Source organism: Schistocerca piceifrons, chromosome 5 (assembly GCF_021461385.2).
Source record: "Schistocerca piceifrons isolate TAMUIC-IGC-003096 chromosome 5, iqSchPice1.1, whole genome shotgun sequence".
Taxonomy (NCBI): domain Eukaryota; kingdom Metazoa; phylum Arthropoda; class Insecta; order Orthoptera; family Acrididae; genus Schistocerca; species Schistocerca piceifrons.
The window spans coordinates 433,436,272-433,508,360 of record NC_060142.1 but is presented as its reverse complement, the minus strand read 5'-3'; positions in this window follow the sequence as shown (position 1 = coordinate 433,508,360).

The window sequence follows — 72,089 nt, the reverse complement described above, 5'->3', positions numbered from 1 at the left end:
TGACAGGATACGGAACAAAAGGTCTAATGAATTTATGTCCGGAAATGCATGGTTTTTTTGCTAGAGATCCTTTGTTCAGTCATACGTAGTTACAGAGATCGCGGTCTAATAAGCGCTGTACCTTTCAGTTTTAGTTACAATATGTGCTGAAAATGGTTTCTATGTGCCTGAACGGATGCGTGTACGCTTCATAGCATGTTGTGTTTCACACTTTCTCATCGGTCATGTTTACATCCGAACAGTGTCAAAGGCAGCATGAATACGCTGCTCCAGTGTTCCACATCTGGAACGGGCTGTGAATACACGATACTTCTGAGGTGACCCCATAGCCTGGATTCACACGAGTTCAGATCCAGTGAACGGGCAGGTCATGCAGCTGGACCACCTCGTCCGACCCATCGACCAGGGAAGACACGACTAACGGAGATGTTTCTGGTCGTTAAGGGCCAAGAGGGCCGGAGCACCATCATGTAACTGTTACATAACCCTTCGAATTATCAATGGCACTTTTCTAGCATAGGAGGCAAAGTCATCCTCAAGAAACGCCGATAGTTCCGACCTGTCAGGTGATGTGGATGGAAGACTGGTTACAAAATATGGTCACCAATTATCCTGGCCCACGCAATCAGGCTGCACTGATGTTGATGCTTCGCTGTCACCATACCAGGGAGGTTCTGCATACTATTCTACAGATGAATATTATGAAAGCTGAAGATACCACTCCTTGTAAAGGTGGCCTCATCTGTGAATGGGATTGATGACACAAATCCCACTATCGTGATTGCCTGGTGAAGAAACCTGTGATAAAACTACGTCCGATGTGGATATTCAGTCGCTAGTTAGCCCTACACACACTGCAAGTGATAAGGGTAGTAACAATTGTCATGGAGAATGTTTCACACGATCGTTTTGTTTACCCTGTACTCGCGACCCATCTGCCTGGTAGTGATACGACGGGCGCCTTCCACAGTGTTAAACCCATGTTCCTCTAAGTCTGGTGTCCGAACCTTTCGGGTATGTCCTTCATCATTTCCTGCTTCCTGAAAAGATCCTGTCTCAGACAAACGGCGAAACACTGTCGCAAACATTGATGCTGTGGTTGTTGTCGGCGGGGATAGGTCTCTTAATACAATCTTGCTGCTCGCCGCCCATTGCCGTTTGCCTTCCCATAAGTAAATACCATGTTGTAAAGCTCTCCATTCAAATACGGAACCATTGTGTACAACGCTGTATCACATCCACTACAGTGTGAGTCACCAAGAGAAGTGAGTAGGACACAATATTGCCAATGACTGTGGCAGGAGAGAGTGCTGGGACATGACGCGTAAGGAACACTATCATCCCAAGATAGAAACCATGCATACTGTAACTTCGGCTGCAGGGTACAGCGTGTATTAAATGCGGTCTATCTAACAAAGCATGATTTAATAAATAGTCTCTAGCATGTAAAACATGCATTTCCGGACATAAGTTCATTAGACATATTTTGTTTCGTATCATCTCATCGATCAATCTCTAGAGCTTATATTAAAGTTATATGGCAATTCGAAATGGGGTGTCAGCCAATTTTGAGTCAGCAGGAGAAAGGGATATTAATACCCGATGCTGTAAGAATGAACTGGTCGTATGGGAACCCTTTTGTGGCGTTGTCGCGAAATGCCGATACTGCTCACTTTTGAAAGCCGTCCTAGCGGATTATAGCGTGGAAACTGATATCAACAAATATCTCCCATTTGGTCTGGTTGTCCGTGGTCGGTAGTTAGAGAGTATCAGCATTTTTATTGCTGAGCAGCGCACCCCATTTCGCCCTCGCAGTTCAGAACGATGGTGGAAATTGCGGCTCTAGCATCCCCACACCGCTCCTTCACGATCGCCGTGGAAGCATGCCAATTCTCTCGGACTGCCTCCGACTTTATTGGCTTCCACCGCTCTGCTGGATATTGCATTGTCGTTGACCTGTTGCACTGCGCTGCTGGCATAGGCACTCATGTTCCGCAGCATGTGCGCCTGTCGGCGTTGTATTTCTCCAAAAACAGATTTCTCTGCAAACTCTGTCAGTGTCGGAGTCTCGGTTTACTTTCTGTAAATCCTCTATAGTGAATTCTTGATCGCTACCGGCACTAATAACGTAAAGAATACTCTTCATGTGATGAAGATTTATCGTCTGTCATTACGTCCTTGGTAAACATATTTTCAGTTAATTTTTTGGGAATATTTGAAATCCTTACAGAAACGACAGAAAGTTAAAGATCTTGTGTAATAAAAAAGGAACTCTTATTGAATTGTTGCAAGAAAATATTCCTTTGCGCCTGTACTTTTTAACTATTCGCGACGAGAATGTTCTTTACGATTGATGACGAGCAAGCAGAGATGGACGTATGGCCCCAGTAGACTTTTGTTATTTTGGCTTAGAGCATTCGACACCCATATACTCAATTTTGGAATCATCCCCCTGTATTCAAAGTTGCACGATGGTGGCATGAGCACAGGAATATGCCATTTCTCGAACACACTGGCGCTGATCACTGTAGATTAATACTTTTAAACGATCTTCATCAAACCCGAAATTCTTCCTGAAGCTGGAGAGTCATTAACTTCCAATCGATGTCCTTATAATGAGAAAACCATTTTTCTTGATGTACTCTGTCGAATGCCATTATCCCATATATGGTGCAAATTTTTCTGGTTGCCTCAGCTGCCGTAACCACTCTGTTTAACTCAAAAAGGAGGATATGTTGGAAATGTTACGATTTCTCCACTTGGCACTCCAATTTTTTTTTTCGTCCAATATCTACTCGCTATCTCAAGATGACAGTATGTGAACTCAAATAGCAACAGCGAGCTACAGATAAAAAATGACACTGGAATACCAAAACGAAAACAAAAACGCTATTATCTTAGGCGCCTGTCTTATATTTCAGATTGTATTTCTGAGGTTTTTAACGTAATTTAAATTTTTGTAATATCACATGCGTATCTTTTATTCTGATGAATACTGCTCCTTAACTTTAGAATTTCGAACTACATTACTATCGCATCGTCAAATGTGATGGTGGTTTGCACCTCAGTCTCCATACGTAACACCTTTTTCAATGTTGGTTACCTGTACTGCATCCCCTTTGCTTACAGTAGTGAGATGACCTTGTAACTCAAAAACCGGTTAAATTATTAAATTAAAACTGTGTGCCTCCATTTCAAATATAACTCTGATCGTCCTAGCTCCGGTGGACCACAATACATAAAGGCTAAATACATGGTGACGAGAAATAGTCTTAAAAATTTGGAAGTGTGTTGCATGGGAGAAGGGCTGAAAAATATTTGTTAGTAAAATATTCCATACATCGTGCCATTTCCGAGTTAGTTAGCACTGAAGATATCGAATCAGGTCGTTGAACGCGCTATTTCAAGCACTTGCACCCCCCAAGATGCGGTAATGCACAGATATCTATTGGTCCAGGAGTTGCCTCTTATTGAAATGTTCAGTGTAGAAATGGTAAATTTAAGGTGGTGAGTCAACACTACACTTGTTCGGTTTGCGGAAACCAAACGAAGAGCACCATTGACGACGATGCTTCTGGCAGGCTGCCACAGTTTGTGAGCGCAACTGCCTAATCGGCTAACTTCAATGCCAAATAACTCGGAAACGGTGAATTTTTTTAAACATTTGTTTCACAGCACAGCCACCTTGCATGTAACAGCCTCACAAGCTTCTCAGTCTGTTCCTGACCACCCTGCATATTGCCTTTATAGAATGTCAACAATTTTGTTCTTTTCATTTCTAAGTACGTACGTCTTTCACCAAGGAGAGACGGAATAATCAATTAAAATGAGTGACTTTGTATTCGATATCTGTCGTCTATTGTTTATCATTATGTACTTGAGTACTTTAGTTTTTACGGCATCGGATAATGATCAGAGTGATAAAGAACACAACGAAAGTCCCGGGCGAATGGTGCAAATGGCTCCGAGCACTATGGGACTTAACATCTGTGGTCATCAGTCCCCTAGAACTTAGAACTACTTAAACCTGACTAACCTAAGGACATCACAAACATCCATGCCCGAGGCAGGATTCGAACCAGCGACCGTAGCAGTCGCGCGGTTCCGGACTGAGCGCCTAGAACCGCTAGACCACCGCGGCCGGCGTCCCAGGTGACATCATTAAACAAAAGTCATAGAGTCTGCCAGTTGTTCCGTTTGATGACCAATAGTAATTCTCTTTACTGAATATCAAGATAAAAGAGATTAACGAAATTCTCTGTAAATCATATTTCGCCGGTTATCCCCCACAGGAAGAAGGACAGAAAGAAAGAGCTCGTTTGCTCAGTGAACTGCTGTGAAAACTGGTACATTTGGTTAAATAGCACTATACTTCGCAACTTTATATCAATCTCGGTTATCGTCTACTATACGATTGTTTGCTGGTCAGCTGCAACCAGATATTTCACAATTCCTATTACGTGTTTCTGACTGTAGTATAGGGTAATCGGTAGATCAAGTTTCGGTACAAGACCCGTAATAAAGGTGGGCTATATCTCATGTCATGATACACACACGAACTGGTTACCGAGCGCCGTCATTATAACATCATTATCTTCTGAATACAACGTTGACAGAAACTGGTATGTCTGAAACTAGGAGGGTTAACTGTGTTGCTCCACGTACGCGCTCCACGTTCGACTTTGACGAGAGGTTCATCGTCACATAGAAGAAAACCCGATGACAAGTACTAGGAACATTCCAGAATGAGATTTTCACTCTGCAGCGGAGTGTGCGCTGATATGAAACTTTCTGACAGATTAAAACTGTGTGCCGGACCGAGGCTCGAACTCGGGACCTTTGCCTTTCGCGGGCAAGTGCTCTACCAAGGTTCGCAGAAGAGCTTCTGTGAAGTTTGGATGTCAGGAGACGAGGTACTGGCAGAATTGAAGCTGTGAGGACGGGTCGTAAGTCGTGCTTTGGTAGCTCAGTTGGTAGACCACTTGCCCGCGAAAGGCGAAGGTCCCACGTCCGAGTCTCGGTCCGGCACACAGTTTTTATCTGTCAGGAAGTTTCACTCGAAACATTGTCCAGTTATGGGCTCGAGTAGCGCACACCAATCAGAGCTATGAGTCTCTGGTTTGTGCGCGCTGTGAAATGAGGAATTTGAATATCATCCTTGTCTACAGTTCATTGCCCGGGTTCCCGGGTTCGATTTCCGGCGGGGTCAGGGATTTTCTCTGCCTCGTGATGACTGGGTGTTGTGTGATGTCCTTAGGTTAGTTAGGTTTAAGTAGTTCTAAATTATAGGGGACTGATGACCATAGATGTTAAGTCCCATAGTGCGCAGAGCCATTTGAACCATTTGAACCATTTGAATCTACAGTTTATTCTACATTAAAACAGTACATTTCTGGACAAAGGTTCCTTGTCGAAACTTTATCTAGATAGTCTCTTCTAAGAGCCCCTGCAGCCCGTAATGCGAGGGATTGCTGAAAAGTTACACCTCTGAATTTTAATGTGGAAGTACTAAAAGCGTTTCAAGTGGAACAAACTTTGTTAATGTTCTACAAACATTTCTGCACATAGGTTCCTTATCGAAAATTTGTCTAGACAGTCTCTTCTAAGATTCCCTGCAGCCTGTAATGTGAGGAATTGCTGAAAAGTTACACGTCTGAATTTTTATGTGGAAGTACTTAAAGCGTTTCAAATGGAACAAACTTTATTAATGTACTACATCTTTGTTCTTGATGTCTACATATATAATTCTCAACATAATCACCCTGGCGGCCAACAGATATCTCCTAACGAAATGCCAGTTTGCTTACACCGTCACTTTAGAAATTTTCACTTTTTTGCGGAGCCACAACCTCACAGCTGCTTTTCGGAGCTTCATCACTGTGAAAATAAGTCCCCGAATCTGTTATTTAAGTTTCGCAAACAGGTGAAAAGCGTCCCCGAATCTGTTATTTAAGTTTCGCAAACAGGTGAAAAGCGGATGGGGACAAGTCGGGACAGGATGGAGGCGTGTGATTGTAGCAGATACCGCAGTGCTAATGCGTGGTTTGGCATTGCCATGCTGAAAGAGAGGATGCAACAAGTGTGAACGAAGTCTTCGAATTCGAGCTTTCAGTTTTCCGAGGTAATGCTGCACGCAGTTTCTCACCCGCCAACAAATTACGCTACACACTGCTACGCCACACACTACAATTGGGTGCCGTTCCAGCAGCAGAGGAATGCATGTAGCGTCAGCCAAGAGGAAAGTCCACCGAGTAATAAGCATGACAAGTAATAACTCAACCTGTATTGAGAACGTAATAAAAGTTTTGGATTCATTACTTTTCAGGACGAACTGGTAGTCATTGTGTAAAACACTGCACTTACGTGTGCAGCAGATCAGCAAACCGTTCTCTGCTGCAAAACATAAGAGATGAGTTAAAGATACGGTGGTTACTGCTTCCTTTGAAATGCACTAATTTTGTCAGAAGTTCACTTTGCATGCCTACTCTTTTCCTTTTTTCCTGTGGGCAATAACTAGCGAAATGATTTACAGAGAATTTCGTTAGTTTGTCGAGGTCTTAAAACGCCTGTGAAACGCAAGGAAGTGAATGAGTGTTAGGCAACGAACAGTACAACTGGCAATACAAGGGGGCGACGAACCGTAGCACAAAGTAGGTCAAGGCACGGTAGGAAAATGTGTTTCATTCGAGTGGGACGGCTGTTGGGAGGGGGTGGGGGGGAGACGCACTCTGCGGGACGAGGGCAACTTGTTGAGAGGCGGCGGTCGGTGGTCGCTGTGGTGGGGGGATGCGGGCAGTCGGCAGTCGGCCGTGGGCACTAGGGGCGCGCAGCCCTCGCCACAATCAATAGCGTGGGCGGGGGAGACGGGGAGGGGGCGGGGAGCACGCGACCGGGTCGGGTCGTTGGCGCCGAGTACTGTTCGACGCAGAGCAGCACGGCGCGATGCAACCGTATACTCTTCCCCTCTGCGTTCTGTTCTGTTCTGTTCTCTGCTGCTGACGAGCCGTTATTGGCCTCCTCCACTTGTACTCCCATCTCCCCGTCCCTTTCCCCACCCTCCGCCAAAGCACGTGCTCCGTCGGCAAGGTGTCTCAATTGTACAATCCGCAACCGACACGCATGTAGGCGGCAGGAATGCGACTGCGACTCGATGGCGCGAACTTCACAGAGTAGTGCGTGCCGTTCCAAAAGACATTTTCATGAGTGGAATTACGTCAGCATTGTACTTGTCACCGCCTTGACAACGTTAGCGGCGTAAATAGACCGCCTAACAAAAAAGTGACGCACGCGGAAGACATGGTCAGACGTCAATGTAAATTTGTACTCAGACGCACTCTCGGTGAGTATGTAAATAACGAGAGATACAGTTGTCTCTGACATGTAGAAAGGTCATGAGAGTGCATTTCTCTGGCTCAACTTTAGTGTTGTTACCAGGACTGTTAGGAGGTATGAAAGGGTGAATAGCGTCACATGTTGAGTGATTCTGGGAGGGATAAGAAGATGCCATGTATTCATGTGAGATAGCGTTATCTGCACGTGACAGTGTCTTAAAAGGATCACATTGAGACTATCAATTTGACCAGTTGGTGGAATAGCGTAATATCAAGAATTGTTTGGCATTCGTATGCGGCAGAGGCCGATATCGGACCTTATGGACACATGATTGCAGACGTACTCATTGTCAGGCTTATACCTGACCACATCTGACCATCGCAAGGGAACGATCGAAGCATCTTTATATCTGCACCTTCCAAACGAGGACAAGAGATGGACTTCTTTCTCAACAGGATTAGGGACTTGCTGCCTCATGCGAAAGATGCCATTAACACCAACACATTAGCTGCTACGTTTCGAGTGGTACTGCGACCAGGAAGTAGGACTGCTGAAAAACGGCGTCGCATTGTGTTCAGTGATGAACCCGTATGAATTTCGACGATGAGCATGGCTGCTGCTTGGGGATTAGCGCTCTTTACTCCTTATTTTGTGATGTAGGAAGCTATCGGCTATGACATTAGCAGACGGACTGGTAGTGGTCGAGGAAATCAGACGGCACAACGGTACGTGACCCGACATCTTGCGTCCTCAAGTGTTACCTCTGATGCGAGAGTATAGTGGTGCCATTTTCCAACACGACAATGCTCATTCACACATGGCACGCTCATCTATGAACCGTATTCATGGTGTATTAGTAATCCTGTGGTCAGCTACATCCCCAAATGTGTTCTCGATAGAAAATGTCTGGCTGAAGCGGTGCCAGTATCCAAGAGTTCAAGGACCAGCTACAAAAGTTGGGACCACCTTGCCTATGGAGAAGGGACAATGGTTGTATGACACACTTCCGAAATGTATCAGTACGTAGATGCATGCACCCTCAATAATAAGTTAGCAATTTGCGGGAATTTTAGGAAATGTGGACAGTCATCCGGTGCCACATACGTATGGAAAGCTACCAAGGACTTCCCTCATCTCTATAATGCACAATCGCTGGTACATTGAGCTCCAGATGTGGAACAATCAACTGTTAAGCTAGCGGTGGAATGTTTTGACCCCTCAGTGTGTGTGTGTGTGTGTGTGTGTGTGTGTGTGTGTGTGTGTGTGTGTGTGTGTGTGCGAGCGTGCAATTACAAAAGCGAAACTTACATTCGACTACCCGAGTTTCGCTTCATACATCATCAGTATACATTTACTTACGTTTCATTGCTTTATATGCCTTTTGCTCTTTAAGAGGTGTTAACGCCGAATATAACGAAAAATTGTGCTGAAAAAGTATAAAAATCAAACGTATGACGTGGACCGAAAACTAAATCTTCAAGTGTGGTCACAGGAAACCGTTAGTACTCTGACTGTTGTAATACAGCGCATAGTTACAGTCAGTTGCTATAATCGGTTTTTCTCAAATGACTGGCTACGGAGTTTTCGTGTCAAAGCACCCGTTCCTCCGAAAATATCAGGTAATGAACCCTAAATAAAATGGAACCTGTAGCCAAAATGACATGATCGTAAAATTTTGTTTTAAGGGATTAGGCGATGTGTTCTTAGAGTAGATTATTCTAGCTATAGCAGATTTATTCAACACCAAATAATGATTACATGAGTGTAGCCATAATATTTTCTCAATTAAAACTTACGTTATACAATCTGCATTAGGTGACAAGATTGCAGGTGTTAGTTTGTCAGTAGCAATGATTAATAATGATTTAATAATACAATATTAATAATACTTTATTAATGATTGCCAGAACAAAACAAGAAATTGCAAGCCATTTGCAGTAAACTATACAATGTGATTCAGCTTCTCCTTCTGATCGATTTGTATGCAGCCGGCAATGTTATATTTTGCCTTCAAAACCCACACACGATATTTTCATACTCTCTCACTCGCTACGCGCTAACTGTTAGTCGTACAGAAAAAAGAACGAGACCTTTCTGCAGTGAAATTTAATGTAGTTAAATCTGCTACTAGGATAGGTTTTCGCAGGAGACCACAGTTTTCGAATTATTAAAAAAAAACGGAAAAACGTGACCCTGAAACGCAGCTCCACCCACACACTTATCTCACACTAGTCAGGGTTTTAAGTTCATTGTTCTTGGCACACCCTCCTAACACTGTACAAAAATTTCATACTACACGAACTATTCCGATATTCGTCTTTTTTGGTCTCTAGTGATAGGGCTTATGCGGAACCAACATAGGCGGCTATTTCGTTAACATGATTAATTTATCCCTGCCCGTCTGGATGATGAGAAAAAAATGACTTTTACAGGAGATACGCTAAAAATACTTGCGTTGACAATTACATCCACACTTAACACTTACAAGCACAGTGGTTTCGAAGTCAGAAGGTATGACGAATATAACGATGTAATTGTTTATTTTATGCTGTTAAAATTCACAAAACTGTTAGGTAAAATTTACACAAAGGTCAATTTTACATTTTGTAAGAGCTCGCCAAAGCCTGCGGCATATTAAGGCCTGTCAATGTAGACCATAAAAGGTCAAGTGTGGGAAATAATTCGTGCAGTTGCAAATGGTTGTACAGTGGTAGGACGAAGTGCCATGAGCAACACACTAGGAATCCTGACCGCTGGAGGCTGAGTGTGGCATTCGGGGTGCGTTTAAAGGTCAACTTAGTATGTTTTCCTTGAATAACTCGAAAACTACGGCCTCTATAGTAAACGTATCCCTTATCAAATTCAACTACATTAAATTTCCTACAAAAAGGTCCGTTCATTTTTTTCTGTAGGAGTAACCGCATAGCGATCGATAGAATATGAAATCTCACGCACGGTTTTTTTTAAGGCCACATATAACACAGCAGGTTGCATGAAATGATATCGGTAGGGGCACCTGAATCAACCTGTACCTGCTGCCCATATTGTTACGAACCCTATCTAAAGAAGAACATCAGCGCCAGTATCTGTCCGCTAACTTAAATAAGAACCAACAAAAATCGATGATACTTTCGTTAAAGATTTCCTTGTAAACTACATATAGTCTAAGCAATTAAAGGATAAACGTTATGACAATTTTAGTAATACACAATATAATGTACTTCAATCAACTCACACTCTGGTCAGTGAGGTCAAACAGTCTCTTAATGAAACACAGTAAACAGGAATTATAGAGTAAATTGTATAAATCATAAAAATGGAAAAAGTTAGGTTAAAATCATCTATCAAATGAAGCACTGTGATAAGCTTTGGCGGAATTTTTATTTTTGTGTAAAATTGACGCAGTTACGAAAGATGTTACATATTCGTAAAATGTTAGTATTTAGTTAGATAATGACGACTTGAACACTCAATGAGAGCGATTGAAATCAACGTGAAAGCATATAAAACTTAGTGTGCCAATATTGCAAATCTATTAGTTAAAGAGTTACAAAGTTTTACTATAAACACCATTAAATAGAATAAGGAAGAGCTTGTGGTTAGGGCAGGCATTTGGGCCTTTGATTTTCGTATCTTGGTAGGGGGTGGAAAGGTCGTCACGAATCTTGCCTAGTGAGGTAAAGTCGTAACTGGTGTTTGGGTGTCATAGAGCCACATATGAGTTCATTAATTTTGATGGTCTTTAGAGTCCTGTAGAAGTTATAAATATTTCATCATACTCCTAGTGTATAGGTCTTAACAACCTCAGATCGGTTTTACGAACGCTGTATTAGCAATTTCCCGTAAATGCTATACTCTCAAATCTGTCTCTTATTGTCACACTAGTAAACATGTATATTTGATGAACAGAGTGAAGTACAATATAGAGAGTGTTGACTCATCCTGTTAATGTATTTAAATAGGCAGACTCCCTTTGTTCATTTTTGAGATTTTGCAGTGATGTTTGGCTACCTTTAACAAAATTTGACACTGCTATATAGCTGTATCTAGTCACACATCATTGTCGTTATTATTTCGCGTCAGAAACATTACTTTCCAACGTGTTTGTTTGTGTCATTGCAGGCACTATTTGGTAACAAAAACTAAGGGATAACATCACTATATGAATCTCAAGAGTGAAGACATACCTCTTATGAAATGCAGCAAAAAATGTCTCTTGGCAGATTCATTGCAATTCAAAAGTGAAACTTTTATGTAGTCACAAAATATCGTATGCATAAAAGGGAAATGGTCTAGCAAAAAGATGTACGGTGACATGGAGAAACCGTGCCTCGAACCAAGAACCCTCATCCTTCCTTACCTTTTCGGGCAATATTCTGCTCGATTGACCTATATCGTCAGCGTGTGGTGTGTTACTTACTTTAGTGTCATATCATCAGCGAAACGGAAGAGTGTGGGTTTCAATGACACTTAAGGCTTAAATACACTACTGGCCATTAAAATTGTTACACCACGAAGATGACGTCCTAAAGACGCGAAATTTAACCGACAGGAAGAAGATGCAGTGATATGCAAATGATTAGCTTTTCAGAGAATTCACACAAAATTGTCGCCGGTGGCGACATCTACAACGTGCTGACATGAGGAAAGTTCCCAACCGATTTCTCATACACAAACAGCAGTTGCCCGGCGTCGGCTGGTGAAGCGTTGTAGTGATGCCTCGTGTAAGGAGAAGAAATGCGGATTGTAGCCTATCGTGATTGCGGTTTATCGTATCGCGTTGGTCGAGATCCAATGACTGTTAGCAGAATATGGACTCGGTGGGTTCAGGAGGGTAATACGGAATGCAGTGCTGGAGCCCAACGGCCTCGTATCACTAGCAGTCGTGATGACAGGCATCTTATCCGCATGGCTGTAACGGATCGTGCAGCAACGTCTCGATCCCTGAGTTAACAGATGGCGACGTTTGCAAGACAACAACCATCTGCACGAACAGTTCGACGACGTTTGCAGCAGCATGGACTATCTGCTCGGAGACCATGGCTGCGGTTACCCTTGACGCTGCATCACAGACAGATGCGGCTGCGATGGTGTACTCCAACGACGAACCTGGGTGCACAAATGGCAAAACGTCATTTTTTCGGTTACTGCATCATGATGGTCGTATCCGTGTTTTGCAACATTGCGGTGAACGCACATTGGAAGCGAGTATTCGTCATCGCCATACTGGCGTAGCACCCGGCGTGATGGTATGGGATGCCATTGGATACACGTCTTGGTCACCTCTTGTTCGCATTGACGGCACTTTGAACAGTGGACGTTACATTTCAGATGTGTTACGACTCGTGGCTTTACCCTTCATTCGATCCCTGCGAAACCCTACATTTCAGCAGGCTAATGCACGGCCGCATGTTGCTGGTCCCTTACGGAGCTTTCTGGATACCGAAAATGTTCGACTGCTGCTCTGGCGAGCACGTTCTCCCGACCTCTCACCAATTGAAAAAGTCTGTTCAATGGTGGCCGTGCAGCTGACTCGTGACAATACGCCAGTCATTACTCTTGATGAACTGCGGTATCATGTTGAAGTTGCATGGACAGCTGTACCTGTACACGCCATCCAAGCTCTGTTTGACTCAATGCCCAGGCGTATCAAGGCCGTTATTATGACCAGGTGTGGTTGTTCTGGGTACTGACTTCTGAGGATCTATGCATCCAAATTGCGTGAAAATGTAATCACATGTCAGTTCTAGTGTAATATATCTGTCCAATGAATACCCGTTTACATCTGCATTTCTTCTTGGTGTAGGAATTTTAATGGCCAGTAGTGTATTTCAGTAAGCTTGATTGCAGAACGGAACTTTTATTCAGAGTACGATAACTATTTTTACTTCGTCGCTGTATGGTGTGCGTTCAAAACAAAAAAGTGGGAATCAAACTTCATAAATTTAGAAACTTTTCGTGACGATGTCCACTGATAAAAGTATTAGGGGAACATATATTTGGTTGTCTGCCATACTTTACTGAGCAATAATTGAGGACTAGGTATGTTACCTAATTTTACCTCTATCTTTCAGAAATTAAGTACACATCGAAACATCATTTCATTCTCTATATTTGACGTATATCTGAAATGTCTGACCATTGTCAAAAACAGTGTGGAAAGAATCATTCATCTCATCATCCTGGGTGCTTTTCACAGGACGCTGAGATCTTCAGTACCGTGCATGCCCTCCGCGTTTGACAGCAACGTGGCATACTCCGTGTGAGTCCACGGAGCCCTGTGGTATTCCTTCACAGTCTTCAATGGGAGCGCCTGAGAGTTCTTGGAGAGTCTGTGCTGGAATAGGACGAATACGAACACATCTGTCAATCCTGTCCTGCAATCACTGCTTTCCATTCCATTACTTCAATGCCAAGGCTTCGAAAGACGTCCCTGCTGACGCCTGTTTCACGTGCCTTGGCATTAGAAGGAATTCAGGGCCATCACTGTTATGCAGCCGTCACATAGCCAGACAGGATCTGTTCGATGTACTATCTAGTAGTAAGGGCGACCAAGAACAATGAAGCCTCCCCACAGCGTCACAGAACGTGGAAAATCTGTTGATTTCGTGGACACAGTTTATCATGTACTGCTCACCGCTAGTTTCAGCGTCAGAAGATGTCTGGAGTCATCTGTGAATAACACGTTTCGCCAGTGTCAAAGTTTCCTTTCGACAGGGAAACGGCAAATTGAAGGCAAGCTGCAAGATGTTATCATGTCAAGGGGGGTATACGAAGAGGGCGTCTCATTGGTAAGGTCCTCTCTAGTGACACGTTCATTACAGTCTGATAGGGCACAGCGGTTCCAGCGGTCCTTCTGAGATCATCATGCAGTGCTCTGCGGCATCCGCGGGACACAGCAACGCAGAGATGGCCAATTATTGGTCATCACGTGGAGTTGTAATATGTTGGCAAACTTGTCCAACTCGCTTTGTGTTCTGACCCGTCTCTCAGTAGCGTGCCTACAACCTATGGATGACAAATGAAGAGGCACTGCCATCTGCTGGAATCAGACCGAAAGTACATTCTTTTTCGATCAAACAGACCGTCCTTAAAATTTTGACTGCATTAAAATTTCGCATTGCATGTGGTGGGATGGATACAACGGCAGTAGGTGCCAATTGCTATCTGTGTACCTCACTAGAATACATTGGGACACCGGTACTTACTTCCTCCTAAAGGGTCACCTGACACTGTAACGCAGAACACACCCAAAAGATAGCGAACGATATTAATTGTTGCCTACATTCTAAGCGAAGATATCAAGCCATGCAATAAGACCACAGCTACTGCCTGTATAAAAGTAGATTTAACATACCGTTGATACACGTGTATCCCTAATTCTTTTGAACAGGCCCAATCACCTCATTCTAAAATTTAGGAATCATATAAGAAGGCCTCCCACTGATGCCACAACAACTGTGCCATTACGTGTATACTATTAATGTCTGAAGATATTTCGGAAGGATATTCCAAGTCTGAGAGAATCTCGGGCGCTTCCCTTCCCGCGGACTGTTCGTGATGCAAACAGACTCTCTCAAACTACAATGGCAGCTAATTAGTGTAAACGGGCCATGGGGCGCCTTCATGGCGTCTTCTCGAGAAGGGTAATGGCAGTGAAACTTTCGGCACGGACAGAGGCGCCATTGTGACGACGTCTCAGCAAACAAGGGGCCGTAATGAAGCCGCGTCCCGGGCACCGGCAACAGTGCTGGTGGCAGAACTGCCTCGGGGGTGGTCACTCAACCGGATTCTCGGGATGACAGACGGCTAGTCGCTACTGCAGACTCACATTCCAGCCGGCACAGTGAGGGACGAGTGAAAGGAGAATTGTCCTCCTCTTCGGTACTTTTATCTTTACTGTGTCAGTTTCTGTTGTGATTATGTCCTGTCCGATACTTCTTCCTTGTCTGACTAAAGCTCTTTGTCTTCAACGCACACAGTAGTTTTGTTCCAGATTCCAATATTTGCCGCTCTTTCTTATCCTTCTGCCTACCCATTTATTCATCTCTACTAAGATCTGGGTAGGAAATGGTATGTTCTGATGCCAATTACTATCGTCTTCCTACAAGCCGAATTCCTGTCTCTCGAGGTGCATACAATTTTCGCTTATCCTCACAAAATCTCCCGTGAACGCCCGGGATTGTATAATAATTTGATTCTCAATTTTTAGATACAAGATATCCATGATTTTTTGACTGTACTCTCTTACTTTCAAAAAGAGAAGTAGTTTTTTATGATGAGCTAACTACTGTAACAGAAACAGAAAACATAGGAAAGAATATCAAACGTACTGTAAGGGCTATCTTTAGATTTCTCACAAAAGTGAGTGTCCTGACGATTCGTAGCAAATGTAATTCGTGTATCTTGTTGTGAAATACATCGTTGCATTATAATCCAGTAACGGCGTCACTAATGAGGCCCTTTGCTTACAAAAAATAAGGTATAATATTTTATTTCTTTGTCTTGTATATACCGGGTGGTAAAAAGTCAGTATAAAACCCCATGTCATTCCAAGCATGTGTTTCAATTTTTACCTCTCTATCTTCATTATTCCATGGTTTATTAAGTTTTCAAATTTATACTGACTTTTTTATCACCCGGTAATTCGTGTATCTTCTTGTGAAATACATCGTTGCATTATAGTCCAGTAACGGCGTCACTGAAGAAGGCCTTTGCTTGCAGAAAATGAGGTAGAAGATTTTATTCTTTTGTCTTGTATATATAACTGAAAATATATTGATGCCAAGTTTTCGACCTCCAGGACCCTCGGGACAACTTTTTGCTGCCAAGAAACTAAGAAATTTTGGCACTTTTTTTCAGGTTGTTTCCCTATTACCCGGAAACTATGCATCCTACGGAAAATGTTACCCGTACCAAAATGAAGGAACATTAAATTTAGCGTCTTATGACCTATTTAAATGCCAAAATTGGCGCAGCCGTTTATCTGTAATCGGTTGCAAGTTTCGTTCAATTTTACCAATTTGGCTAAACAGTCGGTTCCAGCGCCCGTAACTCAATACCGACCACTCCAAATGAAAAATTTCAGGTATCAAAGCTGTAGAGCATGAAGTTTCGCGTTACAAAAGCATCTAGTTCTTCAGGTTTAGGCACTATTAAACGTTCATACACTTCAAAGCCAAAGTAATTCAATTCTGTTGTCTTTCTTTTAAATCATAGTTATTCAATGAAATGTAATTTCCAGCAGAAAGACTGCTCTTTAATGAGCACCGATGTGTTCTCTATGTATATCTTTTTAATTTTCTTTATTCATGTATATTTTTATTCGTTTTTATCCATGCCTTAATTGGTAAGAGCGGGTTGCTTAGGTGAAAACCAAGTACATGGTGTGGCGTAGCGCCTTATAACGCTCCTATCTAGAGCTTGTATATCGGGAGAATGACTCATGCATGTAGAGTGACAGATGGTCTGAAGCGGGTTCAGTCGAGTACGTAGTTCTAATTGTCATCCACTTGAGAACAGTAGCGGACAGAGACATTCAAGAAACATGCGAAGAGAATGTTTTTTGAATTGTTCTGTTTATTTCTTGAAAGCTTTTTTGTTTATTTATGTTTGTACTGTTTTGAATATTCTTTTAGCAGTGTGAATGAGGCGTGAATGTGGTCTAAAGTAAATATGTAGATCATTGTTCTACTGATAAATGCTGTACGAACTAGCGTGAGAAATTTTTAAGACAGTATGAATGCAGACGACGGGGAATTTTGTATCATAATATGTTAAGTATGTTTATGGCAAAAGGAATGTAAAGTATAAACAAAATATCAGAATGTTACGTATTTACTACGGAAAAAAGCACAGTTCTAAAGTGTGTTATTTGTTGATTGGTTAGTCATTAAAAGCGCGAACTAACGCGAGAGAATAATGGTTTTCTATTGGCCTTAAAGAAAACTGACCAATGAGAGCGGAACATTCTTGGCGGGTCTTTTCTCTTGGAGATAGAGAATGCTTACAGCAGTTTAAAGTAGTCGGAGCCCAGCCTTTCAATTTTACGGCCGTGTGTAGTACGAGCTCCGAAAGACGTTATAGTTTGCCGGTTTTAGTTGTGCTGCGTGCCTCAAACATGCTTTAAAGTGAATGCATATTTGTTTCCGTGTGTTTCTTTAGAAAGTATGGATTTTTTAACTAATTTTTTGTACGGTAAAAGACAGTAATTCCCTGTGGCATACTGAGCAGATCGGTGACTAAAAACTTGAGTGCATTAGACACCGATAAAGTTAATAGTGTGGCGAGAATTTTCATTTAACAATCCATGCTTAGTAGCTGTTCTGATTTCGAGAAATATGTTACCATAAACTTGCTAACGTGAGTGAAATGGTTTGTGCATGACTGTGTTAGGATTTGCACGGGCTTGGCAGTGAACGTGTAATTCTTGACTTCAGAATATACTGAAGTTTTGCCAGTATTTCCACCTTTCGTTCAAAATGAAGACCTTTCCCGATTCTTAGAATAGTTATGTTTTATGCAGCCTGGTGCAAGTTACAGTACGGTGGGTTTCTGCTCGGCTTTCCTACCGGCGATCTGCTGCAACAAACTCATGGGTAGGTGCACGTAAAGGAAGAAAAAGGAACCGAGCCGCAGCAGTGGTAATGGACAATATGTATTTACGTATGAGTAATACAAAATTTGTACAAATGAACAAAGTAAAGAGCATGACAACATTAAAAACAGTTTAAATATCAAAGATAAACATATTATCAAGTTTCAGTTCCAACGAGGTCGTTTGGGAGACTGCGGCGTGTCCCGGTCCAGCATAGGATCTTCAGGATCCATTGCGGCAATTTCGCTAACTTCTTCGTCCTAGATCATACCTTCTATCTTTTCCTCGTCCTTGTCGAGCCCAATTTCAGTGGTTGCACGTCGAACGACCACTTCAGATTTGCGACATCGACATAGTTCTGCGCATCCTGTTTTGCATTGAAGGAAACCATCTTGAGCAGCGTGTGCGGTGCCGCATCTTTGGTCATCCTCACGGCAAACAAGCCTGATAAGTTTTTCTTCCAGTCCCACTGGCATGGATCAGTTTTCTTCCCCAGCAAGATTGCACTTTATGGTAGCATCGCAGTGAGTGACAACATGCTGCGTCCAATGTTGGCTGTTGCCTTTCATGTTGGAGAGATTTTCGCGGGGCAGACTTTACAAAACGCTCGTCCATAATCGTCCAGTTGCTAACATCAACTGCTCTACGGCCTGTACTATTATGTCTTGAGTGATTGAGGTTTTAACTAATTCAGCAGTTTGCACTTTCAGGTGTGACTGTTGCTCCATAAACTTGACTAAGAAAAGAGTATGTGGTATTACATCCTGTGAAGACATGGCTATAAAGGCAAACGCAGGATCGAAATTGAAAGAACTGCTGGAGTATCAAAATCTTGCTGATTGTTCTCTTTCCGGCTTATCGTGGTACGGGTTGTTCTAGTTGTTTCCTCGACCCGTTGTGACAATAAGCACGCCTACGAACTGGCTTACGGTTGCCATACTATCAGACTCAGCAAACTTGGGATATAACTGTTTCCACAGTTAATGCATCGCCTTCTTCTTCTGCCTGCAGCACTTCAATATCTCCAACCTCAAATTTCCTCATGAGCGTAAAAATCAAGTGGTTCTTTTTACTCTTATCTGCGAGAAACTTCTTTTATCTTCATCGAAAATGATATCTGATGAAGAATCTGGTGTCATGAAACGACGAAATCTATCAGAAGACTTTGTTTCCCTTTGCGAAGCATCACTTGGGAAAACAAAAATTCAAAAGTTGAACATCTACTTTCCCGACCAATGTTCATGTCAGACTCCATAGCTGTGCAGGGAGAGACTGCCATGATTGCTCCCATGGAATGGAAAGTATTTAACCCGTCAGTCGTGCAGATGTTGGAATCGGAGTTATCAGAGATGAGCTGGATGAATCCTTCATTGGTTATGGAAGAATGCTCATGTCCTACAGTCGAGACGACTCAGTCAGTACAAGAAAAATACGTTAGAAAAGGTTGTACTTGTTCGGTGGATTTCCTTCTAATACAAAAACTCTCTTCTGTCATCAGACCGTCGTTACATTTCTCCCTGCTATTTACTCTTTCTTTCTCATCAAAGAATTTGCATCAGGATCTCATATATTAATATTCGCATAATTTTTTTTCTTTAATTTGCTATATAACATACTGTTCACTACTAGCAATTTACAATGTCAGCAAAATTCTAGGTAAAATATACTCCGGGTAGCGTGCAACATTTGGTTCTTAAGTCGTAACTAACGAAGATGTATAATAATTGTATCTGTCTTTCCGAATTCTGTAGTTTGTAGCGAGTTTGAAATTTTTGTTGTGATGCTTCACACAATCCGATGACACTACATTATCTTTAGTAGTTCTGCTTTAAAATCTCGCCCCCCCCCCCCTCTCTCTCTCTCTCTCTCTCTCTCTCTCTCTCTCTCTCTCCCAAACACACACACACACACACACACTCGATACTGAGCGGGGTTATACTATGATTGAGTCAGTCTACTAAAGTTGACAATTATGTAAACTTTGTCTGGCAACGCATGTTTAGGTTTTCCGTCATTTGCCTCTATTGATGCGATTAAAATTCAGATTACATCAAAAAAGAAAAATCAACGAAATTGAGCACTACGTGCAAGACTGTAAAATTCATAGCTCTCAAATGAAATGTATCTCGATTGATTGTTAAAGATAAGAAGAACTGAAAGGGAACAAGTCACTCAATCGATAAAAAAAGAACTCGGAACTGATCCATTGATTTTTGAAACATTTGTGTGAAAAACCTTTGGGATAATATTTTGTAATTGGGGTATTAGACGTTTTCATGGAGAAATCAACATTGACAGAATACATCAACCAGCAGCTTTTTCAGCTATAAAAGCAGTTACCGCTGCTTCTCATTCTGTTGAAATAGTCGATAAAATGGTTCAAATGGCTCCAAGCAAAATGGGACTTACCTTCTGAGGTTATCAGTCCCCTAGACTTAGAACTACTTAAACCTAACTAACCTAAGGACATCACACACATCCATGCCCGAGGTAGGACTCGAAACTGCGACCGTAGCAGCTGCGCAGTTCTGGACTGAAGCGCCTAGAACCGCTCGGCCACAGCGGCCAGCTAAATACACTCCTGGAAATTGAAATAAGAACACCGTGAATTCATTGTCCCAGGAAGGGGAAACTTTATTGACACATTCCTGGGGTCAGATACATCACATGATCACACTGACAGAACCACAGGCACATAGACACAGGCAACAGAGCATGCACAATGTTGGCACTAGTACAGTGTATATCCACCTTTCGCAGCAATGCAGGCTGCTATTCTCCCATGGAGACGATCGTAGAGATGCTGGATGTAGTCCTGTGGAACGGCTTGCCATGCCATTTCCACCTGGCGCCTCAGTTGGACCAGCGTTCGTGCTGGACGTGCAGACCGCGTGAGACGACGCTTCATCCAGTCCCAAACATGCTCAATGGGGGACAGATCCGGCGATCTTGCTGGCCAGGGTAGTTGACTTACACCTTCTAGAGCACGTTGGGTGACACGGGATACATGCGGACGTGCATTGTCCTGTTGGAACAGCAAGTTCCCTTGCCGGTCTAGGAATGGTAGAACGATGGGTTCGATGACGGTTTGGATGTACCGTGCACTATTCAGTGTCCCCTCGACGATCACCAGTGGTGTACGGCCAGTGTAGGAGATCGCTCCCCACACCATGATGCCGGGTGTTGGCCCTGTGTGCCTCGGTCGTATGCAGTCCTGATTGTGGCGCTCACCTGCACGGCGCCAAACACGCATACGACCATCATTGGCACCAAGGCAGAAGCGACTCTCATCGCTGAAGACGACACGTCTCCATTCGTCCCTCCATTCACGCCTGTCGCGACACCACTGGAGGCGGGCTGCACGATGTTGGGGCATGAGCGGAAGACGGCCTAACGGTGTGCGGGACCGTAGCCCAGCTTCATGGAGACGGTTGCGAATGGTCCTCGCCGATACCCCAGGAGCAACAGTGTCCCTAATTTGCTGGGAAGTGGCGGTGCGGTCCCCTAGGGCACTGCGTAGGATCCTACGGTCTTGGCGTGCATCCGTGCGTCGCTGCGGTCCGGTCCCAGGTCGACGGGCACGTGCACCTTTCGCCGACCACTGGCGACAACATCGATGTACTGTGGAGACCTCACGCCCCACGTGTTGAGCAATTCGGCGGTACGTCCACCCGGCCTCCCGCATGCCCACTATACGCCCTCGCTCAAAGTCCGTCAACTGCACATGCGGTTCACGTCCACGCTGTCGCGGCATGCTACCAGTGTTAAAGACTGCGATGGAGCTCCGTATGCCACGGCAAACTGGCTGACACTGACGGCGGCGGTGCACAAATGCTGCGCAGCTAGCGCCATTCGACGGCCAACACCGCGGTTCCTGGTGTGTCCGCTCTGCCGTGCGTGTGATCATTGCTTGTACAGCACTCTCGCAGTGTCCGGAGCAAGTATGGTGGGTCTGACACACCGGTGTCAATGTGTTCTTTTTTCCATTTCCAGGAGTGTAGTAGCACCAGAGCCACACCGTTTCGGAAAGTTTTTTTGGAAGTTGCAGTTGGGTTTTTGTTGATGTTGTAGATTCGATTTGGCTCAAATCTGCACTTTTTTATGAGCTTTTGATTATTTTAGGAACTGGATTGTGCTCCTTCTTCATTGGATTCTGAAGTCCCATTTGTTCCCTTCTGTTTGCCTTAGAGTAATTTCTGCATTAGAAATCAGCTCAATCAGTTGAAGAATTTGCGTTACTGAATGTTTTGTGTTATCCAAATGCTCAGAAACAGGCCATGGAGTGAGCGTCTGAAAATTGTCTTTCAATTCGAAATCTATCTCTGCTGGTAATTCTAGCTTTTTGCCAAGACGAGGATGCGCGGATGTATCGTGAGTTTTCAGAAGATTTTTCACCAAGGTTGGATCAGTAACATTGTAATATTTAGCAGCTTTTCTAATTTTTCTCTTGTAGACGTTAGTAGCACATTGTGTTTTCCTTAGATGTTCCTGGAAATACGATATTTTCCACGTTAAACCCGTCATTTCTTGGCGCAAGCTTTAAACCAATTAAGGATAATTCTGTGCAGTAATGAGATAATGTTCATACAATTACGCCACATTTACTTTAATCTTCATCTTAATTTCGAAGGAGGTTGCGATAAAACAAGCATGCTAACACGCACATGAAAATAAAGGCAACACCCTGCACTTAGTTAATAAGCGTTGCTTGTATTCCCAAAGGCAGTATTTACAGTTCCCCTTCTTATTTCCTGGGCGCACTAAATAAAAACGAAGATCCGAAAAACAAAGATTCGCTTAACTGACACGCAAGACGGTAGAGTTAGCGAGACTTAGAATTTCAGCACCTGCTGAAAACAGTTAAGTCGTATGATGTACTGGGAAACCTATGGATCTTATGAATTAGCTTTCTGATTCATAGAATGGTGTGACATTGTGTAGCGTTTCTCAGTGTTCCACCAGCCACGCTTGATAATGCTACAGGTCTACGCAGAAAAGGCAACACAGCGAGTTTGTGGTGCTCTAAAACAATTTGGGTTACCTGGAAAAGACATCTCCCATCTGATTTGCTGGTATATCAGTCACAACGTTAATTTAATTCAGCAATACGTGCGCAAAACTGCCCGTTGGGCACAATTCGCATGTACCGATAAAAACACTGCACGTCAGTGAAGTAGATTACGCTAGCTAACAAAATTTTACTTTTTTCTGAAAACAGCTAATCTTTATGTTTTATGATGTACTGATAGCGCAAGTGGAAGATTAGCTCTTCTTTTCATGTTATGATACCCTTACGTTATTGCCTATGAAAGCTTATGCATGCATTTACCTTGATTTTATACCTCTGAGGAAGGTTATGAATGGCTCAACCGCTTTGCTTGGCATTGGTAGTTTTCTGCTGGTGGTTCCCTGATTACCAATGGGCAGTAACCGGCTAACACTGATCGTTCTCCTTGCTCGTCGGCTGCAGCATCACGGTTGTCAAGAAAGAAGTCCAAGCGGGTTATCTAGGATATGTAGCTTTAAGCATATGTTGCACTCTGCGTACTGTTGCGACAAGTTTGAGGAAAGACTGCTTGACACAAAGAAAAGCCAACAACAGTATGATAATTGTATGTATTAAGATACCAGAAACAAAAGTATCTGCGCTTTCACCAGTTACACAATGTGTATATAGAGCTAACAATGCAGCCATTGACTAGAGAGAATAAATAAGAAGTGTAGAGCAAGCATTCTTGTATTTTGATGAAGCGGTGATTGAAGGAAAATAAACGGAAGTATTCATTAGAATGCAATTTGAAAAATAAAGAAAACAAACACATGAGACGTACTTTAGAAGCAAAGAATGCAGCTGAGTCAAGTCTGCCAGATTCGGAACAGTATTGTGTTTGCGCAACCGTGCCCAGTAGCTCGTGTATCTAAGGACTGGCCGTCACGTCTCTGGAGGCAACGCTGCCCTGTTGCGATGCAGGTCTGTAATTGGCCTCTCTGTGGGGACGGCGCTGCCTGCCGCCTGTGCGTCAGACTACTCTCTCTCTCTCTCTCTCTCTGTCTCGCTCTATCTCTCTCCCCTCTCACCCTCCCTCCCCCTCTTCCCACTCAACTAGGAACCACACAATTAATGGGACGCGATAATCGGCCACTGCATCACAGAGGCCCAGTAGCTGCCACACGCGTTGACAGACGAGACAAACCAATGGACTCTGGCTACTCAGCGTACATGTGGGGGCGCGAATGTGCCACCCACCAAGCGCTTCAGAGTGAGTGCAAGATATCTCACCTCAGATTCTCGCTCTCGTCTGCAGCAAACTTCTTGCTAAGTGAACTTGCAGCAATTTCAAAGAAATGGGTGGAGATTTAGAAGGTGTGAACATAAAGCCAAATCACAGTGTGGCTGCCAGTCCGTTACATCACGCATCACTGCATCCTGACGACAAAGAGAGACATCTAAATGACTTTTTTGGCTGACATCCAATTCAGTTAATTATATTACCAACTGAGATGTCCAGTTCTTAATTGAGCGATATTTTCTTTATTATTATCTACACTGAATTATGTTACATTCCGGTTGTTTACAATGGTCCAGCGACGTTGCACATCGGAACCATGTCTTATTATTAACAATTATTTTACTATCATATTATTTTATTATTATTATTTCTTTCCTTTCTCAGACGTTATGTCTGATTTAAAATGGAAAGTGACGCGGACCTTATCAAGGGTGACTTCCTTTTAACTGTACGGTATATGTTACACTGCATTTAGGAAGTTTCGGGTAATTGAACATGTATCAATAATTACTGATTTCCGTAGTTGTATATATACGTTTGGATGTAGCTGTATTGCGTTGATGTACTGGTGGATATTGTGTGGTATGACTCCTGTAGTTGATAGTATAATTGGTATAATGTCAACTTTATCCTGATGCCACATGTCCTTGACTTCCTCAGCCAGTTGGATGTATTTTTCAATTTTTTCTCCTGTTTTCTTCTGTACATTTATTGTATTGGGTATGGATATTTCGATTAGTTGTGTTAATTTCTTCTTTTTATTGGTGAGTATGATGTTAGGTTTGTTATGTGGTGTTGTTATATCTGTTGTAATTGTTCTGTTCCAGTATAATTTATATTCATCATTCTCCAGTACATTTTGTGGTGCATAGTTGTATGTGGGAACGTGTTATTTTATTAGTTTATGTTGTATGGCAAGTTGTCGATGTATTATTTTTGCTACATTGTCATGTCTTCTGAGGTATTCTGTATTTGCTAGTATTGTACATCCGCTTGTGATGTGATCTACTGTTTCTATTTGTTGTTTGCAAAGTCTGCATTTATCTGTTGTATTGTGATCTTTAATAATATGCTTGCTGTAATATCTGGTGTTTATTGTTTGATCCTGTATTGCAAACATGAATCCTTCCGTCTCACTGTATATATTGCCTTTTCTTAGCCATGTGTTGGATGCGTCTTGATCGATGTGTGGCTCTGGCTGTGTTATTATTATTATTATTGTTATTATTATTTTATTATTATAACAGTTTTTTGATATGTATCTGAAGATAAATAATTTTGCCTAAACTTTGTTGCCTTCAGTTTTTTCATTTACAGACAGTATAGTTGATACAAGTCTGTAATGACAAAGTTTGCTTTTTCTTCAGAGGGGTGCTGCTATTTTTGTTGTGGACACGTCTGTTCGCTCGTGGGCCAAACTTTTTGTGCGATAATATACCGTCAGATTTTAATTGCTAATGTCGAAGAGTCTAATTATGCGTAAACAATGATTGAGCTCTCACAGATTATGTATGAGGTTTGTCCTATTTTTTCTTCTATAATTTTTCACTGAACATAATCACAATTAGACACAAGAAAGAATGGTATTTTATCTACACACCATGTTTTTCCAATTAAACTCCATCCAGTTATGTGGCCTTACTCCAGCGCGAAACCAGAGCGTGTATTCCCTGTCAGTACCAATCCTTGTCCTGGTCGCAGAGCCACTACTTCGCTGTGTTAACTTTCTTTGCTGACTGACACATGCAGTGCCAACTGCTGAGTCGTAAAGCCTCTGTCCTCGTGAATGACAGCATCAGCTCGCTGCACCATGTCAGGTGTGGCAGCCGTGGATGGTCTCCCCGACCACTGCAAATCATGCAGCTCTGTCGAACCACCTTCTGATGACCTCACCCCCCATTACCCGTGATTAACTGTATTTCTGTTGACAGCAGATGCTTTATAAATGTTTGACGAGCGTGTGTGCATACTCTCCACAGTTTCTTCCTAGGCAGTAACAAATTCAATGATGGCACGTTGCTTGAAACGTACATCACCCACAGACGCCATTTTGGAACTGTCCTGCCACTACGCTGTCATTCGGAAGTGACGGAAACTCACTCACGAATCTTCAAATAATACATACGTAACGTTTCACATTCGTAGCATTGTTTTCGGCTGAGAGAAAAATACGGTGCTTTACATTCTGGGCATCACTCGTATGTACGTGTTTCTTCAAATGGTTCAAATTGCTCTGAGCACTATGGGACTCAACATCTGTGGTCATCAGTCCCCTATAACGTAGAGCTACTTAAACGTAACTAACCTAAGGACATCACACACTTCCATACCCGAGGCAAGATTGGAACCTGCGACCGTAGCGGTCGCGCGGTTCCAAACTGAGATACCTAGAACCGCTCGGCCACACAGGCCGGCTACGTGTTTGTCCGGGATATTTGTAACGTTATCGTAGTAGTATAGAGGCATGCGCGTGATTATTATGAATTAACTTTGTGAAATGGTATAAATTGTAGCAGCGTGCAAAACCGTTTAGCTACGACACTGATTCGAATGTCTTTGTGAATAACGTGAGGGACTCTGATTGGATCCAAAGAGACACAGTAAAATTCTTTTCTGCGATATAAGGGAAAATCAATATTAAACCGAAACTTTCAAAATAATGAAACATGTCGTCTCATAAGACTCGCAGATATGTTCGGAATTATAGAAAACGCTAGTCCGATGAGAGATTGCGTCGAAAGTATTCGAAAAAGCCTAAAATTCCAGCACCCAGAAAATACTATAGCTACGGCACTGCCGAAAAGGAAATGAAGAAACGGTGCAAGCCGATTACATACATGGACACTGGGAATACGGAGGCAGAGGACAGTCAAAACTTGAGACTTATCTATTCTGTAACCATTATACAGGGTGTATCGAATGGACACCCGATTTGGAGCGTCTATATTTGAGATACTGATAAACATGTATAACGAATTTTGTTTCTTTATGAATGGAAAACTCAAATTTTTTTCATACCATTTCATAGATGTTCAATATGCCCTCCTTGAGGTGCACGGCATATGTCAATGCGGTATTCAGACTTCTCACACTGCAGAAACATGTCTTGAATTACAGCTTTCACAGCTGCTGTTATGCTACGTCTGAGTTCATCTATTGTTGTTGATAACAGAGGCACATAAACAGTCTCTTATAAACCGCCACAAGAAATAATCAAAGACAGTCAGGTTCGGTGACTTTGGAAGGCAGCTATGTAAGGGTGAATCATTTGGTGCAGTGCAACCGATCTGTTTTTCAGTAAGCCTTTGATTTAAAAATCCTCGCACTTCCAGATGCCAGTGTGGTAGTGCCCCTTTCTGTTGGTCAATGAGGTCGCTCAAATCAGTCTCCAACTGTGGGAAAAGAAAGTTCTCAAGCATGTCGAGATATGTGCTTCGTGTAACAGTGCTCTCAGCGAAGAAAAATGGAACATACACCTTTTCCTGTGAAACTGCACAAAACACATTAAACTTTGGAGAGTCCCTCTCATGTTTTATAGCTTCATGTGGTTATTTCGTAAACTGTCATCCTCCACCTTGCCTAGATCGAAATTACAGAACTCCACACGTTGTTGTTTGTCACCTTCACGAAGAACTTGCAGTAGCTTAATTTTGTATTGTTTCATGTGTAAAAGCCGACCCAACACACACCAGACGGACATCGAGGGCATGGTGAGCTGTCAAGCTGCACGGCTAACGGATTTCTGCAGACTCCTTGTAAAATTATAGCAGATGCGTTCGATTTCTGTGTCAGCCACTTGGGGACGGTCCTACGATTTGCCTTTACACAAACAACCTGTTTCTCGGAATTGTTCACATCCTCGTCTAATGCTCTGTGCTGTAAGAGGATCCACACCATACCTAGAACGAAAGTCAAGCTGACCCGCACTGCGCAAAACGTAGAACACACAACGCTTTCTCTTGTCGCGACACCATTTTTACTAGAACGGAAGTGGGCGCATACTACTGCTACCTAGCGGAAACTATGTGAAACTAGAGAGTTCACTCTTTCCAACAGTAAATTGTTCAAGCACATATCTCAAATAACAAAATAGTTACGATTTTTTTAAAATCAGATCATTCTTTTTGACACACTCTGTATTATTCTGTGGAACCCATTCTGTTGCAGAGAGTGATCACTTAATCATATATTAATACGAAACGCTATGACTTTATTCCGACGTTTTCACGAAAAATATATGGCAAGTACTCGAACTGCGCACAGAGTAATTTTTGGTATATTATCTTACATGCTGATTAGAGTTCTGGTCATCCGAATGCTATCGAACATGCTATAATGATGTTGCTATTCGGTTCAGCGTTGTGTGAAGCTAATTGGACCTGTCATGAACATGAAGACTGAAAAATATAAACAGTTGTTTATGGGAACAAACAGATATTTCCAAAGAGCTGGTCACACTTTTACATGTTTATATTTAGAATGAAGATCGGTTAATGTATAGGGTTATTTATAAGGACCTCAGAGGTTTCAGAAGATTACTGAACGAAAACTTAAAGCTATACAGAAACCAGACACGTATCAACGGATGCACCACATCTCCAGGTTTTCATCTCACATTACATGTACTCAGTGCGGCCAATATTTGTGATGCGGCAAACGCCAATACATGCGTGCAGTTAATTGAAGTGGCTGGTATGGATTGGCAAGGAAGATACTACAGCAGCCAGATTAGGAAATATTTTCGCTGCCTATCTACAAGCGTGAACTAATTCCATGCGACAGCATGGAGCAGATGATGCGTGTACATACTCTGACACGCATGACTCCTGGGCAACTACAGCACTGTGCGTATTACGAAATGAAACTCTGTGTGCTGGTATGTGCCATTTCCCTGTATGTATTGTAGTTGTCCTGCACACGTCATTTGAAACGCTGGATGTACTTAGGAAAAATACTGTACTTACTATGAACTTATGGGTTCACCCCAAATTGAAATTTCTGAGCAAAATCATTACACGAGATCATTAATCAAATTCTAAGTAGCTAAATATAGCCGTGTTCACCTCAATAATCCAGAGACACAAGAGTTAGAACGCATCTTACAAAAACAACCATAATATTTCTGGACTAGCTCCATGTGTTAGAGAGCGCGATTATCGGGTCAGTTTTAGAAAATTAATTTACTCAACATTTCTGGAACTATTTTTACAAATTAAAGAGCTCGTCTTCTTCTTCAAGGCTAATATCTTCAAAATTCTGAAACTAAGCTCTTTTTGATGACTGAAAGCGTAATTAGAGAATGTAATAATTTCCATTCCAAAGAAGATAAATGACAGCAAGTGTAAATATTAACCCTGGAGTCGGTCAAGCGAGCGCTCCTCTTTACGCCAATCACCAATAACACTGTGTTGCAGGGTTCCACATTTGTTTTCCAATTGCAGGCCCTTGACTATTCCTCCATTATTGCTTCAGCTAACACAGTTATAACACTAATAAAAAACAGGCAGCGAGCTAGATAATAAAAAAGTTTCTATCCGCGCAACAAAATGGCTCAGATTCAGAGCTAGAAGCACAACCCACAATGAGACAGCTGTCTGCGAGATAATTTGTAATTGAATAATCGTTTCGCTGGAATCTGATGCAACAGCACGTGTTTAGTGTTCCGAGTGGGTCATTACCGTTGGGTATCAATAACCAAAGTTCATTTTATCGCTGTTTAATTAACCTAAGATTGTATTGTGATTTTGTTCATAGATGTTTACCTTGGTAATATAAAAACGGCTGTTGTGTACATGTGTACGAAGTACGCCGCGCGCCCGAACGCGTTACGAAAATTGGCGTGCCCGCTCGAGGGTTAACGATCCATAATTTTAATATGTCGTGGTTGCTGTCAGTTACATTCGAACACATATAACTTTATTTATTTGACCAAATATTACAGTACAAATTCTTGAACTTAGATATCGGCTGAATGCACCACACTATCTTATGTCTTAAGGGTACAACGATTTTAATTTTTTTAAAAAAAGGCTAAATGCCCTTAACTCAATATTCAGACGCCAAAAAGAATATTTAGAAGGCAGAAGGCCTCACGTTAAGTAAGTTCTATAATTTGGCTGAAGGCCCAAAAATCTAACACCTGAAAAGCAACTATCTTAATTTGAAGACGGCTGAAGGCCGATGATTTAAGACTCAAGGTAAAATTAAATAAATAATTAAAAAAAACCACAAGGCAGAAGGCCTTATCTTCAATTAGACTGAAGACCCCAAACAGTCTAATGCTCGAAAGACAAAGATCCTTAATTAAAAACTGCTGAAGGCCCCATAACTTGAAACTCAAGGTAAAATAAATTTAAACAACAATGTCTTATCTTAAACTAGGCTGACGGCCCCAAACAATTTAATACTTGACATGCAAGGAACTTTAATTTTAAAACGGCTGAAGGCCCATCACTTAAAATACAACTAAAATAATTTAAGTAGGAAGAAGGCGCAAGGCTTTATCTTTAAACAATACATTAATCAGGCTGAAGGCCCACACAATCTAACAACTGACAAGTAAGAAATTTTAATTTTCATGTGCTGAAGGCCCATGACTTAAAACACCACTAAAACCAATTCAACTTTAATTCAAAACCATCGGTATGAGCCATACAAATACACACAATAGAAAATAAGAAAAAGCAGTGCAGCTAACGGCGCTGAAAAGTTTTGGGGATCGCCCAGCACTTGAAATACTAACGATCACCAACCATTCTCAATTCAACGACAACCCAACCAACAGACAGTCAACGGACCCACCGACAATGTAACTTGTGCTCCAGTCGACCAGCACACAACCAGGAGTTCAATGCAAAACGTAAAAAAGCATGGTCGCCCACAATCAAGCATTCATTAAGCTGTCATCCTACAAGCCATGCTGGACAATGACAACACGATGAGGAAAGGACACTGCCTTCATCTACGTCAATGGAAAGGACAGGTAACCGGAATGTTAACGGCCACAAGGCAGAAGATTTCGCAGATGTACTTCAATTGAAAATAACCAAATACAGTTAGACTCCTCAAGACGGTGGGTAAACATCCGCCAACTCGAATGCACATGTTGTTGCTCGCGGTAGTGTCCCAACAGCCAACAACGAGAACCAGATGGCACAATGTGAACAGTCTTGACTTGCTGATAAATTAAATTCATACTAAACTTTCGTGTCCAGGGTCGGTGAACCACGGACTTGCTGATAAATTAAATTCATACTCAACTTTCGTGTCCAGGGTCGGTGAACCACGGACTTTGTAGCGATGGGAACAGCCCCACACACTCCAACACTGCGTAGAGACCACCAGCGGGCCCAGCCAAACTATGACCCGCGGAGAATTCCTCGCTGCTCCACGCCAACCGACCGACTCCTCGCACATCAGCACAGAGACAGCAGTAAAATAATTGAGCAGTCGACATCACAAGCTACACACAATTTCACAAACACTAAGACGAAGAACGCAACCAATGCTAAAAGCAGTGACCGAGCAATGACACGGCCGAACCACGAGTTGAGACACAAACCGCCAACCCATAAGCGACCGGCGAGCAAATACACGTCGTCCAGTAGGACGACCAACTGACGATCAACCAAGACTGTCCCCAGTTCAAGTCATGTGTGCCAGCGACTCTCAGGCAACTAATGGCTATCCAAACCTCACTACTGCTTCAACCCGACCGACTTCCGCTAAGTCCCAACTCTACGACTGCACGGTCCGAACTGCACTGTAGGCGCATTCCAACTCGCTCCATGACAGACGTCAACCGGGAAGTAATAGGAATCAGCAAAGATGATCCGGCAGGGCTATATCGATAAGCGCTGCTGCTGCCGCTCACGGGCAGGCAAAGCAGCAACTCAGTGACAACAGAAATTGAAACTTAGATAACGCGGTGGCAGCATGGTAAAAAAAAGGATATAAAATAAGAGATGACGCGAACACGAGCCACACACATCTCAAAGCTGAACTCGGGTTCTGGAGAAATGCAGAAACATGCGAGGCAATGCTGTATCTATGACTTACCTTAGAACACAGAATAAGGAATGACATTCTTCGACTGAGAGAAAGAGTTTTACAGTGTTGACTGCAATACAAAGCTGCTTTCCAGCTGTAGAGAAATCAGAAAACTTTCCTGACACTGATCTGATACAGTTCTCCGTACTAATCTATCCTGTGCGAGTCTCTTGATCTCTGTGTAACTACTGCAGTACAAATGCATCTCAACTAGCTTAGTGTCGCCAAACCTCAATCACCCTCTACGATTATTACCCCCTCCACCCCCCCCCCATTTCTCTCGTCCACCCTCTGCCTCTCCACCTCCAGTCTGACCATTCCTTGATGCCTCATTATGTGTCCTTTGAGTGGATCACATCGTTCAATCAAATTGTCCTATATACCTCTTTAACCACAGTTAGCTTTAGTACTCCTTGATTAATTGTACGATCTTCTTGATTAATTGTACGATTAACCATCTAATCTGAACATGCTTCTGTAGCACCTCATTTAAGAAGTTTCTATTCCTTTTTATTCTCTATGTTTGATACCATAAACGTTTCACTTCTGGACACGATTACATTACAGACTAATACCTTCTGAAAATGCTTCCTAGGTCTTAACCTACGTTCGATGTTAACAAACTTCTCCTTTTCAAAAATGATATTAACCTTTATATCAGTGATTGTGTACTAATAGTATAGAAGTGGACTGAAAGTCGAAACGAATCACAATTTTCATTTGTTAATGTTGCATTACCCGCTATAGGGTTAACACCTCACGTTCAGCTACATACGGTGTACACAATCGGTATCGTTTTATGTCTCAGTAATGTTATTGCTGCCTGTTGCAAAAACACTCATAGTGTTTTTGCTGTATCCCCTCTGAAAACCGTAATATCACTCTGACAGACATTGATCTGGTTGTTACAAGAGACGGTTCATTAAACTCATGAAACACACAGTACAATTTAGTGAACTGCTCACTAACGAATCATTTTTGTACTCAATTAAACAATGATAGAGTTCGTTGAGTTTGTAATGATACTTGAATTACGTAACCATTACGGCACCTCACCTCAACCTCTCGTTACCAGCAATATTCTACTGTGTTTCTGTAAAGAGGTACTTTGATACATCGATATGTTTATGTTGCAATGATATTATTCTTATGTGTATTCTTTCTTTTGTCACGATGATCTTTGACATACTTGTAACTCTGACTTTTGGCCGCCTAAACGGTTTTTAGAGTCAAGTCTTGGTCGTCATGTTGAAAAGACGCAAATTGTAGTCAGTTTATAAAATGTGAACTTCAACAGTGAGGAAGATATTTTCAAGTATGTTTTATATTGTGATGTGATGTTTTGTGTGTTACGTGATATTGCAACAAAAGTAATAAAAAAGAAATATAACTTAAATTCGGAGTGCTGATTACTTTTTTACATCACCATTGTGCTAACTTGCAAAAGTTCAATCTTCAAGAATGGTTTATGAAACACATCTATAAAACTTTTGAATGTCGCAGAATAACACCTAGACCTCTTCGCATCCGAGCTTGGAATCATCACCATCTAGATTTTCGACGATTGAGCCATGAGTTCACAACGAGACCAGTGTGGGAAACACGAAAAGATGAGTGCCTAGTTTATCCATTATTTCATGAAGTGACTTTGTTAACTGTGCTCTAATGACACCTGCCACATAATATAACTTTGTTGTTGCCCGAAAATGCAGTATTTAGCAGCGTGAGCAACTCCACAATCACAGTTAATTTTTGACCTTTGTTGTGGTTGGGTTGTTAGAAGGTTAAACATCTATTGTGCAATACTTGCACGAAAAGAAAAAAATGGTTCAAATGGCTCTGAGCACTATGGGACTTAACATCGGTGGTCATCAGTCCCCTAGAACTTAGAACTACTTAAACTTAACTAACCTAAGGACATCACACACATCCATGCCCGAGGCAGGATTCGAACCTGCGACCGTAGCAGTCCCGCTGTTCCGGACTGAGCGCCTAGAACCGCTAGACCACCGCGGCCGGCTACCGCGCAAAAAATCAAACTCCTGAGAGAACTGCTAAAGTTTCAGCAGAACTGCCCCGGCCGTGTAGCGGGGATATCAAAACTCAGTCGCACCGAGAGCAGCGTGACTGGGAACCCAGTTTGTGAGAGTGTGTAGGGCGGTCAAAGCTGCCTATAAGCGCACTACGTTCTCCTGACCCGTGCGACGCCCTGATACGTTTACTTAGGGGTGCTTTGTCGCTTGCTCTGGTCTATACACAAGGGGTACGTCCTCATACACAGGGCAAGTCAGGCAGTGACAGCGTCGCCTCGGCACCACAGCGTGTGTGTCGCTGTAGCACGTTGGATCGAAGAGATCGTGAAAAATTCAGCCCCGTGAAGGACAGGAAACGCGTGCTCTTCTAGTTAAGTCCCGGGGTTCGCTCTAAATTTTTTAGTGTTCGCGATACCAGTGGGTGAGCATCTAAGGATCGAGAGTTTTGTTAATCCCTGTACACGAAACGATCCCTGGTCTTAATTACCTATTAGTTGGATGAGAAGCGTTACGTCATTCTTGTCTGTATTGTGTTTGTTGAAAGAGTAATTGTTGAACGACTGCTCAAAGTGGTTTTACTTCTGATGGCCCTTACACTTTCATATCACATACAATAAACAAACTTAACCATAAAATATTGGAGCAATAAACTATGTTTTAAATGTACCTAACAATCACTAATGAAAGGACCATTTTGTTTCTTCAACACATTTTATTTTATACGTCGAAAAAATCAGCAACCAGTCGCATAAAAGAGATTTAATTTCTTAATCGGTTTCAGGCGCTTAATGCTCTTCTTCAGGAGGTCCAGTCACAGGTTCCAGCTCCATGATGCGCTTCGCACGTTGTTTGCTTTGGCAGGTTTCCTGCAACAGTAACGAAGTGCGAAGCGCCTCATGGGGCTGGAACCAGTGACTCGATCTTCTGAAGAAGGGCACTATGTGCTCGAATCTGGTTAAGAAATTAAATTTCTTTTATGCAACTGGTTGCTGATTATTTAGGTATATCTGATGTGGTATGCCACTGCCTTTCTAAGACCTGCAACTCGATTCAGCCAGCCGATAATCCACTGTGGACCCTCGGAAAAGGTGCATCTTGGCATTTCTCACTTCAATAAATAGTTGGCAACTCGGGTAAAGAAGTGAGTGTGACAAATGGCTATGATTTTTTAGTCTGAGTGCCTTCTCCCTCTCGGATCTCCGCCATTTGTTTCTCTCTAACACATGAATGTGGTCTTCAGATCAAAGAATGCTTGTTCGTAAAATAAGTTTGTTTTTATTAAATAATAATGTATTCAAGTTCACTCAACATTTTTATTTTCTTTATTCATTACGTGGAATGTCAATATTTCTTTTTTTTGCCGATTGTAAAATTTCTTCATTAATAACTTGCAATCTAAAATTTTCCTCTCCAAATTAACGTATAGAAATATTCTTTTCCTAAATAAACATCTGTATTATGATCTTACTTTCTAAAACAGACTGTGGAGATTTCATTTATTTCCTAACGAAAACTTATTTCATGATACAGAACGTAAATCTTACTTCCTCGAAAAAAGAACAAAAGCAAGAACTTCTTCAACCGCCGACTTTCTTCTTATGGTGCTGCCTAGCCACCGAGCTACACCATCTCTAGCAACGCTGAAAATCCTTTCACCTATGGATGTGTCACTGGCTATTGTCCATTATCGTTAGCATCCCTGTTATTAAGTGATTTGTATGCATACTACTGAGGAAAGCAAGACGAAATATCCTCGCACCTATATTCATACTACAGGCTTTACGAGACGGTAAATCTAGTGTACGAGACACCCGACCAGACTAAAGAGTATCTTGTGCCAAGAGTTCTCGATGCTGGTGTTGTTTTTTCAACAACACTGCGGTTACCGGAATGGTTACGTCAGAGATATGTACAACGATGTGTGCCTCTATATAGGCAGCAGGTGTCCTCTCTGAAAAAGCAGTTTTGTATGTGCCAATTTCTTCAAGACGTGAAGATATATTAACTTTATGAATAGAATGTTTCGACTTTAATTTTACAGTAGTAAACAGACCAAAACCATATTTTAAAATTTGTCGTTTTGCTTTATTAGTTTCGAATTAATCTTTTCTGGGATAGGGTTAGCTCCTCCATCATTCTTGAAATATTCTGTCACCAGCAAGCACCATACACATGTAAGTAAGCATACTAGTGGAATGTACAGACGCTGAAATTAAGATTAATGATTGCAATTAGCATTAGTCAGGTTGTTCACTTTCATGTTGTCCAGTTACCATTATATCTGTAGACTGGGCGCAGGAAATGCCATACTTCCAGTGTTAAGTAACTCGAACTTTTGATCTAATTAGTTATTTGTGACAGCCATCTAAGGTCATTGCTCTTTGTTGGGGTCCTCGACGCTATAGCCACTGTTCCGTGTCGTTTTCTTTTCTATTCCTTTCACTTTCCCTCTGAGGTGTTTATTTTCTTTATTTAATCGGACCCTCATTCCATTACTAGGTACACAAATCCACAGGTTGCGTCAATTTATTTATCTTAGTAGCTCTCACAAGTTAGTCCGGAATTACAGGTCCATGGATTCATTTGACTTGTGAGTAAGGTTTTGGATTTGAATACGATAGGTTGCGTCAATTTATTTATCTTAGTAGCTCTCACAAGTTAGTCCGGAATTACAGGTCCATGGATTCATTTGACTTGTGAGTAAGGTTTTGGATTTTAATACGATACTAATACTTTTCCAAATGTTTGTTTATTCTAAATTTACAGAACAATAATAAACACATTTTAATATCTCCAGTTTTGGTGCTGTCACTATTTCCACCTGAATGACACATTTGCTGTCAAGACAACTACTTCCCATCACTGCCGCTGCTCCGCCCATCTTCTGCTGGGGTACATTCTTTTGTAATGTAGGCATGTACTCCTTTGGTAGGGCGCCAACCAATATGTACATCATAATAACAGCATGTGTTTCAACTTAGATTAACAGAGTACCCGCCGTGGCCCTGTTACGCCTTTATTGCAAACTTTTTTTAGTCCATCTTCTCATTCACACCTGTGTATGTCCATCTCATCCTTCACCCCTCCTTGTCCATCATCTCCTCCCTCTCTCCCTGTTCATCTTCATATCTTTCTCTGCCCATCGTCTCCTCAAATCTCTCTGTCCATCTTCTCCTGTTCACTTTCTCTGTCTATTTTTTCCACCCTCTCTCTCTTTTCATTTATTCCTTCCCTCTCTCTTTGCCTATCTCTTTCTAGACCTGTCTGTGTCCATCTCTTCCTCTTTCCTATCTCGGTCCATGTCCTCCTCTTCCTTCTTTCTCTAATTTATCACGCTCAACCCATTAGGATTCTAGTGGTTCTTACCCCCTCAGTATTTCTTCCCAGATCATAACTAATATGTGTAGCAAATTTGGTTGAAATCTTTCCAGGGGCTTAGGATGAACTTTTTACGCTTTGCTTCGCCTGCGAACACAGCTGTCAAATATATTTCACATTTATTTAAGACATAATTCACACATATTTGTACACCACATAAGTCACCAGTATCTCTAGCGAATTTCGACCTGCCGTTTCATTTCATACAGCGTAATGTTTATGACGTCATATCTCTTGTACTATAAGCTGCACAGTGATATAATTTTGCAGGTACATCCAGTGGCATGTGTGAATAGTGTAAACGAAGTGAAAAATTAAATCGTCATGCATGATGCGGTAGTTTTCCACGCATCTAAGTGTGGCACATGTGAACGATGGAGCGTGACGGTGAACACTAAGCACAAAACAGGACGGCACACCTGAGAAACGGATGGCGATGATCTCTGGCGCGCGAATGTCCACGTAACATGTGCGAGTCTAGTCTGGGGACCTGCCAAGAGGGGAAGAAGATTGAGGGGAGGGAGAGGGGACAGCAAAGATGCCAATGGCAGAGGAGATGGGAGGAGTAGAGGGAGGGGGGTAGGGGAAGGCCGGGGGGGGGGGAGTGGGGAGAAAGGGAGGAGGGAGGGAAGGGGGAGAGAAGGGAGGGAGGGTGCCCAAAGGAACAAACACAGGAAGAGGGAGGGAGGATCAAAGTTGGTAGGAGGGGTAGATGGAGGGGAGGAGGGCATCATCAGGGAGGGGGAGCTGGCGGAAGCCACCTTGGGAGAGGGTAAGGAGGGTGGAGAGATGGAGAGCAGGTGGGATGTGGGAATACAGGCGGGGCAGCGGGCGGGGGTAGGAGAGGATGGGTGAGACAAGAGGGTGAGGAGGATCGAGTTTACGGTAGGCGTAGAGGATCCGTATCCATTTGAGGAAAAGGAGGAGGTGGTGAAACGGAATTAGGTCATACGGGATCCGCGTGGGGGAGGGGAGACGGATGCAATAGGCGAGGCAGAGAGTATGGCGTTCAAGCATCTGAAGGGATTTGTAAAAGGTAGCGGGGGGCGGATATCCAGGCAGGATGGGCGTGACAGAGGATAGGGCGGATGAGGGATTTATAGGTGTGGAGTATGGTGGAGGGGTCCAGACCTCACGTACGGCCGGAAAGGAGCTTGAGGATACGCAGTCGGGTGAGTGCCTTAACTTGGTTTGTCTGGAGATGGGGGGTCCAGGAGAGGCGACGGTCGAGGGTGACGCCAAGGTACATAAGGATGGGGGTGAGGGCGATAGGGTGGCCATAGATTGTTAGATAGAAATCGAGGAGGCGGAAGGAAGGGGTGGTTTTGCCTACAATGAGCGCCTGGGTTTTGGAGGGATTGACCTTAAGCAATCACTGGTTGCACCAAGCGGTGAACTGGTCAAGATGGGATTGGAGAAGGTGTTGGGAATGCTGCAGGGTGGGGGCAAGGGCAAGGAAGGCGGTGTCATCGGCAAACTGAGGCTCCAGGTACTCACGCATTTATAGAGCGCATAGAGGGCACCACCATTCGTCACGTGGCGACGACGGTACGCCTATCTTTGGAAGGCGTCATCATTCTCGATTAAGACTAATCGATTGTCATTCTGCTGACACAAAGTCGACATCCATATTTTGTCGAACTTTAAAACTTCCTCTTTTCTTTTATAATTATTATGGTGTTTGTGAATTTCTATTGCTTCTCTATACATGTGCGCATGATAATGGGATGTTTGTGCTAGAACGCTTGCCTCATTAAAGTTAATTTCGTGATTCCCATCTGGAAAAACATGCTCAGCTACGGCCGATTTTTCGATGTGTCCTAAGCGACAGTTTCTTTTATGTTCGGCTAAGCGGGTGTTTACACTTCTTTTCGTTGTTCCAATATACACTTGTCCACAACTGCATGGAATTTTGTATACGCTAGGTGTTGCTAGGGGATGTCGGGGGCGTCTTTTGCAGTTCCTAAATATTCCTTAATCTTCTTGGTGGGTCTGAAGATTGTTTCGATCCCATACTTGGCCAGCACTTTCCCGATACGGTCCGTGACCTTATTAATGAACGGTAAGAAAACTTTTCCAGTAGGTGACCGTTGTTGCTCTGGACTTCTGGCTTCTTTTCTTCTTTGATCGAGAGCTCGATCAATTTCCTTGCTGGTATATCCGTTTTTCATGAAGGCTGACCGTAGGTCATTCAGTTCATCTTGTAAGTAAGCCAGCTCGCAGATTTTGTTGGCTCTGTCCACCAAGGTTTTCATGACACCTCTTTTTTTCCGAGGATGTTGGTTAGATTCTTTGTAGAGGTATCGATCCGTGTGAGTGTTCTTTCTGTATACCATGTGGCACAGCGTCCCACCCACCCGTTTAATTACCAACACATCCAGGAAACTGAGTCGACCGTTGGTGGATGGGACGCTCTATAAATGCGTGAGTACCTGGAGCCTCAGTGGCAATAGCCAGGCAACCTCAGAGGATGTCTCCCGCAGATGGAGACGAAACGTCAGGTGGCAAATTTTACACATCGAGCACAGCCTCTCAGTCCGGACGTTTCAACTGAAGATAACGCCGTCCGTGAAAACCTACACTGTATGATATGTGGATACGGTCTGCGAAATGCATTGCGAAAATAGTCAGTAGTAAAGAATTAACAAATTGAAATTAATGCAAAATGCATAGTTTTTCACCATCACAGTATTTATGACATCATATCTCCTAAAATACGTGTGGTACAGTGAACAATTTTGTAGGTGCATTTAGCAGCATATGTGGGTACGATCTGTGAAATTTATTGTGAGTAGTCAGTAGCACAGAAGTGATAAATTTAAACGTAGTGTCTGATGCGGTAGTTTTTGATGCATGTTATTATTTATGACGTCGTTTCTCTTGAACTATGATAGGTAGGTGGTTCGCATCCGAACAGCGATTGTTGCTATACAGTAATGAATATACGTACCATGTATGGTTGAAATCGATCCAGTGGATTAGAAGGGGACATACACACACATACATACACATTGTTACATTCACAAATGCTTATTAGACTACGTAAGTTTTTCACAATAAAGTTTGAAACTCCGACAAGAAAGGGCAAGTAGGTGCCAAGCAAGTTTCAGCAGCTACCAGAACTGAAGGTGAAAGAAGTTTCTGTCGGCCGTGAGATTTGAAAACTAATGGAAGATGAAATATTTGAAGACAGAATGAAAGAATTTAAAATATCATCCTGGATTTCCTTTAAAAAAGTTTTCATTAATTTTGTCGTCAATACGAGCACATAGCAAGAAACTTAATGGATAACTTCGGTGCTTTGGGTGCATCGACGACCTTGAGGTAGCACTTCCTGGACTATTCTTCGGAAAATCTACTTGTTATGAGTGAGGATCACGGAGAAAGGCTCCATAGATGCATTAAATAAACGAAACGGATGTACCAGGGCCGATGGGATCTAAGCATTATAGTTGACTGTTGTTGAATGCTGCACAGGTTGCGATCAGGCAGTGCGCAAAAGCAAAAGTTTAAAGCCGAGATTTGAGTGTGAAAAGAGGAGATATTAGGGTTTATGTCACTGTAATAGTGCTGAAGATCATAATTCGTTACAGCATAAGGAGTGCCGTATTTCACCCTGCTTTGTAATAAGATTTTTTTAATATAAGTGTTTCATACAAATTTTCTGAATTTTCGTAATCTATTTGTGAAAAAACTTCACGACATAGAAGCTTTTAGCATTTTTGAACTTATATCAATAAACATTAGTTTCAGCGAAACTAATGAAGAAAACAAGGGGAAGTATAAATTTGTGGAGCTTTTATATACATTATATATGTAATTTCCAGTTATACTGAAGGCCAATTTTATGCAACACATGGTGCACAGACATACAAAATGGAGTTCCTGACAGATTACCATTTCTGCTTGCTCCCAAATAATGTATGTGCGACAGCCATGTTTTTCAATCGCCGATCGGCTGTGAGACACTGAAAATACGGTAATCTTCGCGCAGATATGTTCCCGGCGCTCTTTTATTCACATCTACCCGTTGCATTTTTCAGTTCTGAGCCCACAGCGATCATGTACAGATGTATGTATCAATAGCATCGTCTGCCAGGAGTGGAGTCCTGCTGAGAGGTTTCGCTTCATCTCATGCAGCCCTCATAATGTAACCGTCATGCATTTCCTGCGCAGCGCGGGTGCAGTGAAGAAGCTCATGCAGTGTTTTCGATGGGAAGTCTTTGATCACCCGTCTTAAAGAATTGAATCGCCCCCTCTGACTTTCATCTCTTCGCTGACATGAACAGCTGGCTATGAGGACAGCATTTTGGAAAAGAAAACGAACTGCAAACCAGCATAGGTAATTGGCTGAAATCACAGGTGGCAGCCTTACATGATGAGGGTATTAGAAAGATGGTGCCACACTATGGCAAAAGTGTAGGTTCCAGCGGCGACTATGTAGTGAAGTAACTGAAAAATGTAGCTGTATGTTGCAAATAAAACATTTTTGATTTTTACTATTGTTTCATTTCGTAACCCATGAGAGGATAAAAAATAGCCCCCGCAACACGTAGGGACTATTAGTTTCATACAAATAAAACACAAATATTAAGATAAATACACTCCTGGAAATTGAAATAAGAACACCGTGAATTCATTGTCCCAGGAAGGGGAAACTTTATTGACACATTCCTGGGGTCAGATACATCACATGATCACACTGACAGAACCACAGGCACATAGACACAGGCAACAGAGCATGCACAATGTCGGCACTAGTACAGTGTATATCCACCTTTCGCAGCAATGCAGGCTGCTATTCTCCCATGGAGACGATCGTAGAGATGCTGGATGTAGTCCTGTGGAAAGGCTTGCCATGCCATTTCCACCTGGTGCCTCAGTTGGACCAGCGTTCGTGCTCGACGTGCAGACCGCGTGAGACGACGCTTCATCCAGTCCCAAACATGCTCAATGGGGGACAGATCCGGAGATCTTGCTGGCCAGGGTAGTTGACTTACACCTTCTAGAGCACGTTGGGTGGCACGGGATACATGCGGACGTGCATTGTCCTGTTGGAACAGCAAGTTCCCTTGCCGGTCTAGGAATGGTAGAACGATGGGTTCGATGACGGTTTGGATGTACCGTGCACTATTCAGTGTCCCCTCGACGATCACCAGTGGTGTACGGCCAGTGTAGGAGATCGCTCCCCACACCATGATGTCGGGTGTTGGCCCTGTGTGCCTCAGTCGTATGCAGTCCTGATTGTGGCGCTCACCTGCACGGCGCCAAACACGCATACGACCATCATTGGCACCAAGGCAGAAGCGACTCTCATCGCTGAAGACGACACGTCTCCATTCGTCCCTCCATTCACGCCTGTCGCGACACCACTAGAGGCGGACTGCACGATGTTGGGGCGTGAGCGGAAGACGGCCTAACGGTGTGCGGGACCGTAGCCCAGCTTCATGGAGACGGTTGCGAATGGTCCTCGCCGATACCCCAGGAGCAACAGTGTCCCTAATTTGCTGGGAAGTGGCGGTGCGGTCCCCTACGGCACTGCGTAGGATCCTACGGTCTTGGCGTGCATCCGTGCGTCGCTGCGATCCGGTCCCAGGTCGACGGGCACGTGCACCTTCCTCCGACCACTGGCGACAACATCGATGTACTGTGGAGACCTCACGCCCCACGTGTTGAGCAATTCGGCGGTACGTCCACCCGGCCTCCCGCATGCCCATTATACGCCCTCGCTCAAAGTCAGTCAACTGCACATACGGTTCACGTCCACGCTGTCGCGGCATGCTACCAGTGTTAAAGACTGCGATGGAGCTCCGTATGCCACGGCAAACTGGCTGACACTGACGGCGGCGGTGCACAAATGCAGCGCAGCTAGCGCCATTCGACGGCCAACACCGCGGTTCCTGGTGTGTCCGCTGTGCCGTGCGTGTGATCATTGCTTGTACAGCCCTCTCGCAGTGTCCGGAGCAAGTATGGTGGGTCTGACACACCGGTGTCAATGTGTTCTTTTTTCCATTTCCAGGAGTGTATTTAAGAGGATGTTGAGATGTATGACACATGATTGCATTTGATTAGGAAGTTATGATTGAAAATGGTATTTAATTTCGAAGTAAAGTTGTCTTGAAATTATAAATGCATTTTGACTTATAATTCAAATATCTTTTGGTTGAAGCTGTTTATCCGAGACGGTGGTATCACATATCCCACCCCACGGTGTACCAAGGTCCGTAATGCTATGGCAAGTTTCTGTCTGACGCTGATAGCGGTTGTGTGGCATCTGGTGGACCCAATGGTGCATGTCCACCGTGCCACGCATCTAGCAGATGTGTACTGCAAGCGCCCTATACCGCCACAATACACGCTGAAGCGCCAAAGAAACTGGTATAGGCATGCGTATTCAAATACAGAGACAACAAGTCTGGCGCATTTGTTAAATCGATTACTGATGCTGCAATGGCAGGTTACCAAGATTTAAGTGAGTTTGAGCGTGCTGTTAAAGTCGGCGAACGAGCGGTGGGGCACAGCTTCTCCGAAGTAGCGATGAAGTGGGGATTCCTGTAAGACCATTTCACGAGTGTACAGTGAATATCAGGAATCCGGTTAAATATGACATCTCCGACATCGATGTGGCCGGAAAAAGATCCTGCAAGAACGGGATCAACGACGACTGAAGAGAATCGTTCAACGTGACAGAAGTGCAAGCCTTCCTCAAATTGCTACAGATTTCAGTACTTTAACATCAACAAGTGTGAGCGAGCGAACCATTGAACCAAACATAATCGATATAGGGTTTCGAAGCCGAAGGCCCACTCGTTTTCCGTTGATGACTGCACGACACACATCGTTATGCCTAGCCTAGGCCCGTCAACACCGACATTGCATTGTTGATGACTGGAGACATGTTGCCTGGCCAGTCGAGTCTCGTTTCAAATTGTATCGAGCGGATGGGCGTGTGAGAATCCATGGGCCTCATCAATCCATGTCAGCAGGAGACAGTTCACGCTGGTGGAGGCTCTGTAGTGGTGTGGAGTGTGTGGAGTTGGAGTGATAAGGGACATCTGTTAAGTCAGATACAATTCTGACAAGTGACACGAAGTCAAGCATCCATCTGATCTCCTGCATCCATTCACGTCCGTTGTGCATTCCGACGGACTTGGGCAATTACAGCAGAACAGTGCGACACCTCATGCATGCAGAAATGCTACAGAGTGGCTCCAGGGACACTATTCTGAATTAAACACTTACGGTGGCCACCAAACTCCCCAGACATGAACATTACTGAGCATATCTGGATTGCCTTGCAACGTGCTGTTCTGAAGAGAGCTCCACCCCATTGTATTCTTAGGGATTTATGGACAGCCCTGCAGGATTCATGGTATCATTTCCCTCCAGCGCTACTACAGGCATTAGTCGAGCCCATGCAAAGTCATGTTGCGACATTTTTGCGTGCTCGCAGCTCAAATGGCTCTCAGCACTATGGGACTTAACGTCTGAGGTCATCAGTCCCCTAGAACTTAGAACTACTTAAACCTAACTAACCTAAGGACATCACACACATCCATGCCCGAGGCAGGATTCGAACCTGCGACCGTAGCAGTTTTTTTTTTTCTGTTCAGTGTCTGATGCCTGGTGGTAGCCAGTCACCCCACTTGGCCCACTTGTGTTTGAACTCACTACTCCACCTACCTTCGCCCGTGCTTTATTCTTGTCGATATTGCGATAGCTGAACCGTGTTTCTCATTGGATTTTTTGCAATATGTTTTTGTGCTTTTGGAAAAATACAAGTTAAGTAAACATTCCATTTACTGTATTAACTTGCATGCTAATCATTTATGGTCCTCTATAGCTTTCCTACGACGGCAGTTGCCGCACCACTGTGTAGCCCACCTCTCCTGACCGTTGTGTACGAAGTCTTACACATTATAATCCAGCTACGTTGAGCTCGTGCTTCGACTGAGTTACCTCAGTTATTTTAGAAGTCCTTTGTACAAATGTGCCAAAAAAACCAAGGAATAATCTCTGTCCTGGTGGGAATACTTCGTGGAAGTTACGGTCAAAACCTACTACGTCACTGTGAGCATGAAGTGGTTCTGACTTTCAACAAATGTTAGAATTGTTTGTCATAATTTCAAAAATGGTGCCTAAAGCATAAAGTTGAATGACGCGATAAGAACAGATCTATGAAGCACATGTAAAACGACTCATATGAGGACTGTGTAATAATGTGAAGCAATTTTGTGTTGTGAATGGAACTTTTTGCCATATAAATATTAAATTCTATTATGTTTATGTTTTGATGAAGGAAGCACATTCTGCCTGTAGCAGTCGATACGTTGGAGATCGGGTGGTTGCACTTGATCGTAGGCTGAAAGAAAGACTGGAAAATTCGACAGAATTATGTAACACCGCCTCTTTTCATCCTGTTACGGAATCACTCACCCTATGGAATCTTTATGCATGGAAAAACTTTGGGGTCTATACTTCAGAATCATACCTTTCTTAACAACGTGAGGTTCACAATTTGACGAGTGCATTATTTAACAGTTTTACAATGTGCCAAAAGATTTCAACAATATAAACTAGGAAAAAAGAATCGCCAGAGACTTGGTTCCTGACCACCTTCTGTGTTGTCGTCGACCTTTTACAATATTTAATTGTTTCAACACTGTCTTCTTCGTGAAACATTGTCCTGTGTCTACAACTTTATTTTCACCGTTTTGTCATAGATGGCAGTAGGCGCTGCAGGTCGTACAATAAGTCATTAAAAAATAAAACGCCTTAAAAATAGTAGTCAATTTCTGATAGCATTATAAATTTATTGTCGGTTGAATGTCAATTTACGAGTCAAATTACAGTCATTTGAAGCAAGTTTTAATTTTCTACTTCAAGAAGAATAAATCTGCCACTTAGTCCCAGTAAAATGCTAGTCAGGACCTACGGTAATGTAACTAAGTGTGAGAACGTGGAGAAAATAGTTTCGACGCTTCTGAAACCGAAGGACAGAATTATGAGATTGTTATCGAAATAAATTGATGCGTTTGAGCAGAGCACTGAAAGGCAAACGATCACAGTACGGCGATAGAAATGAAACTGGAATTTTGCAGCGTGACAATGCTCGACACCATCAAAGCAAACCTGGAAGCGTTGAAATGAGAAGACCTATCCAACCTGCCGTTTTCTCCAGACATTACTGCTTCTATCACATTTTCCGACCAATGGCACATGGTCTGGCTGACAAGTGCTTTCTGTTAATATAAACAAGTGCAGATTTGGATGTATTAACGGAGTTCTGCAGCCGACTCCCGCATCCTCCGCCGAGAGATTCGTACCCTGCCCGAAAGATAGGACAAACTAGTGGCCAGCGATGGCCAATGCCTTAAACTGTAAATTTTTTGTAATTTTTTTTCACAATGAAGCCTCTAATTTCGAGAAGACTGTCAAAAGCGACGTTGTAGATATATGGTATTAATTAAACAAAAGCCTTTTTATTTCATAGTCTTACAAAGGTTTATTATTTCTGAGTGACCTACGTTTCGTGTTGTAAACCCATTTTTCAGTACAGAACCGTTTCCAAAGAGGGAAACCATCAAAGATAACCCGATGTCAACTTCTTACTCTCTCAGTTCTCGTCATAAACTACCAAAATTATCTCTGTTGACTACATTGATACATTAATTTATGTTGTACTACCATACGAAATCCACTAGATTTCCATTTACTCTGATGACGAATAAACGCTCACTAGAGTAGAACTATGTGCAAAGGAATGGGTTTTTGTGTGATTGTTAATGAATAAAGCCACCAATGTTCCCCTCTTGTCTATAAACTGGAACCTTATCTAAAGCTGAACTGAGTTTGTTCATTCAGTGGGAAATGCGGGAATACAGACATCTATTCTTTAATTTCTAATTGAGTATCTTTGAACTTCCCCCCTCCCCCTCCCACCCTCCCACCGGCCCCACCCCACCCCCCCTCCCTCCTCTGTCAGTGAAACTTCCATATTTTTAAATTTCTGTAATTCTGGTTTTGGTTTGTAATGTTTTCTGAGCATAGCACAGCCAAAGGGTTACTATGTGTTTTTCTATGTCCCACAGACATTAGGTAGACATTTCTCCAATTCAAAGCGTTCACCATGGAAAGAGTTACTGCTGTTCATACACCAAGTCCTCGGATAATTTGGGCGGTCGGTCTGAACTAGGTTGAGTGAACACCTCCGAAATCAGAAGTTAAATAAGATAGAGTCATCGTTTTCTGATCATTTCTTGAACTAGAACCACAATATGAATGGAAATTGTATGTAAAGATTCGTCTACCATAAGAAATAAGTTTCGCGCCTCTCATCTCCAGCTGGTTATTACACACGCGGTAATAGTGCCAGAGAAAATATATTAAAACATTGTATATCTGCGATACTTCAGTGCCTCTATTGTTTCTCCCCATTCACTCATGACACCTTAAAGCAATATGAGCTTCCAGATTAGTTTACTGACTAGAGCATATCCTCGATCGTCAATCACTTGACTTATTCAGTACGGATATTCTTTTCGTAAGCTGTTCCGACAAGTCTGAAAAAACTATAAAATTAGTGCGATAATGGTTATATAACTATCACAGAGTGGGTAACGCGTGATTGTTACTCTTTAACGTTACCTGTGCTGCAAGACCATCCTGTAGTGTGAACCCCTGATTCATGTTGAACTGAATGCTTTGACTGGCTGACAGAAAACGTCAATACCTCGTGGAACGCTCACTTCGCGGAACCAATGCATTTAATTAAAAACAGATATACCTGTCTATCGAGATTTCGGGAACGAATTGCCCACGGCGATATGCAGACTGCTATGGGGCTTTATTGCGTGGTTGAATGTGCATGCACACATATGTACACACTTACATCCCCCCCCCCCCCCACACACACACACAGGCACACACACACATTCACACACACATATTCGCGATAAAATGAAACAAAAAAATGGTTCAAATGGCTCTGAGCACTATGGGACTTAACTGCTACGGTCATCAGTCCCCTAGAACTTAGAACTACTTAAACCTAACTAACCTAAGGACAGCACACAACACCCAGCCATCACGAGGCAGAGAAAATCCCTGACCCTGCCGGGAATCGAACCCGGGAACCCGGGCGTGGGAAGCGAGAACGCTACCGCACGACCACGAGATGCGGGCGAAAATGAAACAGTTCTATTCAACACTCGCATTGAATGAGCAAACTAGCAACACGTAGTAGTTATTTAACAGCTTTTGATTGGTGTGCAAAAATACCTTTCAAAATAAAAATTTTGGCCTACCATGAGTTTCCACTGATAATCTGCATCTCATCTTCGTAAGTCTCTCCGCACTGATCGCTGTAAGGTTTTAGCGGAAGGTATTAGCTATTTCGTGTAATACAAATATTAAATTGGCGTTTCGAGCTACATAGAAAGGTCTATGTACCTCTGTAGGTTCTCAAAACTCTTACCGTGTTCTCATGACCCCTACGTGACAGTGGTGTTAATGGCGTGAAACAGTTTTCCTCCAATACAGGTTCTCTAAATTTACCCAACTACTCTTCCAAAGTATTACAAAGTATCAGTTCCCCAAACATCTCTTACACTTAAGTATGGACTACATCGATTTTTCACGATTCACCTCTGTGAATTCATACACTGTCTTGTCATGCGTACTCCACGGATATTCCAAACACTTTATAGCTGCTCTAGAATTAAACGCAATCCCCAATTGTCCCCGTTTTCATTTGTTCATGAACTGCACTTAAACAAAGGCCTTCCACCAAATCTCGATCTAGCCTTTGCGTATCCTAATACATATTTTACCTTTTCATTCCATTCCATATCCCTAGATAGTGTTACTCACTTATAATTTATAAAGTACGACGTGAACTAGGTTTTATCACTAATCTTGTGGTCGGATGCTATTGGTGCCTTTCTGTTTGTCAGGGCACTGCGCCTTCGTTTAAAGGGAGGTTAAATGCATTGCCTACCCTTCCTGTATTTCCTTAGGACCACAGTTTCCTGTAGTTAACAGCACCGTAATTGAACACTCTGACATTGCAACAGGTAACTGACCAAACCAAGGACAAAAAATATAATACGTGCTACATTTACAATGAACATAGCTCTGAATTTGCATGAACAGTTAAGAACATACACTACTGGCCATTAAAATTGCTACACCACAAAGATGACGCGCTACAGACGCGAAATTTAACCGTCAGGAAGAACATGCTGTAATATGCAAATGATTTGCTTTCCAGAGCATTCACACAAGTTGGCGCCGGTGGCGATACCTACAACGAGCTGACATGAGGAGAGTTTCCAACCGATTTGGCATACACAGACAGCAGTTGAACGGCGTTGCCTGGAGAAACGTTGTTGTGATACCTCGTGTAACGAGAAGAAATGCGTACCATCACGTTTCCTTAATTGATAAAGGTCGGATTGGGGCCTATAGCGATTGCGGTTTATCGTATCTCGACATTGCTGCTCGCGTTGGTCGAGATCCAATGACTGTTAGCAGAGTATGGAATCGGTGGGTTCAGGAGGGTAATACGGAACACCGTGCTGCATCCCAACGGCCTCGTATCACTAGCAGTCGAAATGACAGGCATATTATCCGCATGGATGTAACGGATCGTGCAGCCACTGACAGGAGCGCCTGCGATGGTGTACTCAACGACGAACGTGGCTGCACGAATGGTAAAACGTAATATTTTCAGATGGATCCAGGTTCTTTTTACAGCATCATGATGGTCGCATCCGTGTTTGGCGACATCGCGGTGAACGCATATTGGAAGCGTGTTTTTGTCATCACCCGGGGTGATGGTATGGGGTGTCATTGGTTACATGTCTCGGTCACCTCTTGTTGGCATTGACGGCACTTTGAACAGCGTACGTTACATTTCAGATGTGTTACGACCAGTGGCTCTACCCTTCATTCCATCCCTGCGAAACCCTACATTTGAGCAGGATAATACACGACCGCATGTTGCAATGCCTGTACGGGCCTTTCTGGATATAGAAAATGTTCGACGCTGCCCTGGCCGGCACATTCTCCAGATCTCTCACCAACTGAAAACGTCTGGTCAATGGTGGCCGAGCAACTGGCTCGTCACAATATGCCAGTCACTACTCTTGATGAACTATGGTATCGCGTTCAAGCTGCATGGGCAGCTGTACCTGCACACGCCATCCAAGCTCTGTTTGACTCAATGCCCAAGCGTATCAAGACCGTTATTACGGCTAGAGGTGGTTGTTCTGGGTACTGATTTCTCTGCACCTATGCACCCAAATTGCGTGAAAATGTAATCACATGTCAGTTCTAGTATAATATATATGTCCAATGAATGCCCATTTATCATCTGCATTTCTTCTTGGTGTAGCAATTTTAATGTCCAGTAGTGTAACTAATGCCGTGGAATGTAAGTGCCGTAAATAACGGTTACTCAGCCTTACTGCAGCGCCCTTGCCATGCAAGTGAGCTGGATTTGTGGTACATTTAAAGAATTTTCTCAGATGTGATGACTAGATCTGTGGAGCTTCTTAAAGAAGAAATTGCGACTCCCTATTGGGTGGGCATGTATTGTGCTATCTGACAGTAGAACGACAGTTTTGCAACTTTTCTCTTCAAGGCTTAGATATCGCATTTGTTAACAATGGCAGTGATCTATAGGCAGTGCGTGTCATAAGGATTTTAAATTATATTGTAAAACATATGTCTTTTGTACAGTACTTGCCTTTCTTCCCTTTGTATCCAAATATTGTGGAAATCGAGACATATCCCTATAACTTTGTAACATTCTTCAGTGGGCCAGCGAGGTCAAGGCCAGATTTGCCTTCGCCTCAGTACTCAGCCGCAACTGAAACAAATATGTGGAAGCAGTTCCAGAAGCCAGTCACAAACAAACGGACAAGGACAAGTGATCATACTCATATTCGTGGAACCGTCGGAAACTCGCTCTGTAACTATGTGATTGTGCTGAAAGTAGTGGCGTTAAGCAGAATCACATAAACTATTAGCGTTACACGATGCTCTGACGGCCCCTTTCATCCCGTATGAACGTTCCCCATATTAGCCACAACTTTATGGGTACTGTGCTCCACTGCGGTAGCTTTACACTACTACAAACCTTTGAGTACCAGTGATGTCTGCCTGAAATCACCATCTTATAATATTTTAAGGGACCACTACCTTTTGAATGAAACAACCGATGCTACTGAAAGACAGACACATCGAGTAGTACACTGAGGTACTTCTACGAATGTAGTACGTTGCAGAAGTCATTTATACAACACTCAAAGTAAATTTCGACACAGAGATTATATCACATGAATATAAAAGATTCTGACTCGTATTTTTTTACTTTCATTTATTTATTTTCTTTTAGCGATCATATTGCAGAGATCATTGACAGCAAAAGAAGTATATCCAAAGTTGAGTTTGTACTACTGCTGTTAAGTGTTGTTTTGAAATGAAACCTCTGCAGTAGTAGAGGGTATGTAGTTTTGATAGAAAGTTATTAAATTTTAGGCCAATTCTTCCTTGTTATTTAGGACTACAATTTGTTTAGTTATTATGGCTTCATGGAAGTTTCGAGATGCGGGAATGTGCCCAGGACAAATTAGAAATTAGTGTGAAAAGTATCTCATAAAGTGATGGATGGTTGAAAACTTTATCTTCAAGAGGTTCAGTGGCGAAACCATAACTTTAAAGCAACTGAGTGTTCACTTTTAACCAATTCGGGTATTCTTTGCTTACTGTGATCATAAAGATCAATTTTGTGAAACATTTTGATATTTTTTATTTTGTTGCGACTTAAAGGAATGAGCAAGTTGTCGCTCTCTGCATCGAACGTCTAGTGATAGAGCTTCAAACCTGTTTTTAATTCTTTGTACCCCATAATAAGATTGTAATTCAAGCACCAGAATGACCAGTGTTCTGAAGTAGGTAGTCTTGTCTGTTTGCTGAGACAATCAGTTAAGTGTTGAGGGCAGTCAACCTCGTAGTTTTCAAATGAGGCTGTCACGGAAAACATTTGGCATAGAGGATCACGAAACGTCCAGCGAAATACCACATTGAACGGACCATTCGTTTGTCCTCCGCGATGCGCGAATATCACTCACAGCCAGAATGAAGCGATAGGCTATTACAGTCACATTCAACGATATTATCGCCACAATGTGGTGGTTGTCCCGACGCCTCATCAATGATAATACCTCGCCACTAAATCAGATCTGGGGTTGAGATCAACTATCTTAGTAGGTGATAAATGGCAATGAGCGATAGCTAGACCTATTATTCTACATAAGGTAATCAGAACGGTTCCGGACGCAGTTACAAAACATTTAACGTGTGTATGCAGCTAACCTGTTCAGATCTCACAAAACACTTCCCAGTGGACATTCACCGTCCAGCACATCAGGAGTTCATACAGTTCCAGAGACATAGTTAACAGTGAGGCTGGCGATACAGAAGATAAATCGCTACTTTAGTTCCCAAAGAGATGTATAGCAAACAATATGTAGGTGAATGAGTAATGGATTCTCAATTACAGTGTGGTGTGGGTTGTGAGTTTTGTGCGGTCTTAGATTAGCCAGTGGAGTCAGTTATAATAATAAACATAATAATAGAATATGAAAAGGGATTAATCATTTAGTAAAACCCTCTCCGCTACCATCCCCTGCTTTTATTAGTCCATATTCGGTATTTTAGGGATCATTTAAACTGACGCGTGATACTACTTTTAGTGATTTATTTCTAAGAAATTCCTTACAGACAGAGGATTACCAGTAATAATAACCACATCATCTCAGTCCATTATGCAAAATGGCACTGTCACTTACCCAGAAGGTTTACCCAAAGACTGTCCCAGATATTACACGGGATCTGCTTTCAGTGGTGTTGAATCGTGTCTGCATTTCCAGCGAGAAGATGCGATAAGGACTGCATGTTTTTGGTGACGGTAATTCACAGACGACAAGTCAGCACTGTGACTGAAGTAACCGAAACAACATGTGACCCAAGAAGGCATGGAGGTTATACATTCAGCATATTTGTAGCGCGAGGAAAATACTTCAGAAATAATTCATTTAGATGGCCAAAGAAACACAAGTAAACACCCAAGGTGTATTTTGTTGAATTCCAGCAGAAACAGGAGACCCCCAGACATATTCCTAATACAGAGCACTTTTCTGCTCGGCGACGCGAGGAAGTTCGATAGTTCGAAATCAACTTGGAGGTTGTTCAGGACTTTTTTTCGAGTGTAAGAAATGACTTTCAGTCACTTCGTCAGTACATGGCTGAGGTGATTTAACACGGCCACCACAATACACACAACAGCCACTGCCTGGAGATGGCTCGAGAATCATTCATTGCTGTGCACCGCCACATACCTGCTGATATTAGTGAGGAGCAATATATCCAAGTAATAGTCTGTATGCCAATACAATATTTTGCAGACAGTATACATTATAACGTCAGAATTTTCACATATGATGCCGTTATCTATACCGAAGTACTGAAAAATGCTCCTTAGGTATTCAGTCGGCTCTAGACAAGATTTCAAAGTGGTGCATAGATTCGCAACTCGCATCAAATGCTTATAAGTGTAAAATTGTGCACTTCATAAAACGAAAAAGTGGTAACCTGTAAACACAGTACCTATGAGCTACAATTGTAATCGGTCATCTCATACAAACACCAGCGTGTAACACTTTGTAGCGAGGTGAAAAGAATCATCATACACACTGAATCGTAGGTAAAACATGCGGCACATTTCTACTGAGTGACAGATTACTAAGGAAATGCAATGACTACAAAAGACATTTCTTATAAAACATTCTCCAGTGCCCCGTCCAAGAATATTGCTCAAGTGTGTGGGACGTGTGCCAGATAGCAGCAACACGTATTTAATGTATACAAAATAGGGCAGCGCGAATGGTCACAAATCTATTAGATCCACCACAGAGTGTCACGGAGATGCTTAAGGTACTGAACTGGCAGACACCTGAAGAGAGAAGCAAACTCTTTCGAAAGCCATCTTCAAACAATAAATCTAGTAAAGTAATACGACAGCCAATGTTTCCCTATTGCAATTATTAGATTAATTACAGCGCAAACAAAGACCTTGAAATAGCCATTCTTTCAAGCTCCATACCAACGAGAAAAGGGAAGAAGCCCTTATAACTAGTACTGTAAGAAGAACCCTCTGCCATACGCTTCACCGTGGATTTCTGGTTTGCAGAGTATGCATGGAGATGTAAATGTAGATGTAGAGATTTCATTTGTGTCAAAGTAACAACAAACGACCATGAAAAGAATACTGCGACTGTCATAACTAAAGAGTCTTCCGAAATAAAGGAGTCAGAAAATCTAATAAATACGGTCGGTGGATTCGTTTTTAACAACGCAGTTTATTAAAATCCACCATGGGTGGAAAGCGCTCAGAGAATTTTCATTTCACGGAATATGAGTGAGAGGCTATGAAACGAAAAGAGCACCAAAGGACACAGTGAGAGTCAGGAATTGGCTGTAAATACCTGCGTGAGACCGACAAACAGTTCACACTGTGGCTGGAGCCCAGGCAGCAAGTACACGTGACATCAAAACGCGCAGCAAAAAAAAATGGCTCTGAGCACTATGGGACTTAACATCTATGGTCATCAGTCCCCTAGAACTTAGAACTACTTAAACCTAACTAACCTAAGGACATCACACAACACCCAGTCATCACGAGGCAGAGAAAAAACGCGCAGCACCTGAAGAAGGTGGCACTGTCGTTCGTCGAAATATTGTTAAGGAGATAGATACCACAATTCGACAGAACACCCGGAAGCTCACTAACAGTCAACAGTAATGAGATAATCTGAAGGATAGCGTATCTACGACTAATCAGAGAACACAGTGCGTCGTCTTCTTTGCATCCTGTACATGTATAATTCACTTGTTGCCAAGGTAAATAAACATGCTTATTTTTGTGGACAGGATCATTCAAGTTAGGTCTCTATATAGGCTACTGTTTGTCGGACGTAATATCGGAGGGTCGAAATCGAACACATTGTTTACCCGTTCCTGTTTCATTATTATAAGCGTTTAGTTTCTATCGTCTCTCTACATGATTTGAAACGTACTTTTTTGAATTGCTATGTTGACGACGATGTAATACCACTTTAGGTTCATTTAGCATCACACAGAAAGTAACACAAATTATTTAAAGAGCTCTTTTCGTTGGCACATCACTGTGAACTAATTTCGTGTTCTTGTGGAAGTCCACTCACAAATTTTTGGCACATCCATGAATCGGAAAGAGGTTTTGGAGCGTAATTTCATACGCGTCGCACAAAAAGCATAGCGTTATGTCTTGGAAATACCTCACATTTCAATATTGTGTCCAGCATGCCAAAAATCTTATCTGTCCTACATCGTAAAGATCTTTTCTGTTTAGTTATTAGTAGTGTATTATTATTATTATTATTATTATTATTAGTAGTAGTAGTAGTAGTAGTAGTAGTAGTAATAGTAGTATTACTGGACACCTGCAGAACAGTTTGAGTATTACAAACAATAGCAAAGCTTGTTTATACAAAGTGGGTTCGCACGGAGTAGACGCGCGGTCGAGGGCGCCGTGTCACGGTGCGTGCGGCTCCCCCCGTCACCGTAGCATTCGCACGGTTTCAGACTGTACCACCTAGAACCGCTCGGCCACCCCGGCCGGCCTCGAGGATGGGTGTGTGTGTGTGTGTGTGTGTGTGTGTTGTCCATATCGTAAGTTACTTTAAGTTAGATTAAGTAGTGTGTAGGCTCATGGATTGATGACCTTGTGAGATCACACACCGAAAAATGTGCAAAGATTTTTTCATAGATATGTAACAAAGTCCATTTTCGTACTTTTCTGTTGTGGTGCCGATGGTTAACTTCGTCCAGAACACGCTTGAGTCCTTTGCAGCATTCAGTTACTGAAGTTATTTTGTAACTTTTAGAAAAAAAGTAGATAGCATGTATAGTACGATGCGGTGTAAACGACGCGATTAGCTTTTCGGTATGGTATATGTATGACCATGTGCAGACTTCGTCACCTACGTCAGTTACAACCCACTTCAAAAATGATTCATATTCTTTTTAAATTGTCATAGAATGGTTCTTGAACGAAACTGTAAAACATCAGTAGAGTCGTGTGCAGAGAATTACATCACTTGGGCCAATTGGTTTTCGTAACTTTTTCCCAATTTAAATTTCGTTTGTTTCTCCTCAGAAAATTATATCGACACACGTTATCTTGATCTAATCGATATCAGAATCACACATTAAATAAACTTTTTTTTAGACTCAAAGTTTCGGCCAACGCTGTCTGAATCAATAATCTTGTCAAAATATATTATTAATCCGTTCACATAACTCTTCATAAATAAATCTTCAAGACACGTGTTTCAATTTTAATAGCATACACTATTTTATTAGCTTCCTACACATACAGATGTGAACTTGAGCGTTGACAGACAGTGACTAACTTTTCAATAAGGTTAAGATCATTATGACGTCATTGTTGTACAAAAAGAGTATAAAAATTCATTTTTAATTTTTTAGAAACACGACGCAACAACTCGGTTCCAGGATCTTCTGTTGCTCCTTGGCTGTCGACCCGCGACGTATAGCGGCCAGCAATTTCCTCTCTGGTCGCGGCAACGAAGATGCTGTCCCCGTTCGTTGCGCCGATCTCTCCGTACATGAAACACATAAAAAAAATACAAAACTTTTAGATAATTCACATCTATTATAAATAATAAGAAAACACATAAGCAAAACTAAATTAAACTTATAGTCACCTGCAAACTGGGCTGACTTTGGTGGATGGGTGACGCTTAATTCCGTCCCACTACATACCCCACCCACAAGCTCAGTTTGTCAGGTTTTAACCGGAATTAAAACTTTTCAATATACAATATTTAACTGTTAATACATTTTCCTCACATTTTACGTAACCTAGAGTCCTTGCTATTAGATAGATTTAATCCTTTTAATACGATATCATTGTGACTATTTGTCATTTACTCTTAATTGTGCTCTTATGGTAATTCGTAACCGAATATAGGGAGATTGCTCCTCTTCAGTTAATAGTTGCTAATAAATACTAATTTAGTACGTTCTTTAACGTTGTACATTAGGACAGAGCGTTCAAATTGTGATAGATTAGTTTCAGTTTCATTTATTTACTAGAGTTATTCTTTTCAAGAATGTATATTACTACTAAGTTTCTCACAATAACTAATAGTACTATTTACTTTACGTCATTTTTTTCCCTAATGCCTTATTTATACCTGAGGTCAAGAAGAAATCAAGCAAAACTTTCTTTAGAATCTCGGCACGGCTTTCTTTGCCTTCGGACACCTTGTTGGGTAATGGCCATTTATTTAGGAGAAACAAGCGAGAGAGCCCCGTTTGGTGTGTTCTATATTAACACTATTACAAACCTCTATTAAAGGCACTCTGCTATGTTCTCGTGAGCCATATAGCTCTGGACGCCCATGGTCCCTAAAACTATTAACCATCCCCTTTGGTTCCTACTATCCGAGTAAATTTAAAATACGCAAAATTCCTTTAGACCTAAGACCAAAATTTCCTCCATATAAATCCCCCTTTTGGTTATCTTTCTCTTTTTGAAGTACCAGTAGATTATTGTAGAACACATGTTTAAGCTTTCTGTCATTTATTTAAAATAACACGTAACTATCACGAAAAACTTCACATGAATAAACTATGAACGCTCTTCCGTATGTAACATATACTAAATATTAACTTATTTAGAAATGAAGGGTTTCATTTGATCAACACTATATAATCCTTTAATTACACCTGATGAAGGTTCCATAAGAAGTAATGCTTTGGGATGTACAATCTTATGTACAACATATGGACCTTCAAAGATAAAGAAGAATTTTCTACATTCCTTATCGATCTTAGAACTTTTAGGATGAGATCGTACTAACACAAGATCTCCTACCTGAAATGAGGGTTCTACAGCCTGTTGATTATAACTTTTAATTCTCCGTTCGGCATTTTTTACAATCTGTTCGCAAACTTTTTCGTCTGGAATATCTTGTTGTATCTCATTTACTGGTGGCCAAGGTAAAGCAGCTAGTAAAGGCTCACCTATAATTCGTTTGCCTAAAATTTCTATAGGTGATAATCCCGTCGTTAGGTGAGGCAATTCATTTAATATCTTTTCGAATTCAGGCATTAGTTTGGCCCACCGAGTATGTTTATGTGCACAATAAGTTCTACATAATCGTCCTAATTCTTTCATGACTCTTTCTACTAAATTACTTTGAGGGTGATATTTCGAAATTAAGATATGTTTGATTCCATATTGTCTTATCATATCTTGAAATCTTTGACTAATAAAGGCACTACCGTTGTCAGACATAAGTCGTTTAGGAATTCCCCAGTTAACAAAGTAATTTCGGGTGAGGCAGCGTATAACGCTTGCTGTATTCGCTCGTTTCAAAGTATATAGTTTCACATGTTTGGACCAACATTCCATTACAACAAACACATATGTTAATCCTCCTGAACTCCGAGGCAGAGGGCCGAAAAAATCTAATGATAGTAGATCCCACAAACCTCGAGGAATTACAGCATATAATTTATAACGCTTGGATTTGTTATTAACTTTAACCTTTTGACAGGTTTCACAAGCCCTAATAATACTTCTCACAATACGGGACATATTTTTGAAATAATAATACTTCATTAGATGTTTAATACATTTATGAATTCCGAAATGCCCGTAACCTTCATGAATATAAGTAATTAACTCGTCCACAACAGTTTTCGGAATGCAGATTTTCCATCTCTGGTGTTCCCTCTGTGCTTTCCAATACAACAAGTCGTTAAAATATAACCACACACCCCGGGTGTTAACTGTTTCGTCCCCATTATTAAGGTTTTGTATAATTCGTAGAATAACATTTTTCTTTCCTTTATGTAATACGGTAATCCACTAATTAGGACTCGCATTAGATGACTTTCAATTAATTTAGCACGGTTTAAATTCCATTCAAAATAATTCCTATAACCTCCCCACCGTTTAGAATATGGAGGAGGGTCTAACAACTCTAAAGTTAAGCGTTGTTGTTTTCGTCTTGACCAATAATTTTGTTTAAACTGCTTAACAAAATCATCCCAATCCCTGAATTCAGTTCTATGCAGTACTGCCCATTCCGCAGCTTCTGCTTCTAAATGTCCTATTACAAATTGAATGCGTTTTTCACTACTCCATTTAGAAGATAATGATGTTTCAAAAGCTTTTATAAAGATTATAGGGTGCAGTTCGCCTCCTGGTTTGAATACAGGAAATCGACTTGCTACATTTGAATTTGTCGTTATGTCATCCAGACATTCTGCGAGAGAAATAGTCGGATTTTGTTTAGCTGGCAGAGACGGAGTTGCATCGGATTGGCTTGCCGTGATTGCCTTATTCATATTGTTGTCATCTGAGCTAGCAAATTCGATGCGACTGTTGTCTCTGATTATGTTATTACCTCTGCTACCTGAAATGTTCTCGTTATTATTTAATTCCGGTAACCGTTTAGTAATTTCCTGTATCCGCATTTCTGTATTGGATACGCGACTAGCTAATATCGATTCTTCACTGTGTTCACGATGTGAACGCTCTGTACCTTCATCAATGTTATTATCTTTGGCAGTCTCAAGGTTACTGCATATTTCAGTAATTAAAAATTTCATGTTTCCGATTTCGGTATGGTCCTTTTCTACTTGATGAGTTAATGTCTCTAATTCTACATTATCTATTGAAGAAATCTCTACAGGTTTGGTAGAGACCTCTTTAATAGATTTCAATAATTCTCTGCGAACAGTTTCTGTTTGCATAGAAAATTCATCTCGTAACATATCGTTATTTTTCTGTATTTCATTTACAACTAAGATATTGACACTATCTAGTCTCTCGGTTAAGTCAGTGATATCGTTTCGCATGCGAGCTTTTTCCTCGCGCGATTCCTGGATATGTTCTTCTAACCTTTTACAATTATCAGCAATCTTATTACTAAGTCCTACTAATTTTTCCTGCATTTCAACTTTAGAAGACTCTATTTTATCACTTAATTCTCGACTGGTTTCATTAAGATATTCCTGCAACCTGTCTGTTGATTTTGTTAGCTCCCCTTTAAGTCTAGCAGTAGATTCCTCGTTAGACTGTTTTAATCTAGCCATAGATTCTTCGTTAGACTGTTTTAATTCCTCTTTTAATCTAGCAGTAGATTCCTCGTTAGATTGTCTTAATTCCTGTTTTAGTTCCTGTTTCAATCTAGCAGTAGATTCCTCGTTAGCCTGTTTTAATTCCTCTTTTAATCTAGCAGTAGATTCTTCGTTAGATTGTTTCAATTTAGCGATCGCCCTAAAAAGGGATCTCATGCTCCTATCGGACATAGATTGCTCTTCGTCTGACATTTCACTTCCCGACACTATTGTAAAATATTAACTATTTACACACGCAGACTTGGAATCAACAATCCTATAAAAGCACACTTCCTATATACAACACTCCACTTCCAACTTGAAACAAACTCACCGGACACTAATATTGTAATTTGTAGTTCTCGATGATCAGTGTGCTGCTATGGGCTGCAGATGTAACAGCCGTCGATGCAGCCGCTGAGATGCTGCGACCCCGCTTCCGCAACCGGCAGGACGCTGAGTCGAACACCGAAAACGTCGCTGGCTGCAACCACGCCCGGCACCGCCGTAGACAGGCGAAGCCCTCAGCAACACCTCTAATACCAGCCGGAGGAACGCCCCGCAGCTGACGTACTGGGCCTATTAGTTTAGGGAGAAAAAAGGTTGTCGGGGTTTTGCAGCGTTCAGCTGCTGCCCAACAGACGCGCCTTCTCGTGGAACAACTGCGTGACCGTACTGCTTGGCTGCACTCCGTCAGATGCCCACACCCGCGAAGTCGCCGCTGGCTGGTGAAGGCTCCACGAAAACTCGCGTTGACTTCCGAAGGACTCTTGATGTTTTGTTTCGTACCTGTGTGCCTTAGTTGCACACAAGTCCTGTCACGGTCGCCACGGTGCGGTGTAAACGACGCGATTAGCTTTTCGGTATGGTATATGTATGACCATGTGCAGACTTCGTCACCTACGTCAGTTACAACCCACTTCAAAAATGATTCATATTCTTTTTAAATTGTCATAGAATGGTTCTTGAACGAAACTGTAAAACATCAGTAGAGTCGTGTGCAGAGAATTACATCACTTGGGCCAATTGGTTTTCGTAACTTTTTCCCAATTTAAATTTCGTTTGTTTCTCCTCAGAAAATTATATCGACACACGTTATCTTGATCTAATCGATATCAGAATCACACATTAAATAAACTTTTTTTTAGACTCAAAGTTTCGGCCAACGCTGTCTGAATCAATAATCTTGTCAAAATATATTATTAATCCGTTCACATAACTCTTCATAAATAAATCTTCAAGACACGTGTTTCAATTTTAATAGCATACACTATTTTATTAGCTTCCTACACATACAGATGTGAACTTGAGCGTTGACAGACAGTGACTAACTTTTCAATAAGGTTAAGATCATTATGACGTCATTGTTGTACAAAAAGAGTATAAAAATTCATTTTTAATTTTTTAGAAACACGACGCAACAACTCGGTTCCAGGATCTTCTGTTGCTCCTTGGCTGTCGACCCGCGACGTATAGCGGCCAGCAATTTCCTCTCTGGTCGCAGCAACGAAGATGCTGTCCCCGTTCGTTGCGCCGATCTCTCCGTACATGAAACACATAAAAAAAATACAAAACTTTTAGATAATTCACATCTATTATAAATAATAAGAAAACACATAAGCAAAACTAAATTAAACTTATAGTCACCTGCAAACTGGGCTGACTTTGGTGGATGGGTGACGCTTAATTCCGTCCCACTACAACGACTGTTGTGAACTGAAAATTGAGGAAATTTAAATATTATTTATACTCGTATATCTGTACTGTAATCCTGAACAATGCAAGTGGTGTAGTTACGCCATGTGATACATTTGTCATCAAAATTGAAACTGTGTAATTGTATTTTAATTAACTTCAACCAAATTAATTAGAAAACCAAACCAGTAAATTAAATAAGCTGTCCTGTGAAACTCTGTATTATGCGGTGCAGTGAGCAGTGCTACTGTCTGTGATTTTCCAACAGGTGATTTACAGTTAATAAAATATTCCGGGCTATTATGCCGTGGTCGCAGGGATTTCACTTTAAAACACGTAATTTCGTCCCCATCTGCGGAAGACATTTTCAAGGAGGATCGTAGCTTTGTTGAAAGTCCGATTCATGCCTAACATTCAACAAAGATCCATTAGAGTGTACGTGGTCTTCAATCAGTGTACCATACTCCCTAGCTGTCATGTGCTTTTCACGAGCTCCACTGGACCGATGGAAGCCCAAGTGAATATACTCCAAAGCATAATGGAGCCGCCGCCAGCTTGTCTCCGTCCCACAGTCCATTTCGGAGCCGAAGGGCCACTTGTGTGCTCTTGATCACTGCAAGACACAAAGCTTTACGCCTCGTGTGTGTCCGTCGACACCGACATTGAACTGTTGATGACTGGAAACATGTTGCTTATCAGACGAATCTCGTTTCAAATTGTAAAGAACGGATGGACATATACGGCCCATGAATCCATGGACCCTGCATGTCAGCAGGGGACTATTCAGGGTTTTTAATACTCTGTAATGGTGTGGAGCGTGTTCAGTTGGAGCCATATGGAACCCCAGATACGTCTAGATACGGCTCTGAGAAGTGACACGTACGTAAGCATCCTGTCACATCGCCTGCATCCATTCATGTCCATTGTACTTTCCGACAGACTTGGGCAATTCCAGCAGGACGCAGCAAATTGCTACAGAGTGGCTCCTGGCACACTTTTCTGAGTTTAAAGACTTTCGCTGGTCGACGAACTCTCCAGACACGAACATTATTTAGCATATCCGGGATGCCTTGCAACGTTCTGTTCAGAAGAGATCTCCATCCCCTCGTACTCTTACGAAATCATGGTATCAGTTCCCTCCAGCACTACCTCAGATATTAGTGTAATCCATGCCGCGTCGTATTACGTCACTTCTGCCTGCTCGTCGGGGCCCCACACGATATTAAACAGGTGTTCTAGTTTCTTTGTGTCTTCAATGTATTAAGCACTAACATAAGCTGCAAAAGCAGGCCGCTGTGACCGAGCTGTTCTGAGCGCTTCCGTCTGGAATCGCGCTGCTGTTACGGTACCAGGTTGGAATCCTGCCTCGGGCATGGACGTGTGTGATGTCCTTAGGTTAGTTGGGTTTAAGTAGTTCTAAGTCTAGGGGATTGATGACCTCAGATGTGAAGTCCCATAGTGCTTAGAGCCATTTGAACTATTTTTAAGCTGCAAAAAAGATGAGTGTTGCCTTTTAAGTTTTCTTAAACAAGCACAAAGTGAGCCCACTGAGATCCGACGTTACAACTGTTTTAAAATCTGTCATATTTTATAGTTAAAACAATGGCAGGTCAAAAATAGACTGTATGGTTTGTTTACAATGAGTGTTTAAAGTAAGAGCGTTATGGTTCAAATGGCTCTGAGCACTATGGGACATAACTTCTGAGGTCATCAGTCCCCTAGAACTTAGAACTACTTAAACCTAACTAAACTAAGGACATCACACACATACATGCCCGAGGCATAAGAGCGTTACGAAAGAGAATAGTACAATGATGGTTGTCGTGTTGCACTTTTTTACGCTTTGCACATAGGCACAATCCTGCAATAATACTCTTTCAACAGAAAAACTCAAAAATGAGCAGTAAATTCTTAAAGTTCAAATGCGCGAAAATGTAGCTGATAGTTCATACTAGAATCAAAGTTCGTTAATCTGAATTACTATCGTCACGAAACATGTCGCAAGTTTGAAACACTGTTATAAGTAACTATAAATGTAGCGAAATATTACATTACAGAAATGTCTTAAACCGCTCAAACAATGTTGAAGTTCACGTAGCAGCACAAAAACACTCAGTAAAGGCCACACAACTAATTTTAAGTTCCGTCAAGTTTCAGATTCCCGAATTTCGAAGTACTGAACTCACGTAAAACGCTATCCCAAGACACGCGGCACACTGCAACGCGATGGCTTCTGCCCATGATAGCAGCTAAGCATTTACTAACGTCACGACAACTGTATTCAAGTTAATCATTAACAATTTGACCACCATTCAATATTCAAACACAATTACGCACATGCACAGAACATAGATAAAATTCTTAATATCAGTTTGCCACCTCGTTAAGGTATTGACACATTCTTAGCATAGTTATGAATAAACTACACCGGTAATTGGCCACATACGATCATTCATCACGCTCGAACTCTAAATTGCATATATATCTTTAATACCATGCAATCCTAAGCCGGTGTGATTAACTGCTCCTGCGTCGATCGGGAAAAAGACGTCATACCGAGGAAAGACGTTGCTGCGACCACTACTCTGGGAATACTAGGAAATGGTTTGGGACACTCATGTTGATACCATGCTTCTTTTTTGTGACCATAATTCATAGTAGTAGCGTAATTTGGCTATAAATTTCATGAAATCGCTCATAATTATTTATACACATGCCCAACTGAGTGTTCTAGTGTTTAATGACGTGGCCAGCTTTTATATGATGTATCTTGAGTACATATTCCTCCTTCAGTTCGTTTGTTGGTAATTTAACAAACTACTGTAATTAAAACATTTGTAACTTTTAAAATAGAGGGTTTGGTATTAAGCTTAAAGATGCAGTGAGTTCGTCTCATCGCTGCGGTTTCTCTGGTGTATCTGTTTTATTTATTTATTTTGTTTTATATATGATTTATTTTTTGGGAACCACGTCTGTAAAGTATATTACGTAATTTTAGCAGAAAGCAGAAACATTGTGATTCATCTCCTCATTTCACCTATCTGAAGGCTGCCCGTTTCCACTCCTCTGCCAGAAGAGCAAGCTCGATACCGCCACATAGGGGAAACTGCTAATGTACTAGTCTGTACGGCACATGAAACACTTTGTACTACCTGTTTAGTGATTTTCGTTATCTCAGGTACCTGTTGAATTCTTGTGAAACCATATCTTTAGGTATCAAAGTCAGAGTGGATAACTGTTTTCCAGTTTTGGTTCGAATGTGGGCAAAAGTGTATTCATTTTATTAGGGAATAATTTGAAAAACACTAAAAATACACTCCTGGAAATGGAAAAAAGAACACATTGACACCGGTGTGTCAGACCCACCATACTTGCTCCGGACACTGCGAGAGGGCTGTACAAGCAATGATCACACGCACGGCACAGCGGACACACCAGGAACCGCGGTGTTGGCCGTCGAATGGCGCTAGCTGCGCAGCATTTGTGCACCGCCGCCGTCAGTGTCAGCCAGTTTGCCGTGGCATACGGAGCTCCATCGCAGTCTTTAACACTGGTAGCATACCGCGACAGCGTGGACGTGAACCGTATGTGCAGTTGACTGACTTTGAGCGAGGGCGTATAATGGGCATGCGGGAGGCCGGGTGGACGTACCGCCGAATTGCTCAACACGTGGGGCGTGAGGTCTCCACAGTACATCGATGTTGTCGCCAGTGGTCGGCGGAAGGTGCACGTGCCCGTCGACCTGGGACCGGACCGCAGCGACGCACGGATGCACGCCAAGACCGTAGGATCCTACGCAGTGCCGTAGGCGACCACACCGCCACTTCCCAGCAAATTAGGGACACTGTTGCTCCTGGCGTATCGGCGAGGACCATTCGCAACCGTCTCCATGAAGCTGGGCTACGGTCCCGCACACCGTTAGGCCGTCTTCCGCTCACGCCCCAACATCGTGCAGCCCGCCTCCAGTGGTGTCGCGACAGGCGTGAATGGAGAGACGAATGGAGACGTGTCGTCTTCAGCGATGAGAGTCGCTTCTGCCTTGGTGCCAATGATGGTCGTATGCGTGTTTGGCGCCGTGCAGGTGAGCGCCACAATCAGGACTGTATACGACCGAGGCACACAGGGCCAACACCCGGCATCATGGTGTGGGGAGCGATCTCCTACACTGGCCGTACACCACTGGTGATCGTCGAGGGGACACTGAATAGTGCACGGTACATCCAAACCGTCATCGAACCCATCGTTCTATCATTCCTAGACCGGCAAGGGAACTTGCTGTTCCAACAGGACAATGCACGTCCGCATGTATCCCGTGCCACCCAACGTGCTCTAGAAGGTGTAAGTCAACTACCCTGGCCAGCAAGATCTCCGGATCTGTCCCCCATTGAGCATGTTTGGGACTGGATGAAGCGTCGTCTCACGCGGTCTGCACGTCGAGCACGAACGCTGGTCCAACAGAGGCGCCAGATGGAAATCGCATGGCAAGCCGTTCCACAGGACTACATCCAGCATCTCTACGATCGTCTCCATGGGAGAATAGCAACCTGCATTGCTGCGAAAGGTGGGGCGTTAGATCGTCAAAATCCCGAGCTGATAGGAGGGCCTAGCCCGTAATGATCCAAATGGTCTCAACTGCGGAAAGATCTATCAGACCTGCTGGTTACTCTCACCCCGTTCTACTGCCCTTCAAGGTAAGACATCCTGGGCTTACATTTCAGTAAGATAATGTCCGTTCTCACAGGGCGAGAGTTAACATTGCAATTTGTGCTTACTAAACTCTATCTTGGCCAACAACCTCGCCAGATATCTCCAAAACTGAGAACGTTTGGACATTATGGGCAGGACCGTCTTAGTAGCTCGGGATTTTGACCGTCTGAAGTGCCAATTGGACAGAATTTGGCACGATATCCCTCATGAGGACAGCCAACAACTTTTTCAGTCAATGCCAAGTTGAATAAGTGATTGCATAGAGGCCAGAGGACCAACGCGATATTGTCTTGCTCAATTTGTGAAGCTGTATCTCTTGAACAAATCATCCCAACTTTTCTTAAATTATACTAGTCTTTTTGCCTGTACATCTACATCACATTTAACGATTTCGGTCGCATTCGGATAATTCCTTCGTGATCCGTCGCCTTTTTTAAAATTCTTTTTATATATAACGAAGAGCAACCTCGTTGTCAAGAATCGAAATCCCGAAGTTCCTTCTGTACGATGTCGATCTTGCTCTGACAAATTTGAAGGACTGTAGGGACTGTTACTGAAAGTCTCCAGGACGACTACAGCGAAATTCAGTTGAACCTGAGCTCGTTAAAGACACGATTAACTGCATTTCACAAGTGGACTGAACAAGCTGGAAGAACACTAAATACGTCCTTAAATTGTTCCATGCCACCAAACGCAGTCACAACGACCTTCTTAAATTAAACCCTCAAATTCAAAAATGAAATATCCAGACGATAAACAATGCTGTACGGCGTACAAGGTGAATAGGCTTGCTCCGCGTGTTCTGGTACTGCACTAAACAAGTCTTCAACATTGTTAGTGGACGTCCAAATGTCAGAAAATCAACATTTATACTGATGTTGAATTTGCGAAATACCTCTTGCATAAATATTCTTACAGCAGGTCACATCGCTCAAAGGGGAGGTATTTGATACACGCCCAAGGATTGTGCAATCTAAAGAAAACCTTCGTATGAACTAACGAATGTAGCTTCCAGCACTTTAGTGATTTGATGATATCTGATGAAGGAACTGCTCCAGGACATCATGTTTGGGTTGCCTGGAGGACGCTTAATAGAGGATGGAAATGCCCTGATCAAAAGACAGTTCAGCTATAGGGTGCATGTAACAATATTTGGAATGCCTCTATGACTACAGAACGACTCAATGTTGAGTACTTTAATCTATCCACTAAGTACACTGTGATGCTACATGGTGTAAATACTGTTTTTGACGAAAACTGTAGAAACCGTAGCAGAATATAGTTGTAAAATAATTTGAGTTGCTTCGAAAATTTAACAACTTGTAACCTCTCCACTGAAATTTACTGACAATGACAATTAAACAAAAATTAGCAATCTGACTCAAATATAAATTCCTCACAAAAAATTAAAGTCCATTCAGTGATAAGAAAATTCAATTAAACCGAAATATCGGTCTTTGGCCCTGTGCAAAAATCAGAATTAAATTCTTACCTCATTGTAACTGCTAGTCAAATTTCTGCTCTTATTCGTGCGCACGGCTTGGAGGAACTGCATTGCAAATAATAATATCCCTTTTTTTTGTGATTTTACTGAAATTTTTCTTTAACGAAAGTGGAATGAAATGGGAAGTGCAATTAAATAAATTTTGTTTTGTAAAAACTGCTTTGGAATAAAAATTATTATTGGGGCACTTGTTGGAGATTAATTACAATAAATAAACTTTACATTATCCGATGATTATCTTAATTAACAATATACCTCATTCAGCATCTTGACCAGTGTTGCCGACAGACTACATCACACAACCGCACTGGGCTGCTACTACTGACTGACCGCTCTGCATGACGACTACTAGCGTACTGCACGCCACTGAACAGAGCTACCACTCGCAACGACTACTGACAGAGTACTGCTCGTAACACTCGCGCGGTCAAGCGCATACTCTCTGGTCAGAGACGCTGCAATGCCTCGCCATCGCTGCTACGTTACATACGTGTTTCATAACCCTCCACTGGGGGGGCAAAAATTTGGCAGCGATGGTGAGTCATTTGGACTTGCCAAGCGCGGCAAAATTTTTCATTAATTAGTCAACTTGTATAACTTACAGAATGTTTAGATACATGAATTAAACGTGGTGCACATGCACAGAGTACAAAACATTTCAGACAAAGACAAGATATGAGTACAAAACATAGTAGCAAATCAGAAAAATGTATATACAAATTATTTGATAGATAACAGAGTGCACAGGCACTGAAGTTCAGTAGAAAACATATTAACACCTAACATACGTGCACATGCACTGTAGTTCAGAACATATCATTAAAATAAAAATGTATATACAATATGAAAGACAAGAGTGTACATATACTGCACTTCAGAACAAATCAAAAAAATGTCTTTAGCATTTTCGCAATAAATAAACATAATGGCAAAAAAAAACTCATATCGATAAGTGACATAAGTGTACTCGCACTGGAGTTCAGCGAATCAAAAAAAAAAAAAAAAAATGTATAACCCACGAACATAAATGATGTTACCAAAAAATGATTTTCATTATGTGACAAGAACTAGGATAGGAAAGGGAAGGATTGCATCATGGTTGTAGCACTTTAGATTGCACACAGCTGTTCTGAAAGTCCATATCTTTCCACAGAAGTACAACACCAAGTGACACAACTTGAAGTTCTTTTCCCATCAGAATTTATCAGTGTAGCCAAGACACTGAACGGTCGTAGTAATGTTCCATGTTCTCATTTTGGCAGTACATTAGGTACACCAAACAGTGGGACCATAATAACGTCTTCACCGCTCACGGTGGTGGACAGCATGTCGTGTCAACACCACGCTCTTACAAGGCACACCAACGTAGAATTAGTGCAAAACCAAAGATAGTGCTCCATGATCACTAGGATAGACAGGACAAATGGACATTGCAGTAATTCAGGGTAGTTAGCTCATGAGGTGAAGGACATTAAGTCACATAATATTCACAATTACAGTCTTCGTTAGTAGTTTGTGGCATTCATAGCCCAGTTATTGAACATTTCTGTACCAAGTATGTAGTATTAGAGAAAAATGTTCATTAATTGTTTTACATAGAATCAGTAGCCTTCTTTTACTAGTTACAAAGTATAGCATGGTTAATTAATCATTTGTCATTCCAATATAGTAAGAATCATTAGCCTTCTCCTAATTACAAAGCATTATGAAACAATCGCATTCTTTTCCAGTTACAAAGTATGGCATAGTTAATTAATCATTTGTCATTTCAATATAGTAATAATCATTAGCCTTCTCCTAATTACAAAGCATTATTAAACAGTCACATTCTTTTCCAGTTACAAAGTATGGCATAGTTAATTAATTATTTGTCATTCCAACAGTAATAATCATTAGCCTTTTCCTAATTACAAAGCATTATTAAACAATTGCATTCTTTCCCAATTATAAAGCATAATTAAGAATCATTAGCCTTCTTCTAATTACAAAGCATTATGAAACAATCATATTATTTACCAGTTACAAAGTATCAACATTGAAAACAAGAGCTAATTAATGGCATAATTAATAACAATTCATCGGGTGACATTAATTATTGGCACTCAGTGGCCAGCAAGTATTGAATGGAATAAAACATAGTTCATCATTCAGTATTACTCAGATCATTACAAAGTCAATATTAAAATCAGTTAATTACAGTCATAGCATTAATAATCATGGGCATTTTAAGTAGTCTCATTACAATAAATCATTGTTCCTCATTCAGTATTATTCAGATCATTACAAAGTCATTATTAAAAATCAGCTAATTACAATCAAAGCATTAATAATCACAGGCATTATAAGTAGTCTCATTACAATAAACAGTGGCAGTTATTAGCTAGTGACAAACCATTATTTTAAATATATACTTTTTTTTGTCTCATTAAGAAGTCATTACTCAAGTGACATACTATTCAGAGCTAATCAGCATTACTCAGAGCTTTCTCAAACTGGTATCACTATTTGGGACTGGTAATACATTTTTTTTTTTGTTAGCAATGCATTGCGCTGGGATCGATAATTAACTGCTGAGGCACAACACTATTTGCTTTTGACCTATTGCTGCAAATGAGGATAGGGAACGTCATTCGTCATGAGTCAGCTGTAGCAAGATTATGTAACAAGGCAGTATATGTGATCTCATTCATAAATGATAAACACAAATGGGTAAAAAAAAATAAAAATGCAAGTACTAGAACAGGTATAATAAGTAACAGGTTTAGTAAGTATCATGAAAAGCTTCTCCTGGAAAAAATACAAAATGGATTATTGACCTGAAAGAAGAAACGCACACTATGCTGAAAAGTAGTGAACTTCGAATTAACAGGTAGTGAAATGTGTATAAAATGTGTTCCATAGCTGTCCTTTCCAAAACTTTCCGTCATCCTACTATGCAATATAATACCTGCTGTCAAAACAAACTGCAACAAATACTTAAATAACTACGTAGCATAAATACATAACTTCAACATTATCCTCATCTGTAAAGAAAAAACTTCATTATCCATCACTTCATTATCCATATTATCATAACTTCAATATTATCATCACCTGTAAAGAAAAACTTCATTATTCATAACAGCATATCCTTCATCATTATGCATCAGTATTCATTATCATCTGCAAAAAATCACTTCATTACTCATTATACAACTATTCCTTATCTCTAGCATATTTCATCACTAAAACTAAGATGT